The sequence below is a fragment of the Amborella trichopoda genome, chromosome 13 (assembly GCF_054954075.1).
Source record: "Amborella trichopoda isolate Santa Cruz 75 chromosome 13, AtrichopodaSantaCruz75HAP2 v2.0, whole genome shotgun sequence".
In the NCBI taxonomy this organism is placed as follows: domain Eukaryota; kingdom Viridiplantae; phylum Streptophyta; class Magnoliopsida; order Amborellales; family Amborellaceae; genus Amborella; species Amborella trichopoda.
In genome coordinates, this window is record NC_142348.1 from 44,527,823 (window position 1) to 44,599,513 (window position 71,691).

The 71,691-nt window shown below is 35.0% G+C and overlaps 4 protein-coding genes across 15 annotated transcripts; 2 read left to right on the plus strand and 2 right to left on the minus strand.

The window, feature by feature from the left end:
• Window positions 1–5,538: 5,538 nt before the first annotated feature.
• On the plus strand, window positions 5,539–9,784 carry LOC18442588 (monogalactosyldiacylglycerol synthase 2, chloroplastic). 4 transcript variants are annotated; one of them, XM_011628105.3, is made up of 9 exons: window positions 5,539–5,775; window positions 6,488–6,794; window positions 6,991–7,163; window positions 7,593–7,754; window positions 8,046–8,187; window positions 8,274–8,498; window positions 8,631–8,693; window positions 8,805–8,879; window positions 9,347–9,784. In XM_011628105.3, exons 2-9 carry the CDS (start codon window positions 6,540–6,542, stop codon window positions 9,611–9,613), a joined length of 1,362 nt encoding a protein of 453 aa, XP_011626407.1. In that variant the 5' UTR covers window positions 5,539–5,775; window positions 6,488–6,539; the 3' UTR covers window positions 9,614–9,784. The 4 variants fall into 4 exon arrangements, with proteins under 4 accessions (XP_011626407.1, XP_020528015.1, XP_006852865.1 ...); XM_020672356.2 differs by having other exon boundaries at window positions 6,495–6,794; XM_006852803.4 differs by having other exon boundaries at window positions 5,720–6,042; window positions 6,495–6,794.
• A 2,432-nt stretch (window positions 9,785–12,216) lies between these two features.
• Window positions 12,217–29,614, minus strand: LOC18442589 (ER membrane protein complex subunit 7 homolog). 3 transcript variants are annotated; one of them, XM_006852804.4, is made up of 8 exons: window positions 29,320–29,614; window positions 29,106–29,209; window positions 28,913–28,956; window positions 14,828–14,936; window positions 13,453–13,516; window positions 13,233–13,349; window positions 12,941–13,049; window positions 12,217–12,773 (listed from the first exon to the last, which is right to left on the minus strand). In XM_006852804.4, the coding sequence occupies exons 2-8, from the start codon at window positions 29,186–29,188 to the stop codon at window positions 12,682–12,684; spliced, it is 618 nt and encodes a 205-aa protein (XP_006852866.1). In that variant the 5' UTR covers window positions 29,189–29,209; window positions 29,320–29,614; the 3' UTR covers window positions 12,217–12,681. The 3 variants fall into 3 exon arrangements, with proteins under 3 accessions (XP_006852866.1, XP_011626409.1, XP_088711943.1); XM_011628107.3 differs by lacking the exon at window positions 29,320–29,614 and adding an exon at window positions 22,801–22,846 and having other exon boundaries at window positions 29,106–29,216; XM_088855817.1 differs by lacking the exon at window positions 29,320–29,614 and having other exon boundaries at window positions 29,106–29,216.
• Window positions 29,615–34,848: 5,234 nt separating this feature from the next.
• LOC18442590 (EamA-like transporter family) lies at window positions 34,849–46,572 on the plus strand. 2 transcript variants are annotated; one of them, XM_006852805.4, is made up of 8 exons: window positions 34,849–35,154; window positions 36,049–36,447; window positions 43,349–43,566; window positions 44,061–44,131; window positions 44,241–44,342; window positions 44,730–44,847; window positions 45,347–45,482; window positions 46,264–46,572. In XM_006852805.4, exons 1-8 carry the CDS (start codon window positions 35,074–35,076, stop codon window positions 46,324–46,326), a joined length of 1,188 nt encoding a protein of 395 aa, XP_006852867.1. In that variant the 5' UTR covers window positions 34,849–35,073; the 3' UTR covers window positions 46,327–46,572. The 2 variants fall into 2 exon arrangements, with proteins under 2 accessions (XP_006852867.1, XP_020528202.1); XM_020672543.2 differs by having other exon boundaries at window positions 36,131–36,447.
• A 5,188-nt stretch (window positions 46,573–51,760) lies between these two features.
• On the minus strand, window positions 51,761–63,897 carry HHP1 (heptahelical transmembrane protein1). 6 transcript variants are annotated; one of them, XM_006852806.4, is made up of 5 exons: window positions 63,600–63,897; window positions 63,361–63,453; window positions 62,398–62,452; window positions 52,816–53,073; window positions 51,761–52,521 (listed from the first exon to the last, which is right to left on the minus strand). In XM_006852806.4, the coding sequence occupies exons 1-5, from the start codon at window positions 63,782–63,784 to the stop codon at window positions 52,114–52,116; spliced, it is 999 nt and encodes a 332-aa protein (XP_006852868.1). In that variant the 5' UTR covers window positions 63,785–63,897; the 3' UTR covers window positions 51,761–52,113. The 6 variants fall into 6 exon arrangements, with proteins under 6 accessions (XP_006852868.1, XP_011626410.1, XP_011626411.1 ...); XM_011628108.3 differs by lacking the exon at window positions 63,361–63,453; XM_011628109.3 differs by lacking the exon at window positions 52,816–53,073.
• Window positions 63,898–71,691: the final 7,794 nt, after the last annotated feature.

Sequence of the window (71,691 nt, forward strand, 5' to 3'; positions counted from 1 at the left end):
CCTGAAGATAGTGAAGGAGAGGAAACTGCGGGGCTAGTGTCTGGATTGAAGGAGACTCTTTGCAATAAGGAGCAGCATGCTCCATAGGATCTTCATTCTCTTTGGTTGTGAGTGATGGACTTATCTTTTTCCCTCACGGCTTCTTTCACTCATGTTTATCCCAATTTTGTGGCTGATTTTTGGCAAAGGGGGGCGCTCTCTTCTTTAGTCATTTCTGATTCTGTAATTGAGTTTCTCTAGATTCTAATAAAAGTAGTAACATTGGTCAAAAAAAAAAGATTGCTCAAATTATAATCAGTAAAATTAGAACATTTGCCATATTTACTCGACCAATCAAACACCCCTAGTAAATGAGGATTTCTCAAATTCATGCTTACTTAATATAAAAAGAAAGGAAAAGGCTTATATAGAACCAAGGCTCTAAACCATCAAATTAGTGCCCACCTCAAAAATTTCACTAGAAGAGGTTGTTTTGATGCACAAATATCCTCAAATTGATTATCTCGACATCAAGATACATGGACATGAGAAAAAAATGAATTTCAATTTTTGGAAATAGTGCATCTTGTAACATATTTTTGGAATGTTAATTTTCAAGATTTTTAAGTTTTCATTGATCTGCATGATTTACACTATTGGTAAAGGGTTAAATTTTATAATTAAATATAAAAATATATTTTAAGGTCATCACATAGATTTTCAATAATGAAACCACATTTTTCGATATTATTTGAAGGTGTGATTTGCATTGATTGTTTAGAGCCTCGGCTCTATATAAACCGCAACCTTCTTTGGCAGAGTGTATTTTGGTCATTTGCCTAAAATTTAGGCATCATAATGAGGATTGGGAGGTGGAGGATGGAAATGGCAGGACTTGGTCAGTGAGAGTTTATTGGTGAGGAATTTGGAGGAGATATAGTTGACGTTTGGGCCTCTAATTTATTTCCTTTCTAAATCAAGACACCCGCTATTTCTTTTGGGCATTATGATGCTTAAATTTTAGACAAATAACCAATTTACCACCTGTAACATAATATGTGTAGAACCCGCTGACTTCGATACTGACCGCAATTAGATTGGTTCTATCGTTTTTCAGTATGGATCAGTCGATTCCAATCCGATTCTCTTATTTGCCTGCTTGATGACTCCTTCATCTCAAAAAAATAATGATAAATATCCATAAACGCAATAATCTTTTCCTTTAGAAAAGCAGTGTAACCGGTGATACTCGAAAAAGTAACAAATATAGTGAACTTTATTATAACGGTTTTCGCCTTTTTTTTTTAACTAACTTTTACAAAAATATTAACTTTATTATAAATATGAAAATTCCACAAAAGGTACCTAAGAAATTTGCTATTTAACAACTCACTTATTTTCTCTATGTAATTTCAAAAATTCATCAACCCATGAATTGCAAAAGGCGATATTTTATATCTATTTTGATAAATAAGTAAAATATTAAATAGTTGAAATTTTAAGTATATTTTGATAAACTTCTTTGCTAGATATAAGCGGTCAATTTGTTTTACAAGAATCAAATTCAAACCCTGCTTGTTTCAAATATTATGAGAGCTATAGGTAGGCCGTTATAGCAAATATTATGAGAGCTATAGGTAGGCCGTTATAGCAGTATATAACGGCCACTAAGAATCTTAATATTGTGGATGCTTGACCATATCAAATGACATTTTTTTTTGGTAGATCAGTGGGGGAATGCAGGTCCCTACTCGATTTTACTCGATTTTAGAAATAATTAGCGGTTTTTAAATGTGTCAGTGGGAATGGAAACCGAGATTAGTAGCTAAGACTCAAGTGGTGCTACCACCACGATCTTAACCCCATTCTCATATCAAATGACACTTGATTTTGTAACCTACGCTTTATATTGTTAAAAAAAGAGCTAAAATATAAATAAAGGAAAGTATATAAGAGACCATTTACCTTGGGCTGCATTAGGACATCACAAACACTCATGTCCATTAAATTTCAAATCCTATAGTTATGAGTGTCATTGACTGAACTAAAAGTTCAGAAAAAAAAAATCTCAAACTTCGTGATATACCCCAAGTTACCTAATCTAACGTCTAACGGCTAGGATTAATTGTGACCTAAAAATAAATATGTCTCATAGTATACAATCATATAAATAAACAAACAGAAGCATTAGATATTTCTTCAAGTGCCATGTTCTCTAACAAAGGCTTTAATAATTTGGATCCCAAGACTAATCAATGGACCAAAGAACCAAACTTTTAAAATTTCATACTGATTTTTATCAAGTGCATGTTCTATGTAAGAGAAAAATGTTGTTCTATAAGTGAGGATAAATTTTAAAAACTGGAAAGTTGTAATCAACTGGATACATTAAGAGGGGAGCACTGTGCAAACATTTAAAGAAATCAAACTTAAAGTACAAAATTCAGCCGGCAAAGAGGCATAACAACCACATTTCTTGATGCCGTATCCATCCTCATTTTTTGTCTAGACAAGTTTCACAAGGGAAAAATATCCTCTTAATTTATTCATGTTAATATTAAAAAAAGAAAAGAATGTATCAATTTGCTAAGACAAAAAAAATGATATCATTTCATCCTAAAACACACATTTTTAGGCATTCTCGTTTAAGTGCCATTTTTCAGTCCTAAACTGCACTCAGAGCTACATTAGCTTCTTTATTGAATAATCTTATCTTCTTCTTTTCGGTTTGACAAGAGTACTGAATATTACTAGATCAAAGGAAGAATTACAAGCGGAGATACAACTAAAGAATCAAGGCATGCCCCTCCCTTGACTAACTCATAAAGAATCAAGGCATGCCCTTCCCTTGGCAAACTCATCCGCCGTGGGATTGGCTTCTCTATAAATATGATTGAAAAGTAAAGTTGCCCCTTTTCATTTAAGTCCATGATTTGCAGCCAAAGATATCTTAGACAAGGTGGAGTACATGCATCATTGCACCAATCGATAACATTTTTCGAGTCACTTGAGCTAAGAGTTTCCCAGCTCTTTATACTTCCATTGGATACCTTGCAAAACTACTGCCAATTCCGCATAATTAGCAGTAGCCACTCCACATGGTGCTGCAAAATAGAAGACCATAATCCCATTTGGATCCCTATATACACCACTCGCACCAGCCTTTCTTGGATTTCCCAAAGAAAATCCATTAAAATTCAACTTTAAGCAACCATTTGGTGGAGTTGTCCAAACCCTTCGAGGTCTAACCTTAATAAATCTTAATGATATCAAATGATCAAGATTATTTGTCACATACGTCCGAAAGACACCCCAACCTTCGTTGGTCGCCCGAAATCAACTCCAAGTGCTAAATAAGATCTTATCTTTTAAAACTACTGCGCAGCCACACCTTTAAAAGTCCTTCTATTTCTTTCAATCCACAACTCCCAAAACAATTATCCACCCATAATATTCCAAAGCATACCACCAATTTTTGGGATTCCACAAATCTTCGTCTGATTCACAATATACAACAATGAGGAGGAGAAATCCCAACTTTTGCATTGTCCAATACCATAACTGAGAGACAAAAGGACAATCTAAAAATAGATGATCATGGGTCTCCTCATCATTTTTGCAAAAAAAGACGAACATTAACAATGATCTTGCCTGGTTTTTTAAGATTATCTATTGTGAGGCATTTTGCTTTAGTCATGATCCAAATAAAAGCCTGCACTTTATGAGGAATTCTCCCTTTCCATATATCTTTAGTCATCTCTATTAAATGATTCTCTATTTAAACCCATCCTTATTTTAATAGCTGAAAAAAAAAAAAGCCATCTAAGATGATTTGTGCCATGTGTTCAGCTACATGCACACACTAACTCTATCCAAAAAAAAAAACTTTCTAAATATCCCTACCTATTTTGTTTGGAATGCCAAACATGCAAGCAAGTTTCATCAATGAGAAGTGTAGGAATTTATTTATACTTAATACAAGGAGGTCACAAGTACTCTTGTCCAATTTCAAATTGGGTGATTATGAGCATATATCATTGACTAGACTCAAAGTCTAAAACAAGAAAATTCTTTAACTTTGTTTCACAATTCATGCCATTTAATGTTTGTCTAGCAATAACTATAACCCTTATGTAACAAAGATAAATGGTCTTATAATATAGAATCCTTTAAATGATTCAGTATGGTTTGTATAAGTGTTTATACCCAAATTTGGGAAGGAAATTTCAGAATCTACACTCTAATTTGGATTCAAAGTAAACAAACTTCCAATTTGGATGCAAAGTAAATAAACTTCAAAGAGAATAAATTAGGGTTCAGCCAAATTATGATTTACAATTTGGAGATATATAGTTGCTTTCCTACAAAAATCACTGTTTCCTTAAAAGAAGTAAGGAAGATTTTCCTTTAAGATAGGGAAAAGTTTATATAGAGCCGAGGCTCTAAACAATCAAATTTGAGCTTATCCCCATAATTTCATTAGAAGATGTTATTTTGATGTTCACATATCTTCAAATTAATCATCTCGACATCAAGAAGCATGGACACGAGAAAAAAATAGACTCAAGTTTTGAAAATAATGTATTTTGTAACACATTTTTGGACCGTCAATTCTCAAGGTTTTCAAGTTTTTATAGATATGTCGATCTACACTATTTTTTAAGCATTAAACTGTGTAAATAAATATAAAAATATATTTTAAGGCTATCACAAAAATTTCCGATATTGAAACCACATTTTTCGATACCATTTAAAAGTAGGCTCTAATTTGATTGTTTAGAGCCTAGGCTCTATACAAACCGCAACCTCAAAAGAAATAAAAAAAATAAAGTAAAAACTTCCCAGGCTCGAACGGTTTGGTTATGGACAATTCTCAATCTAGATGTATGAGTCTTAAAACAGTGGCTTTAACATTAAAAAGCAACTCAAATATAATTTTCTACAAAATTTCCCACTAGATCTATTATTGAACACGATTGTAAATTTTTACTCAAATCTAGGTGAAAAATTGCTTTTAGCGCAGGATAAATGCATAAAGTAGTTTGGTTTAAAAAGAGTAAGGACTTCAAAACTTTTTTTAACCTGTTTCATGCTAAGCTCGGGTAAATGGGTTACGTAAACAACCAACTTGCAATTTTAACAAAATTTATGATGTAGCCAACCCAAATTAATTGAAAAAAAACTATGATGATGACACTCCCATGCCGATGTCCCGCGCCAAAATGATGACGCAACGTCGGCCGCAGAGGCATTTTAGTAATTTTCTCATGCAGAGAGGGCCATCACAGTAATTTGGGATTCTACTGTCTCAATGGTATCCATCCGAAGAACATTCCAAAAGAAGATGCGAATCAACGGCTACAATTGGAGGAGGCCCACTACCAGTAGACTCGGGCCCAGGGTATCGGGACGGGTATTATTCGGGAATCCCTGTGTACAATCCTCGCCTCCCATTGGCCACTTCCCCCGCGTGTTCGTACGCATTGCCACGTAGGGTCAGAGTGGGACCCACCCCACACCAATAATAATATTTTGCCCTCGCCTTCCTCCACCACCAGTGACAAGAGAGAGCGGGGACCTCTCGATTTCGTGTCAAGAGAATCTCTTTCTCTCTCTAAAGTTTCTCTCTCCTCTCCGTTCTTTCTCTCTCTTCTTTGCATTCTCTCTCTCTCTTGCCGCTGTTTCGCGGCAAGAGTAGGCGGTTTTGCGGCAAGAGTTGGCGGTTTCCCTGTGATTTTTAAGGGAGAACGGCGGTTCTCCGGCGACATAGTGGTTTGGTCTTGTGGGTTTATTCAGGTATGGAAAGGGCTTATTTTCGTGCTCTCTCTCTCTCTCTCTCTCACACATTCATTTTCTCATTCTTGACTGGTGGGTTTGAATTACAACATGTGATCGTCTCTTCAAACCCCTCTCTTTCTCTCTCTACCGGTGTTTAAGACATGTGGCTTTGATTTTCTAATAAATGATTGACCTCTCTCTGTTTTTGAATGGTGGGTTTGATTAATACCCCTCCAAAGGTCGGTTTAATTCATGGTAAATTGTTTTCTCTCCTGATTTTGGAAGGTGGGTTTTGATTTTCGAATTGCAGTGTATGATCTCTCTCGTTTTAGAAAGTGATTTTGATGTTCAAATCGATGATGAATTGAATGAATTGATCTCTCTCTGTTTTTTGAATGTTGGGTGTGTGTTTCTTTGAAGTATAAACTGCAATTTGCTCTTCCAAAGGTGGGTTTAATTTACAATCAATGATAAATGATTCTCTCTCTCTCTCTCTCTCTCTCTCTCTCTCTCTCTCTCTCTCTCTCTCTCTCTCTCTCTCTCTCTCTCTCATTTGGGAAGTTGGGTTTTGATTTGCAAGTTGCAGTATATGATCTCTAGCGTTTTAGATATTAGAAAGGCGGGTTTGATTCTCAATTCTCAAATCTCAAATTAATGATCCTCTTTTGAAAGTTTGGATTGTTTTCTAGTATATTACAGTTCTCTCTCTTTATTGGGTTTGTTTTTAAAGTTTTTAGGTAGGAAGCGGCTGCACAGAAAAAATACATGAAGAGGAAAGCAAGATGGTTATGACAGTGATTTCGCCGAGGAGATCGATAACGGAAAAGGTGCTTCAAAGCCTCTCTCTTTCTCCTCGTAGTAGTAGCAGGTGCTCATATGGCGTGCTCGAAGAAGAGAGAGGAACGGAGCTCACGCAGCTGGGAGCCGAACGAACGAAGACTGTTCTCATTCTAATGAGTGACACAGGCGGTGGCCATCGAGCTTCAGCTGAGGCCATTCGAGATGCCTTCTATCATGAATATGGAGATGATTACAGAGTATGTTCATCTCTCTCTTCCACCCGTCTGTTTTCTATTGAGAGTAAATAGGAGACTTGACATGCTGTCTTTCTCCTGTATATTTTATCTCCTCTCTAGGGTTAAACATTTTCAAGCTCAACTTTTTCTCAGTAAAGCTCTTTCTCTCTCTAAATATTAAGATATGATTACCTCTCTCTCTCTCTAAATTTTGTAGGTCCTCGTAAAGGATGTGTGGAAAGAACATACAGGTTGGCCTCTGAATGATATGGAGAGGTCTTATAAGTTCATGGTGAAGCATGTACAGCTATGGAAGGTTGCCTTTCATGGAACCTCCCCAAGTTGGGTCCACTGTGTTTATCTTGCAGCTCTAGCAGCATATTATGCAAAGTAATTCTTACTTCCCTTTCTCTCACTAAATTCCAAATTATAACCTTGGCTCATTTGATTTGCTATTTTAATATCTCAATGGAATTTGAATTATTGATGGGCCACTCCTCTTTTGGTCCCCCATCTCTTGTTTGCTGTCAATAGCTGTATCCAAAATTCGTGTTCTAGAGAGAGAGAGTTTTTCTAAGAGATGCTTGGAAATATAATTTGATTTTAAACGAGAGAGAGAGTGTGTGTTTTACTAAGAGATGCTTGGAATCAGAATTGGATTTTACATGTGGGCACTGATTTGGATCTACTGATATATTAGGAGAGAGAAAGTGAATGTGCTTTGGTTTGTTGTGATTTGTTTTTTTTTTTTATAAAGTTTAGTTATTTTCAAGGAGAGAGAAACTGAATTTGTTTTTGTTTGCTGTGATGTGTTTGTAGAAAGGTGGAGGCTGGTCTAATGAAGTACAAGCCTGATATAATCATAAGTGTTCACCCTCTCATGCAGCATATTCCCCTTTGGGTGCTCAAATGGCAGGAACTCCATAAGAAAGTAGTTTTTGTCACAGTCATTACAGATCTCAACACCTGCCACCCTACATGGTTAGTTGCCCTAACTTCCATCTCTCTTTCTCTCTCTCTCTCTCTGTTGTCACAGTCAATACAGGTTTCAAACCTGGGCTACCCCACATGATTATTTCCCACTTTCCCCAAGTCTCTCTCTCTCTCTCTACCTGCGCTGCCCCACATGTCCCACTTGCCCCAAGTCCAAGTTCTCCCCCCTTCCCAACTACACACACACAGCTGAACCTGAAATTCATTATTCTAAGAACTGGTGTCTTAGTGCCATCTATCTCATTTTTTATTAATTCTGGAAATCTGAATTTTTTGAAGGTTCAACACAAGTGTGACCAGATGCTACTGCCCTTCAGAGGAGGTGGCCAAGAGGGCATTGCTCAAAGGCCTTGAGTCCGATCAGGTCCGAGTCTTCGGCCTCCCCATTCGCCCTTCTTTCTGCAGGCCCCTCCTCTCCAAGGTTTGTTTCTAAACTTATTTCTCTCTCTAGGACACTCAATTTCGTAGCGAATTCATCGATGCCATGCTACATATGTGCCCTCACAGGAAGAGTTGAGAGAGGAGTTGGAGATGGACATGGCTTTGCCTGCTGTTTTGCTCATGGGAGGGGGAGAAGGGATGGGCCCTGTTAAGAAAACAGCAAAAGCTCTTGGAGATGCTCTCTTTGATCAATCTCTCTCTAGACCCATTGGCCAAATTGTCATAATATGTGGTCGAAACCAGATGCTTGCTTCTGCTTTACAAGCATTTGAATGGAAAGTGCCTGTGAAGGTAATTCTTTTCAATTTTTGTTAAAAAGTCTCTTGCTCTTTATACTGGTTTTGTGGGTTAGCTTGCTCCAAATTGAGTGACCTCTCTCTCTCTCTCTCTACAACAAGAACATGATGTATCTTTCAATCACAGATAAGGGGGTTTGAGACCCAAATGGAGAAATGGATGGGAGCTTGTGATTGCATAATAACAAAGGTATTTTATCAGTGTGTTTTCACTGTTCTTCGTTAGAATTTTGCACTGGATTCAGTCCTCTCTTTCTATCCTTATCTCAATTTCTAACTTTTTGATTTGTTGGGGTTTCAGGCAGGGCCAGGTACAATTGCTGAGGCTCTCGTAAGAGGACTCCCTATTATCCTCAACGATTTCATTCCTGGACAGGTGAGATCTCTATTTGATAATTGATACTACTCAAAACAAACTTTATTGTACCCCGGTACTAGTAGATACACGACAACAATATCCTAACATCTCAAGACATTATGACTGGCAATGGGCCAGGCGGCCCGGTCCCAGCCCTAAAAAAGTAGGGCTTGGGCCATGAACTATGGACCGAGGGCTGGGCTGGGCTTGGCTAAGGTCAGTGTAAGCTCGGTTCGGGCCGGACCTCTTTTCTTCTTGTATGTTCTTTTATTTTTTCCTTCCTTTGGTTTTGGCCATTGCTACATGGACAATTGCCACCCTTACCTTTGGCTTTGGCATAAAATAATAATGACTAAAATACCTTTCATTTTACGTGGCTCCTCCATGAAATAAAATAAAATAAAAACTAAAAAACCATTCAATTTGTAGCTCCTCCATAAAATAAAAAATAACCAAAATACCTTTCATTTTATGTGTGCCAACAGGAAGTCGGCAATGTGCCCTACGTTGTCGAGAACGGCGCTGGGGTGTTCTCAAAGAGTCCCAAGGACACCGCCAACACTGTTGGAGAGTGGTTCGGGCCCAAGGTGGAGGAGCTAATGCAGATGTCTGAGTGCGCACGGCGCTTGGCGCAGCCAGATGCCGTGTTCAACATCGTGCGAGACATCGATGACTTGGCACGCAAACGTGGGCCCATGTCATCGCTTACGTACTCTTCTATGACCTCCTCATTCGCTTCTATCCCCATTTAGGGGGCTCGCACTCTCATTCTCATCCCCTCCTCTCATTTGATCACCATTAGGCCCTCAGCTTCGCTGGTTAACCGGCACTGTGTGCATAATTGGCACGTGTGACATGTAAAGTAAGAGTGTAATTCTTTTCATTTAGAGTCATTTGCAATAAAATTTAATTTTTTTTCGAAATTTTTGTCAAATATTTGTGCAGAAAGGTTGTTGTAAAGGAGCATATTTGTTTGGTTCTTTTATTTTGCTTGCGACTAGTGAAGATTGCGTGACTTGAAACGCTTAGGAAACTTGCGCTCCCTTCTTTAGCTCAAGTCATTTAAAAGCAACTTTTTTTTTTCACTTCAAGACATAACTAAAACTACAAATAAGTTTCCAAAAAAATTAAATATAAAAACATGGCTTCTTGCAAATAAGTTGAAAGAAAAATATAGGAAATTATATATTATAAGGTTATTTACTTTTGGGATATTAAGGTCAAAAGTTACTTTTCAATGATGTAAAGTTTAACCTATTGAAGTGTCATATTATGATGTAAATTTTGGCTCACTTGTCCTGGTTAACACTGTATCTTTTCTATTTTTATATAATGAAAAACAGATGGGGCCATCTCTCCCTACTAATTTACTCAAAAAAAAAAAAAGTATCATATTATTCGATAAATCTTATTTTAGCCTTCATAGTTTGGGGTTGTATATTATTGGAATAAAAAGGTCACAATCACTTATAACCATTCGATGTAAAATCTAATAGTTTCGGTATGTCACAAAGTGTGAAAAAAAAAAATTGAACTTTAGGCTTGATTAATACAATTATTGTAACCATTCAATTTCACATTCAACAGTCAAAATTAATAGGGACCACGTACAAAAGATAAATAGTCTTATAATATGTTTTTCCTTTAACGTTTATAGTTTTATACCCAATGAATTACATGCCAACATCTAATTCCACATCACATCTAATAGTCATAGATAATAATTATGACCTGTCTTGGCTTAGTGCGCAAGGCACAATTAGATTAAAAAAAACAAAAAACTGCTTCCACATGGAGTAGACAGTGTAGACTGAAAATGATAGGTGCCAAGTCATTCCAACATTTCCACCACTTCCATGGCACTACTTGGCTTATTTTATATTATCAAAGGATTTCATAGTCTTATAGGGGGTAATTTCCTTTTACTCGTTGAGGTAAATTAAGGAATAATTTTAGGATACTCCTTCCAAGTAAAACTCAATATAGGAGTAATTTTACGATCCTAATTTTTGGGAATATACCTTCGTCAACCAATAGCAAACCTCACAAAAGAAAATTTCCAAATCTTACACTATGCACTACAAAAAAGTTATTATCTCAAATTTGAAGTCTTAGAAAACTCAAAATTCAAATTTTTTTTTTCTTTTGAAAATAATCATACGGTGATTCTTACGTAATTTCTAAAATTTTAGATCAAAAAAATATCCCAAGTAAATTTATGCCTGAGGGAGTAGATAGACAATATGCTCTTGAAGCAACATATTATATGCACTTTCTTTTATTTTACCAAATTAACGATGGGATACGCATCAATCTGATTAGTCTGCAGCTTAGCACAAGGTCAATTTTAGGTTGTCTTATAATTCGGGTACTTCTCATAAGTGGTGGTTCGGGTTTTCGAGACTCAACCTTGTTACTAACAATCTCATAGAGATATGTTTGTTTGCGACTTGTTTTTACTACGAGGAACTCATCTTCAAAGAAGTAGGCGTCACGACTTTATATGACCACCCCAATCTCACAGTTAAACTTAATATTTCAATTTTTTAAGGAAAAATAACTATTTACTTTTAATACAAGATGTTTTGAAATGCAAACTTAACATGTCAATTTTTTAAAAAAAAGTAACCGTTTACTTTTAATACAAGGTCACAATTGTTCTTATCCATTAAATCTCAAATTAAATGTGTCATGTTCTAAAAAACTTTTTCAAACTTTGTGATGCACGTAAAGCCATTCAATTTGAGATCTAATAGATATTAACAATCATGACCTCTTTGTACCCTCTCATTATATACAATTCCATTTATCAAGATATCTAAAATGTGAACGGATAGAGAACCACTCCCAAAAACTTTTCACTGACCAAAAAGAATCACCCTTCTTTCCTTATTGTTATGGTTCGGAAAGAACCTCAAGCCTATAAATTTCCAAAACATTTCTTGAAAGTAAAACGTAAGATTATAGAGAAGAAATAGGCCAATACGCCACCACTTCAGCAAAACTTTCAGTCCTGGCTGAAGGAGTGAGTAGTTTGTCCCAAATCTAATATTAGAAAATATCCAAAAAAAAAAAAAAAGGTCATAACCACCTGAAAATCATCAAGGTACAGGAATCAACCAATTTAGAATTGCAGTGAATACAAGATTCCTTGGCTACCCCCTTGAAATCTATTCCGGATATGGAAACGTGCATGGGGTTTCCAGAATTTGGCTCCACTTATGTGGAGGCGGCCAAAATTATATAAACAACTCTTCAAGGCATTCGGTAATCTAGCCCTTTGAGAAAGAGATCTTTGCAATCTTGAGGTGTTTATATAAGTTTCCAGGATCCAGCAGACGTTTATAATCAATTCTTTCAAGAAAATGAAAATTTTAATATATAAATCATGTAATGTACCAAAACCTGTATTAGTAGTTCATGGAAAGAAATTTGCACAACATGATATAAATCCAGATCCGGAAAGGGAAAATCCCTTTTAGGGTTTACTCTAGTGGTAAACAACGGGATTACATGAAGGTGGTCAACAGTTCCAATGTCGGAAGTTTCTCTGAAGAATGAACAAAACCAACCTAACCTATAAGCATTTAAGCCCAATGGCTCATCTAGAGGTGCTTGTTGCCACATAACTGAGGTTCAGGGTTCGAACCCAGTTCACCTACTGAAAAAACAAGTAAAAAAAAAAACATGGCAGAGAGAACTGAAGAGGGCAAGGCGCCTAAACTCAGTAGCGGAAAACCATCACCAGTCCCATTGATGCGTTTTGAGATATTTGCATGAAAAGGTTTGAGGAAGCACCAGCTTGTTTCCAGCAGAGATCTCAGTTATTGCTCCTCCCTGGCAACAAATTTGAAAGGGAGGGAACACCTTGATTCTGCATTTCTTCTTGGGCCCTTCTCATTTCTTCAGTATCTGAGGACATGACCGAATCGTAAGTTAAAACTCACTATCTCATTAATAAAATCTGTCACCAAGCAGGATTAATTTTTAGAGACTGGTTCAAGTGAAAAAGTCACCCGTTAATGGTCCACCATCAACACCATAGACGAATAAAATTGAGAAAGAGAGAATGGACATACCCAAGTTCTCCATCAGTTTGGGTAGCAGGAAAACAGCAACCAGCATGAAGCCCACCATCAAACCCATGGGGCTCTTCACAAGAGATATAATGGAGAAGGGCTCTCTTATCTGCAAATAAAAATAGTGAGAATTGAGCTCCTCAAATGACAACGACATAGTCAACACAGTTTCATTTAAAAAAATAAAATAAATTTGTTACGTAGTCAATACATATTTTTATTTTTTTACTGTTACATATTCGACATAGTAATAAAATAATAAAAAATAATAACAGAAAAATGGGCTATTCACCTCATAATAAGATTCTTCTTGCAGAGGTTCTAACACTAGCTCATTCAGTGTCCTCCTGTTTTCTGTTAATGCAGCCTGAACCTTACCAGGATTTCTAGAACTGACATCTATACGAACCTGGCAATAAAATTGAATTGAGAAAAAAAAAAAGAACTGTGAAATCTGCATCATGCCTACATCATGAAGGAAAACATGGAATCTTCAGTGCGGTGGCCATTACCGGAGAAAAGAAGTAACCTAGAGCTGCTACTTCAATAAGATGTGTTCCGGCCGGTACACCATGGCTTTTGCATAACAAGTCAAGGAATCCAAACCTCATTATATAATTTCTATCTTCTGATTTGTTACAATCCTGATTATAATTATCAAATGGTTCTATCGTGACAAAATAAGTAGGAATCCAAACCTCATTGTATGATTTCTATCTTCTGATTTGTTACAATCCTGATTTTAATTATCAAATGGTTATATCGTGACAAAATAAGTAGGTTTCTTTTCAGTGATGCATTTTACTCTATTTTTAATACCTCAAATGAAGGATGACAAGCCACATTAATATCCACTGCATGGAATGGCTAAGGAAATAAGGTATGAATTGTGCAATGTTGGTTAACCTGGTATCTAAATTACATAGGGTTTTGTTGAAATTCATCAATACAATCTCCCCAAAGCAACAAATGATAACCATTGGATAGATTTTACTCAATTGCTTGTCTAAGGATCTAATTCTGTCCCTGTGATTATTTCTCAATCAAACTCTAAAAAGTTTGTTGTGTGAATAGAGGGTAATGTAATTACACAAAAGCACAATTGATAAAAATTTCATGCGGAAAGGTCATTGATCAAAATAAGTTTAAAAGCAAAGGTTAATTAAGTCAGGGAAAAGTTTATATAGAGCCAAGGCTCAAAACAATCAAATTTGAGCCTAACCTCAAAAATTTCACTAGAAGAGGTTGTTTTGAAGCCTAAATATCCTCAAATTGATCATCACAGCATCAAGATGCATAGACATGATAAAAAAATAGATTTAAACTTTTGAAAATAGTGTATTTTGTAACGCATTTTTGGACTGTCAATTTTCAACATTTTCAAGTTTTCATAGATCTGTTGATCTACACTATTTTTTAAGCTTTAAACTTTATAAATAAAAATGAAAATATACTTTAAGGCTATCACAAAGATTTCCAGTACGGAAACCACATTTCTCGACACTAATTGAAGGTAGGCTCTAATTTGATTGTTTAGAGCCTAGGCTCTATACAAACCGCACCCATTAAGTAATAATTTACAATGAGAGGAAAAGTAAGGAATGTTTTAAAACCACTGACTCAGCTTCAGACTCAGACAGGCCCAGAGCTGAATCATATCGACTCAATTCAACTAAGTCTATTGGAAAACGGCATAAATTGACAGACTCAACCACGAGATTTGTCAGGTAACCAAAAGCAGATCGCCTCACATGAGTCCCGAGTTTTAAAAAAAAATTGAAACACCGAAAGAAAGCAATTAAATATAATACAAAATTTCAAAGGATAACTTAGATGCAAATATGACGAGAATAGCATAAAGCAATCCTACAATATGGGAATGGATACAAAGAAAAATAACCATCTGGTCTGATAAAAGCAACTCTTTGGCCACCATTAAGTATGACTTTAACATTTGTAGATTTTCCTGGAAGACCAAGGCCTTTTGCTCCCATACCTGCCAAGCAGAAATATCACTGATCTCAAAATGCAGCAATTAGTTTATTGGGAAAATGGTTTCATTCATCAAAAATAAAGATTATTGCTACCATACATTAGACTTTAGGCTAATATCTAGAAGACAATGAAGAAAGGGATTACGTTGCTCCAATGCAGCCTTAGTGAGAAGAGAAGACTGATCAACAGACGGTAAATCAGGGAGGGAAAACCATTTACACATTATAACATCAAGAAAAACAAACAATCAATAAAGAAACAAAAGTATGTTTTTTTATCACAAAACAAAAGTATGGGAAGATTGGAAACCTACTGTGCTTGTATGATCATGTTGAAAACAGGCAAGTGACATTAGTAGTGAACTATCAAAAAGGCAAACACACAACAAGGTCGCAAATTATAAGAGACCAATAGACAATAGAGAAGAACTGCATTTAGAAAGTTTATTCCCTAATATCCCTCAAAAAGAAAAACTATTCCCTACAGAGAACTGTGGCTTATTATTTTTCTTTGTAGGGGACTATATTAGATGGAACTATTAGCCACCTGCCAAATGCAGGATATAACCACAAGCAGCAAGAGGTTTCAATGAGGAAGCCGAGAGTAAGCTCATGAAATTACTTAGTTTTACTAAAGAGATGTATGCAAGTAATAGGGGGTCAGGAAGGTGTGGTCATGTGAGTTAGATGCCATTACGTGCTTTCACGGTATATAAGCAAAGGAAAAGTGGAAACAGAAGTATCCCTTAGCCCATTTTTAAGTTTCAGTAAAGCAAAAACCTAACCTTGCTAACTATTATTAACTGCATTGGTTGTTTTCTCTGACATTAAGAATGGATATCATCATATATCTACTACTATATGATTAAGCAAATATTAAGGGGTGGACAAGTATCAAAAAAAAAAAAATGGACCCTATGCCTCGAAATAAGGTAGGGCAAGTGACTTTAAATAGGTGTTAAGGGTGGAGATTGTGTGAAGAAATCGAGATAACTAATATGAGAGAAACAAAAGTAAAGGGCGCATCTCCTTACCATCCCAGAGAAAAATAAACAACATTTCCTCAAATCGTTGAATCTCTTCACCAAAACCCAAAAAAAAAAAAAACTCATTGAATTTCCTCACCAAAACCCCCCACAAAAAAAAATAAAAAAATAAACAAAAACAAAACAAAACAAAACTTAAAAAGAACTTGAAAACAACAACAATAGCTATCATTTTGTACCAAAGTTCAGAGATATAGAGAGAAATACGTGAGAGAGGTAGTGAAAGGAATATGAGATTTAGGAAGGATAAAAGTGAGATATTTCAGAGGAGAAAAAGTACGAAAACAACAAATGAGAGAGAGAAGTGACATATAGAGAAACACGTGAGAGAGAGGGGAAGAGCGAAAAATATGTGTGAGAATGGTTTCCTTAAAAATCTCTCTCTAGATAGACAAGAGACATCTTTTAAAAAGGTGTGAGTTTTTAAAATCCAAACTGCCAAAAAGACACACCCAGATGAGAGATAGAATGGTTTCCTACAAAATCTCTTTCTAGATAGAGATAGAGACGTCTTTTGAAAAGTGTGAGTTTTTAAAATCCCAACTGCCTAGAAAACACCCAAGATGAAAAGGTGTGTCTAAATAACAATATTCAAAATTCGAACCTCATATAACTACCGCTACCAAACACTACAAGTAGAATATCAACATTGTTTTCTCTCATTCATTTTCTCTTTCCTCATTCTCTCTACTATCACTCATTCTCTCTTTACTATCCTCACCAACATCTCTTTTTACACCATTTCTTTTCAATATCTCTCTCTACTGATTACAAGTTTCATCATACTCACTATTCCTCTTACTCTCTCTGACTGAAAGCCTAACAAGACCATATTGTTGAAGATAAAAAATGAAGTAATAAAAGGTACGTCTTTATCCCTCTCCTTCTATATCTATACAATCCTCTTCCCGCTGAGCCCCCACTTTCTCCTCGGCCCACAAAGACAAAATGTATAACTGGTGCCAACAGTTCATCACGAAAGAAAGGACTCACAGAGCCGGGATCACTAACTAATATAATAGTATAATAATATAATAAAAAATAATTGTCTTTTTTCTAAACTTTCCCCGGTTCCGTTGCTACCGCAGGCCTTACGCAATCGATCGGATAATATAGATATCCCTTCAACATAGGTCATTGAAAGGATCTCAGACAACCCACCAAAACATGAAAGCCAAGATCTTTCAAAAAATTGATTCCTTTTTGAAGAGTGTATAACCGCATGGATAAGCTCACACTAACCTGTCAATTTGGTATTTTCCTTGGGTATGTCTTATGCTCTTTTTTATTCCTTGGTTATATCCGTAATCTATAGATTTCATACTCTCTATGGCCCTTCTGGAAATTATGTGATGATTTATTTGTCCATTTTTAAAGTTTATATTTTTGAAGTATTTAGCCTGAAAACCTGTCGTCCTCATGAAAATAAAGATGCAAAATATACTTTTGCGTCTATCTACTTTTAAACTTTGATTTAGTCCTTAGTTTGTTTGAGGGAAATTAATTGAGAAGGATGGTCATGATTCACTTAATTTGTGACTGACTTTTGGGGCTTACCAATCCTTTAGGGTATGTTTGGTACCACCCTAATATCCTAATATCTAAAGATAATATAGAATATAACATAATTTGAATTATGAAAGTTTATAAACCCTGATTGTTAGGGTCAAAACATATCTTTTAAGATTTAAGTAACCACCTAATATTCAAATCCCAAAAATTTCAACTATGAATTGAATTTTTGGAATACCAAAAGGAACATTGGGCGGCTTTCCATTTTCCATCATAATATTGATGGGATTTGGTTCTTGCGAACTCTATCTCTCTTTAAACCCTAGATGTCAAAACCTTATTACATCTTTGCTCATAAACTTGCAATGGGTTTGCACTTTGCACAAAGCTTCACTAAGCTTGCAGATTCGTTGCCTTTTCTCACCGGAGGAATTTGTTCCCATGAACATAATTAAAAATGGGTTTTGCAGAGGACAAGGAGTCACTCACTCTTGGTGGGCCTACTCCCTGTAATTTTGGACCTACTCTCCATGAATATACTCCCTGAAAATTGAGACCCATTTCCCTCACCTGCTCAACCTTCTTTGTTTTCTCTCTCTATCTTTGTAGTTTTTATTAAATTCACACCCCAAGAGGATAAAGATCTAATGCATCTCTCTCTCTCTCTCTCTCTCTCTCTCTCTCTCTCTCTCTCTCTCTCTCTCTCTCTCTCTCCTTTGATGTCTTACACCCCAATGTTGTGATGAATCTTCTCTCCTACAATTTCTCTCTCAAACCAAATTCTCTCTTCTATACTTAGATAGAGAAAGTGTGAGATTTAGAAGGTACCTCACCTCACCTACTCGAGCTTCCTTGCTAAGCAATTATTGGATTCAAAGTCTTGGTTATAGCAAACAGCCATTGTTGGATTAATTTTGGGTGGATTAATTTTGGGAAGTCTTCTCAAATTATGGTTCTACTGGTCTATATGCCTTATCGCAATATCCAATTTATGAAAGTTTGGAATTATTGGTAAACAATCAAACAGGCACAAAAAAGAAATTGTTAAGATAATATAATCTAACATATAAAAAGCCAACAAGGCCTTTATTCAAATTTACAAATCTCTAAATATTTAATTCTTGTTTTTCCAAACATACCCGCACAGCTTTATGGTGCATTATTTACTTGGGGTTTGTTACATACATGAAATTCTTGGGGCTTGATTGCATATTTATGCAATCTCCCACTGCAAGATGTGATGAGTTGCGTGAACATTTATTGCATATCAAAATACTATTACATTGCATGTCCTCTAACTATGGCAAATTTACCATGATATTTATGCCATTGCCTATTTCATTTCTACGTCCAACGCACGTAACTATTACATTGTATGTCCTTTTAACTATGGAAAATTTACCATAATATTTATGCCATTGCCTATTTTCATTTCTATGTGCAACGCACGTAAACCCACTAGTAACAATTAAATCAAAGTTTGTACCGCTGCCTGTTTGGAAAATATAGAAAAGAAATTCTATAATTTGAACCTTTTATGGAGTTTCTTGGGATATGCCTAGGACATATTTGTGCTCTTGCAAACGCCTAGAAAGTACAAGAGGGAATCAATGAGATTTACTCACCAATCGCATTATACCTTGGCAATGATCTGGGGTTGTCAAGAAAACAGAAACATTTTATCAAAACAAAAAGGTTTACAATGTTATACAAACACACATCATAGCTAAATTCTCTTTCCTGAACATAAAGTTAAGAAGCAATAGAAGTAAACATCTAGTTGCATTGACCATGACAAATGAAGAGATATATGAAAAGGAACCATCACTCTTACGCTCTTTAATGAGGTCTACGAAGGAGTTAAGTAAAAGATTTTAATAATTCGTGGATGAAGAATTACCAACGATACAAAGCCAATTAGATCTCCTGCAGATTAGGATCTCCAAGGATTGTGACATTTGAAAATAAATGTATAGAAGAACAAAAAGGAAGAGCAGGAGTGTTGAGATTGGAGTGGTTATTCGCAATAAAAAGAGATGCTAATAGTTAAGTTGAAGATTCTACTAGTTTGAGGATGAAAATTTACCAACGATACAGAGCCAATTAGATCTTCTGTGGATTAGAATCTCCAAGGATTGTGTCATTTGAAGCCACAGGTATAGAAGGGCCAAAAGAAACTGCAGGTCGTTGAGATTGGAGTGCTTATTCACAATACAATAGAGATAATTTCTGAAAAGCGGTCCTAGCTCCCAAAATGAACAGACATGGGGAGGCCCCACACTATATAACTTGGAATTTGTATCCAATCAGAGGGCTTTTTAGATCATGCGATCATACCTACCCTAAAAAGAAAGTATGCGATCATCAAAGGTGGCTTTTTAAGGGGGCATTTGACAACTGCGAGCAACATGTTTCCCTGGGAATCCCAATGAAATTGGGAGCCAAAAGGAAGAGGGAAATCAAACTAGTCTAAACGTGGGAACCTTTGTTAGATAGTGCAAGCCAAATTTCATGTGTGCATGCGTGGCAATATATAAACAACTCCAAATATTTAAAGCAAACACACAAGAAAACGAGAAAACACAACTTTTCAGTTAAGCAAAGTAAATGCTCACAAATTTGTTGGGGTTCGTAATCTCCTGAACTCAGTTAGGCAAGCAGGCCCTTCTAGACCATCTGGCTTATAACATGCCATCAAAACCCCAATGGGTAGGTCTCTCTCTCTTTGCTAGGATCTCAGCTCAAGATGAGGCATGGCATGTTATGCTTTGGTTGGGGTTGGATTTTCTCTAGAATGGGGGCTTGAGGTAAAGCTAGGGTTTCTCTCTAATGGGACTTCTCTCTCTCTCTCTCTCTCTCTAAGCTTCTATCTTAAGTTTCAACATCCAACCCTTCAAATGACCTAGGTTTGGGCCTTATATAGAATTGAATTGAAATATGGGTGGATAATCAATGTTCTATATACTACATGGGTGAATTATCAACTTGTGTCCCATCACTTTCCAAAAGAACAAATGTTTTAGGGTGATTTTGATAAGAAAATCACTTATTACTCTAAGAAACTTTGGTGATGCATTCATCCATCAATTCCACTGCTTATTTCATCATTTTTCTATGGGTATGTGGCCATTTTGGGTTTGTGAAGTTGTAGAGAATCGACTTTGGAGCATTTTGCACCAAATTTCCACTCAAAAACTCCGAGTATTGAGGGAATTAATGAGTGTTTTTGTGAGTTTGGGACCAACATCAGCAAGCTTCAAAATGTAGCAGTAAATAGGCTTCCGAATCTCCATTGATCTCCAAGGGATCCATGGCAAATCTTATCTTGATGGAAAGATGAGTAAGTCAAGAGTATGAACACCAAATTTCAGCTCAAGATTCCTCCTGGATTATGAGCTGAAAAGTGAGTAGACGTCACCCAGCCAGCAACAAGTGAAAGTAATCAAACCCTCCAACTTCTCTCCAGAATTTCTTCTTGATCCAAAGCAGGAACCGTATACATATATACTAGTGGGTTTACGTGCGTTGCACATAGAAATGAAATAGGCAATGGCATAAATATTATGATAAATTTGCCATAGTTAGAGGACATGCAATGTAATAGTTACGTGTGTTGCACGTAGAAATGAAATAGGTATGGGCAAAATTATTATGGTAAATTTGCCATAATTAGAGGACATGCAACGTAATAGTATTTGGATATGCGATAAGTGTTCACGCAACTAATCACATGTTCTTGCAGTGGGAGATTAGATAGATATGCAATCAAGCCCCAAGAAATTCCTGTCCATAACAAACTTCGAGTAAATAATGCACCATAAAGTTGTAAGGGTATGTTTGACAAAACAAGAATTAAATATTAAAAAATCTGTAAATTTAAATAAAGGCCTTGCTGGCTTTTCATAGTTTTAGTTAATTTATTATCCTAACAATTTCTTTTTTGTATCTATTTGATTCTTTACCAATAATTCCAAACTTTCATAAATTGGATATAGCAATAAGGCATATAGACCAGTAGAACCATGATTAGAGAAGACTTCCCAAAGTTAATCCAACAATGGTTGTTTGATGTAACCAAGACTTTGAATCCAACAATTGCTTAGCAAGGGAGCTCAAGTAGGTGAGGTTAGGTTAGGTGCCTTCTAAATCTCGCACTCTCTCTCTCTACGAATAGAAAACAAGAGAATTTGGTTTGAGAGAGAAATTGTTGGAGAAAGGATTTCATCACAACACTGGGGTATAAGACATCCGAGAGAGAGAGAGAGAGAGAGAGATAGATGCATTAGATCTTTATCCTCATTCAATATAAACTACAGAGATAGAGAGATAAAACAAATGTCGAGCAGGTGAGGGAAAAGGATCTGAATTTTTTGGGAGTAGATTCATGGAGAGTAGGTCCAAAATTACAGGGAGTAGGCCCACCCACGAAGAGTGAGTGATTCCATGTCCTCTGCAAAACCAATTTTTAATGGTGTTCATGGGAATCCATTTTTATTGTGCTCATGGGAATGGAGTTTTTGAGATTTTCATTTCAACCATCACTGAGAAGGTAAAATAAAAGGGTAAGAGAGGAAAAAACCTATGGCAGCAACAAATTCCTCTAATGAGAAAAGGCAATGAATCTGCAAGTCTAGTGAAGCTTTGTGCAAGGTACAAACCCATTGCAAGTTCATGAGCAAAGATTTAATAGCGTTATGTCATTTGGGGTATAAGAGAGATAGAGTGCGCAAGAACCAAACCCTGTCAATATTACGATGGAAAATGGAAAGCCGCCCACTGTTCTTTTTGGTATTTCAAAAATTCAACTCATAGTTGACATTTTTTGGATTTGAATATTAGGTGGTTAGTTAAATCTTAAAAGATATATTTTGACCCTAACATCATAAACATTCATAATTCAAATTATGTTCTATTTTATATTATCCTTAGATATTAGGATATTAGGTTGCTACCAAACATACCCTAAAGGATTAGAAAACCCCAAAAGTCATCCACAAATTAAGTGAACCATGAGTATCCTTCTCAACTAATTACCTCAAACAAACTAAGAACTAAATCAAAGTTTAACAGTAGATAGATGCAAAGAAGTATATTTTGCATCTTTATTTTCATGATGATCACAGGTTTTCTAGGCTAAATATTGTAGAAATATAAACTTTAAAAATGGACAAATAAATCATCACACAATTCCCAGAAGGGGCCACAAAAAACCACAATGAGTATGAAATCTATAGTTTACGGATATAACCAAGGAATAAAAAAAGAGCATAAGACATACAAATAGAGAAAGAGAGGAATAAAGGCGTACCTTTTATTACTTCACTTTTTCTCTTCAACGACATGGTCTTGTTAGGCTTTCAGTCAGAGAGTGTGAGAGGAAGAGTGAGTATGATGAAAATTGTAATCAATAGAGAAAGAGAAAGAGAGATGTTGAAAAGAAATGGTGTAAAAAGGGGTGTCGGTGAGGATAGTAAAGAGAGAATGAGCGATAGTAGAGAGAATGACAAAAGAGAAAATGAAGGAGAGAAAACAATGTTGATATTCTATTTGTAGTGTTTGGTAGCGGTACTTATATGAGGTTTGCATTTTGAATATCATTATTTAGACACTTTTTTATCTTGGGGTGTTTTATTGGCAGTTTGTATTTTAAAAATTCACACCTTTTCAAAAGATGTCTTTATCTCTATCTAGAGAGATTTTCTCGAAAACCATTCTATCTCTCATCTAGGGGTGTCTTTTTGGTAGTTTGTATTTTAAAGACTCACACCTTTTCAAAAAACATCTCTATGTTGGCCTAGAGATAGTTTTTTAAGGAAACATTCTCTCTCACATATTTTTCTCTCTCCCCTCTCTCTCACGTGTTTTTCTCTAGGTCATTTCTCTCTTTCTCATTTATTACTTCCCTACTTTTTCTCCCCTAAAATATCTCACTTTTATCGTTCCTAAATTTCATATTCCTTTCACTATCTCGCTCACGTATTTCTCTCTATATCATATCTCTCGACTTTCATATTCAATTGGTACAAAAGGGTAGCTATTGTTTATTTTTTTAAAAAAAAATTGGGTTTTTTTTTTTTGAGTTTTTGGTGAAGAGATTCAACGGTTTGAAGAAATGATGTTTATCTCTCTGAGATGGTAAGGAGATGCAACCTTTCCTTGTTTTTATCCCTCATAGTATTTATCTTGATTTCTTCACACAATGCCCACCCTTGACACCTATTTAAAGTCACTTACCCTATATTCTCTAGGCATGGGGTATTTTTTTGACACTTGTCCACCCCTTAACCTTCACTTGATATGTAGTAGTATATATATATATATATATATGGAAAGCTCTCATGACAAAGAACAACATATCAAAAAATGAGCCCATTTCTCAATGGAATTGGGAGATATGGCCTCAACAAATCATCATCTTGTGCTGTTTTGCTGTTTTGCTGTATTTTTGCCCCATGGTGAATAGCATTCGAGGTAGCACAGGAATAATATGCTACACCCAATACCTTTTAGTGTACAGTACCAAATGATATCGGATTGACCCCAATTTTTAAAGTCAAGCTTTTTAAGGGATTTTCTACCATCCTCCAAAGTTCCAAGTCGGTCGGGTACCGTTTATGGGGGCTCTCTTGTAAATCGACCCACTTTTATGTGCTAAACAAGTTACCATGCATGCTATCAAAATTGATCCCAGAATACCTCAGCGTCTTGATATCATGATGGCCCGCTTTTGGGGCGATATCTTGGGGGATATGAGACAAGATTTTGGCTCATATTGGTGCACATCTGCATCCATCTCGATAGGTTTGACCGACCACCCTTATTAGCCGTCCGATCGTGCATTTCAAGTCACAACCAATCCCAAAGCCCACGGCATTTATTCGAGAGGTCAAAATTGGCTCCCAATGTGATTATTTGGGAGCCTTCCTAAGGCTTTTTGACTTTTCCAATTATTTTGCCGCATATGTTGCCAGTTGCCTGTCAGAGTGGACAACCCTATGCTTTCTCAATTGGGGGGCCACCTTGAATTGGGAGCGTCAACTAACCTGGCTTTTAAGGGGGTTTTTTCCCCCCTTTTTTGGGTAACATGAGGCCCTGATGCCCACCCTTACGTTTAAGCCTATTTTCAAGAACAGGTTGCCACACTATGATCCAGTTCTGTACTCTATATTTGAAGGAACTAGAGTTAGGTGCTCTGTTAGAAAAATACCCCCCAACATATAATTTGTCTGGGAAATTTGGTGCTCATAGTTTCCCCAGCTTCGCAGCCTTAAAAGCTGGAAACCACCTATTTTGACTGTTCATTGAGTGATTCATTGATTAGAGGTTGATTTTACCTTTTTGAATGTGATTTTTTGGTTATAGCCCAACCATATCAATATGAACAAAATATGTGGTTCAGACCATAATTAAAAATCCAAAAAATATGTGATAACTCTCTCTCCTATCCCTCCCTCCTCTCTCTCTCTCTCTCTCTCTCTCTCTCTCTCTCTCTCTCTCTCTCCCCCCCCCACACACACACACACACACACACAAAAACAAGAAAAAATTGCCTCTTTGGTCAATTTCTTCTTGGTGATTTCTTTTGTATAATCATAATTTCATCATCTAAAATGAATAGATCAAATAGATAAGACCACCAAACTGCCTATAAAAATGACAAAGCATGCCCACATCAGAAATGAATTAAAGGTAGATTGAGTGTGTCATGCACATAGTTTTCACTTTGCAATTACAAGCATATCATTGCATACTCACCCTCGTTTTCGATAACAATTAGTAACAATAACCATTCAATAAGATATTGCAACAAATGAAACAACCCATACTTCAAATGATCAATCTCCAAACGATAATTGTGTAATGGGTTGAAATAACTACCATCTATCCCCTACAAAGCAAAGTGAACTGATTCTTAAACAATAGGGGCATATATAGATAGACAAACCATTTTCAAAAAAGAAATGTCCACAAAAAGACAATCTATGTAATTTTCCCTAATGCCATCAAGCATCTCAATCAACTCCCAAGCATGTAAATGCAACAAAATTTCTTCTTTACTTTGTGCTCAAACCCTCTCAGGGATAAAAGGAATACTGCCACAACAAAATCTTCCCAGAAAATTGAGGATATTCCATTTCCATCTAAAAACAACAAAACTATTCACTACCCAATAAAATCGAATGCGACTACTTTGCAACCAAAAAGAAGAGCTAAAAATCCTAGGCTATAATAAAAAGAGAAAATCAAACAGATACAGAATCAGGAATCAATTTCTCAATTTTTTAATAAAAAACCCTAGAATTCGGGAAATCATTGGAAGAGTAACTGGTGATAACAGCTGTGTAGTATGTGACTCCCACCACACCTAGAAATAGGAGAACCATTGCAGAGCCCAAGCCCTTTGGGGCCGTAAGAATTTGACAACATTTCAGAACATCAGAGCTCTAGATCAGCGCATAATGGAAGGAGAGAGAAAGGAGGATCTTGATGGGGATTCTTAGGGTTTTAGGTGGGAAATGGATGAGAAAAGGGCTTTTAGGGTGCACACCAATGTTAAGATAGAGACCAGGTCTAGACTAGGCGAGAGAGAGCAGTGGTGGGGGGGGAGAGAGTTTTATTTGAGGGGAAAGAGATAGAGAGACAAGTAAGGATACGTCGAGCTTTCAATTCTGTGAACTTAAATCAGCGCATTAAATACAACTAACAGGTCCAGAGAAGTAAACTTTGTAAGTTTGTAGAGATAATTCTAGAAAATGTGAATCGTGATAATAGTTGATTACTGATTGCTACCATGAGCTAATTACTGTAATTTTCCATTCGTGAATGAAATCATTGCTATCATGCATACTACATACTACATACTACATGCTACATGCACACATCTGTCACTATGTGTCTGTGTTGTGCATACGTGTTTTGAACTTTTGATACTTGTGTCAGTATGTATCTTATCACTTGAACCTGCTAAGACTTTTATTTCAGGGGCTAAGATGGGAGAGCTTCACTACTGAACCAAGAAGTTAAGCGTATGATAAAATCACGACACAGCGAACCAAACACTTGTGACCACCACTTTTTGTTCTCTCATTCAAAAGCGGCTTCTCGACCAAAGTGTTGCACTAAAGAACATATTCCACAGACATCTTCACAAGCTCTAAATGTAATCACCTTCAACAAAGTATGATTTCCTCTTCCCTCACTTTCCACCTCTAGAAAACACAGTATGCTCTTCTAGTTTGGTACTTAAGAAATATATCTCATAGAAATTTGTGTTGGTTTCATTATTATTATTTTTCTTTTAGAGAATTCTTCCATATCCGTGCTGGCATTTGACAGGAAAGCAACAGTGAAAAGTTAACCTTTGCCTCACAGGTGCACTGCCAATCACTCGATACCTCATACCCTTTACCTCCTCTCTTCTCCTCCCCCTCTCTTACAAAAAAAAAAAGAGAGAGATCACAACTTCTCTCTCGGTCTGCTGCTCCCCCCAACCATTCACCCTCTCTAACTTCCCCCTCTCTCTAATCTCCCTCTAAACTGCCTTTTCTCTCTTCCCCAACTCTCCTTTTCTACATCCCTCGTTTGTTTGCCCCTTGTTCCTTCAACCTAAATTCTTCTCAGCCTACTTTTCATCCCTCTACAATCCTCCTCCCTCCCTTTGTCCCCCACATTCTCCCCTCCCTGAGCCATAGAGATCTTGGATGATTTTTGGGAACTTAAGACCAGCCACATTCTCCCCTCCCTAAGCCATAAAGATCTTAGATGATTTTTTAGAACTTAAGACCAACCACATTCTCCCCTCCCTGAGCCATAAAGATCTCGGACGATTTTGGGAACTTAAGACCACTCCTACACTGGTGACAACACCAAACAAAACACTAATTCTTCTCAAGACATTGTTTACCTATTCTACTCTCTAATGCTCTCATCTTTTCCTCTACCCTATTTATGTATTTTTTTTTGTTGAGGATTGATGTCTTGTATTTTGAGGAAATATATTTGCCAAGGTGAAGTCAAAAAGACGATTCTGAAAGGTTGTTAAAAGCTTAAAGGAATCGTCCTAACAGGTTGACTTGATGGATTCGGCCCCTGCGGGGGTTCGGGGGCGGTAGCCCACGAGGAAAAATTTGGATATATCCGTATATGGGATTCGATATATCTGAAACTTGATATATATATCCGTACAAAGGTATTTCGGTAATTTGTACCATCTATCTGAGACTTGATATATATCGTTGAGATTGGGGGTTCATCCAAAGTTAATCGTTTAGGGAAAAATGCAGATTTCTTTGTATTAGATAAAAACAAAGAGGCGTGAAGAAGAGAGTATTGTAACCCTATTTTCCAGTGCCAGTAAAGAAGCTCTAATCTCCAGTGAATGTAGACACGTTGCCGAACCACGTATATTTTTGCGTTATGATATATTGTCTCTTTCTTTTGTGTTTGTTTCTTCTTTCTTGTTTTTCTTGGATTGTTTTTCGTTTCTACACTATTTTTATCTCTTCCCCCTCCAAATGTTCATATTGTAGTCTGAGCACCCAATTTGTGGGATGTGGTCTTTAAAAATTTAGATGTAATACACTCTACTATTAATATAAAGATCACCATTTCCTCACAAACAAAAAAAAAACATGTTTATGGAATTATAAAAGAGATCACCTACGGATTGTCAAGAAGTAACAACACTTACGAGAAGGTGCACAATTTTTGAAGAATAATCATAGTTCTTAGTAAAGAGCTCCAGGCTTTTGTACTCTAATTGAGTTAAATTGATTTTTTTTTTTTGAGAAGGTTAACCTTAATTAAGTTAAATTGATTATCTATCTTGTCTTTGCAGATGGGTTTGTATCTATATCCACTCTAGTCTTAGCTTAGCTTATATCTCAGATTAATAACTAGAATTTCTTTCGATACATTTACAACCTAATATTTGAAGTTCCAAGATTTACCTTTTTCTATAATAAACTAAAACTCAACACTTCATGTTAACATTTTCACTCATGATCCACTCCTCTACTTTTTCAACACCATCAATTGCCCACGATTATCACCAATGCTGAATGAGTAGGATTAATCTCCATAGAAGATAACGATCATCACAATTTTATTTTAAAAAAAGAAAGGGCAATATTCGCCAATCAATTATCCATTCAAATGAGTTCAACGACAAATCACTCGCAAACAGAAAAATTCCACAGCTTAACAGTGTCGAAATAGATCTCTGCTTTGTACGTATATAATCCACGACACTGCAACTAAATGAGAGGAAAAATAAACCATCAAGAACAAACACTCAAGATCTCAATTACCATTTAAATAACCAGATCAAAGACAAAACAGAGTTAAACAAAGACAAATCTATACCAGGTCCTAACAAGCGTAACTTATTACATAGTGTAACAATACATTGCATACCATACCTTCAATCTTTACCCTGCCATTAATTGTAGAACCTTCGGCAGTCCTGCATATCCAACAACTATCAAATTTTCCATGCCCTATAAATTTACACTACCCACTTACAAGAATTACGGAAATTAAAAAAAAGAGGAAATAGATCGAAACCCCAGTGTTTAAATTGAAAAATTAGGGCTTCGGTGGAAGAGAATGTACCCCAAAGAGTTCGATGGAGTAAAGGATGAGAAGAGACAGAAACAGAAGACTTGCAGAAACAGGAGGTGCCAAGTAATCGCCATGTCTGTTTCTTCGGTGGATTGCTGATACAGGAATGAGAATTTAGAGCGATGGTTTTATCTCTGCTACGTACCAAATTTTTGATAAAAGAAAGGGAAAATTGCAAAGCCCGCAAAATGTACTTTCTACTTACTTTACTCCACGGGACTTAATAAACGGCGACCCGAACGGAAAATCAGCGATCCGAATTGGATGTTGGCGAGCCCGTTCTGAATTCGACCATAAAATGGGATAAAATATTGGCCAGCCCTTGTTCCAAATCCAGCTATAAAATGGGATTCGGTTGAAAAGTGTTCAAGCCTGATTTTACTATTTTTTTAATTGAAAAATCTTCCAAGCCATCATGTTGATTTTACCTTTTTTTTTTTTTTTTTTAAATAAAGCATGCCAGACTACGTGGGTACCCCCACCTAGTGTAGGCCAACCCTATCAGGTTTTAAGTGGTGGCAACCAATGTTTTAAAAAACTGACGCGATTTGGAATAGAGCGATTTGAATTAGGTATCGGCTAACCCGTTTGAATTAGGTATCGGCTAACCCGTTTTAGATCTTGCCCGTTTCGGATCCGACCATAACATGGGATTCGGATGAAAAGTCCTCAAGCCACTCTGATGATTTGACTTTTTTTCTTTTTTGAAAAATCTTGCCTCACGCACATTAGGCTTAAAGCCGTAGCGACTAGTGTTTTAAAAAATTGGTGATTCGATCCGGAATTGAGCGATTCAGATCCGGTATCGGCCCCGGGTCCTCCCATAAAATGTGATTCGATTGAAAAGTGGAAAAATCTTCCAAGCCACTATGTTGATTTGACTTTTCTTTTTATTTGAAAAATATTACTTTTCTTTTTATTTGAATAATATTACGCCTAGCCATGTTAAAGCCATTTTATATTGACTCTGCCTTCTAAAAATCTTTGATGTGAGACTATTCATTATCCCTAAAGCAAAAGAAGGTTTAAAATAGTGGGCTCGTCTTGTAGCGTGCACATAACTTCGATGTGAGAATTTATTTCAAGTTACATTATCAATTATCTCACATTGCAAATATGAATTTATTTTTTTATTTTTAAAAATTTATTTAAATATGATTGCAAATTTATGTTACTAAATTACATATTTCTATTAACACTAATTATTATATATTAGATTTATTTATTTGTGAAGGTCATACCCTTGTTTTTTTAATCATGTTTATTACAATATTGTAATTAATAATTATACTAATTACAATGATAGTCAAAATTTATATTTTATTTATTAATTTATTTGCATTATAAATTATGCAATGTATTGTTTTTTGTTATAATTGTCAATTATATTTTTAAATTAGATGATATTATAAGACAAATTTCAAATTTATTATTATTTGTATATTAAAATGATGATAAAATAATAAAATACAAACCAATAATTATAATTTTAATGTATAATATTGTATTTAGTTAGGTTTTAATAAATGTTTGATGAGAATCTTCATTCAAATAAATAACATTTCAATATTCGTATATTGATGCAAAAAATAGAAGCTACTAATGTAGTGCTCTCATTTATAATGATTTCTAAAAAGAAACATTTATAATGATTTTTAATAATTTTTAAATTTTTTTTTAAAGCCGAATCCAACTGATTCCCGATTCGAAACGCCGATTCACCGATCTATTTTGTAAACCATCCGAGACACCGATCTATTTTGTAAACCACTAGTGGCAACTATGAAGACTAGCCTATGCCTCTAGCCAGGTTTTTTCTGGGGAAGTTTTTGTATATTTTTGCTCTTGTGAGAGTATGTACTCTATCATCATAATGCATCTCAAATTTTCTTTGCGGGTATCCAATGTATGACACATTATCTATATGGTTCATTTTTAAGTGTTCATGGATTTGCAAGATCTGCATCATTTTTTCGCTACAATTTCTATAATAGGTGGTGGAAATTGATTTTAGAGCCAGCATAGAGATTTTTTATTCCCAAAGTATTATCTTGAAAAGGTCTAGAGATGAGGCAATAATGTTTTTAGAAATATCATTGGGGATGAAACCCTTTAAAATATCATTAAAGGGCTCATATGATCCCTACTTACATTTGAAGGCATATTTTACTTTATTTTTCTATTTCACTCAGTGCCATCTTACTTTTTAAAATACCAAAATTACCCTTATCCAATATTTGGAATGAGAACCAAAGAGGGCTATTTCAGTAATTTGACCCATGAGACTTTACCCAAATGACAAAAATGCTCTTAATTGTTCTGCACTACAAATAAATAGCATATTGTTATGTATTAGCTATGTAGAACTAGGAGTATATTTGTCATATTTAAGTGTATTATCTTATGTAAATTTTTTATTTTAAAAAAGGAAAAAGTTTACATAAAGTTGATGCCTTATATTGTAGAATTAAGATGCACCTCAAAAGGCCTTCAAGAAAAGCTATTTTGATAATGGAAAACCATGAAATTAATCATCTGGACATCAATATATATGAATATGGAGAAAAAAAATTTCAAGACTTAAAAATAGTACATCTTGAAACACATTATCTGGTCTATCCATTCACAATATTTTCATGAGATAATAGATCTTATTTTCTAGTTGTATTGAACACTTTTTAGAGTTTAGTTTTTTATAATTAGATAGGAAAATAGATTCTCAGACAATCATAAAATTTTCCACATCAAAATTGTATCTTATGAAAGAGTTTGGAGGTGCGCCTTACTTTGATTGTTTAAGGTTACAACCTTATGCAAACCACACCCTTCCTTTGAAAAATAAGAACAATGTGATGTTTCTTTCTCTTTTTTTTTTTTTTGTTTGTTTTTCGCTTTTAAATCACTCATGCTTCAAATATATAAAAAAATTCAAAAATTAATTATCACGCTACAACATTAACCGTCAGATCAACACAAATTTAAATCCATCCATTGGGCAAATTAGATCGGCACTGGAAACCTTTATCCATTTATGTCATATATGGGGTAAGATGCCTAATTTGTGTTTAAAAAGGAAATTGTTCCTCACCAAATTAGGATGAAAATATTCCCTATCCCCACACGAGTAACACTATTCAGCTTCTGAAAAAATAGATACCTTTATTACGTAGGTTGTCGGGTACGCATTAATAGAAAATAAGATGTTAGGTATAAAGTTGCATGTCCTTTTCTTGGAAATTTCTATTAAAATACTTATTAGAGGTAAGGCACACCTCTGGTCTATTCAGGGGTGGTAACAGGACGAGTCCAAATCAAACCCCAAAAATGTTATGGAACATGGACCCGACCAAACGTAGACCCGGACTTGAATATAGTGTGTGACCTAGACCCGATCCAAAAATTATTTAATTATATTTCAATTATTAGGACCGAAAAAATATTACCGTACATGGACCCGGATTGAGTAGTGCAAGCTTTGGATGACGACCCGACCAGTTTTTTGACCCATATCACGTCTAAGCCTCAGGTCCCAAATCGGGTCTGGGTCCATTGCCACCCTTACCTCTGTATTTTGTTGGAAGATGCAGAATCGGGTCTTGGTCCATTGCCACCCCTACCTCTGTATTTTGTTGGAAGATGCAGTCTCGGAGTTGGAAAACCTACAATAGCTTGAAAGTCCATATCCAACTCTAATTATAATATTTAGATTTTTAAAAATGGTGATAAACACTTGGAAACGTTGAAAATAGATGGCTCATACTATTTGTTACAAGATATATTATTTTTAGAACTTGATATATATATATATATATATATATATATATATATATATATATATATATATATATATAGGTTGAGATGATTAAATGGAAGGTTTTCATCTTCGAAAAAAAAAAATGACTTAATTTTGAAGTGCATCTTAATTCTATAGCAAAATGCTCCAACCTTATATAAACTTTGTGCTTTTAACATTTTAACCTTTTGTACTCATGATCGTGACTTTTTATGATATTTGGAGTTAAAATCAAGAGATACAATTAGAATGTTAAACAATTCATATGTAATGTGTATTTGGATAAGGGAAAATAATGCATAAATATCTTTATTTTTTCATAGTTTACTCATGGGTGCCCTTTTTTTTTTTTTTGTTGGTTTTTATTCTTTCCCAAAAGGAAAAAGTTTATATAAAACCGAGGTTTTAAACAAAAAAATTAGAGGTTATATAAAAAATTTCACTAGAAGAGGATGTTTTTATGCCCAAATATCTTCAAATTAATTATCTAGACATCAAGATGTATGGACATGAGAAAAAGATGGATTTAAAGTTTTGGAAATAGTGTATTTTAGAATGCATTATTGGATCGTCAATTTTCAATATTTTAAAGTTTTTATAGATATGTCGATCTACACTATTTTTGAAGCTTTAAATTTCATAAATAAAGATAAAAATATATGTTAAGTCTATCACAAAAAATTTCAATATTAAATCCACATTTCTCGATACTATTTGAAGGCGGGCTCTGTTTGTTTAGAGCCTAGGCTCTATACAATCGGCACCCTTCTCAAAATAACCTTAGTCAGTATTTGAAGTAGAGGACGTGTTATTTTCATTCTAAAACTCGGCCTTAGTCAGTATTTGAAGTAGAGGACGTGTTATTTTCATTCTAAAACTCGGCCCAACCCTGGAAGTAGTAGATAGCAGAGACGTTAGTTTTCATTTTGAGGGAAAGAGATTAGTTTCTATTTTTAAAGGTTAGAGAGATTTGGGAAAGGGGTGCAGTTTGTATAGAGCCGAGGCTCCGAACAATCAAATTAAAGCCCATCTTTAAATAATGTCGAGAAATATGGTTTTAATTTTAAAAATTTTGTGATAGCCTTAAATTATATTTTTGTCTTTAGTTATAAAATTTAAAGGTTCAAAAATAATGTAAATTAAGCTTAACAATGAAAATTTGAAAATTTTGAAAATTGATGGTCCAAAAATACATTATAAGATGCACTATTTACAAAATTTGAAATCCACTTTTTTCTTATTTTCATGCATGTTGATGTCGGGATGATCAATTGAATGAAATTTGAACATCAAAACAACTTTTTCTAATAAAGTTTTAGAGCTAGGTTCTAATTTGATTGTTTAGAGCCTAGGCTCTATATAAACTTTTCCATTTGGAAAATAGGAATGGCAGATACAAAGACAGGCAAGACTCTACGAATAAAATATAAAACTGAATCGGTTTTTTTTATTATTAAAAAAGAAAAATTGTTTCATGCGGGTTGGACGGTATGTCTGCACACATGGTCCAAAAAGTATAAAGCATCCATTTTAAATTTGTAAGTACGTAGGCGTACTATCTAAAAATAATAGAACCTACCCGACCAATTTTTTACTAGAATTATTATTTTTAATTTTTTAAAATTTATTTATTTTTTCATATTCATGATTTCCATGAATTACATATTTTTAAAAATTAAATCTTAAAATCTATCTAAAAAATAGCTTTATTAAAAGGCCCGCATTTCTACATATGTCGGCTTGGCCGCATAACAACTATGTCGTTAAGAACTGATAAATTAAATTAGAGTGAAACCTTTTTTGTGGGTAATTAAATTAGTCTGAAACTTGATGGTTAGTATTTGGCTTTATATTAATTAACAACTGCATAAAAAGGCAAAAAGAATTAACCCATTTTTTAACATTTATTATAAATGAAACGGAGTAACCTCTTTAATGATTAATAAAACTCCTTTCTTTCCTGGTGTTTGGCCGGGCATGGACTTCGTGTAGATCGAGAACCCTGCCTCCACCCCCCCCGCCGCCCTCTGTCTCTCTCTCCTGATCTGGTTTAGAAAATGAAATGGGGCTCGTTCTTCGTGGGCATGAACCATGAATTGGGGTGGTTAAAGATCTGAAATTTGCTATTTTCTTCATTGTATTAATTTGTTCACAAAGAATCCGGAAATGGGTTGGAAGTATAACGCTGGGTTACTCCTCATTGGTACAACAGTTATCATATGGGTTACCTCTGCTGAAGTTACACAGGTATGAATTTTTCTTTCGAAAAGGCACACAGCTATGAATTTGTTTGCAATCTTTTGAATCTGTTGTTTCCTGGCTTGGTTTTATTTTTTATTTTTGCTATACGAACTTTTATTTATTTATTTATTGGCCGTTTCCGTTTGTCGATCTGTTAAGTTTGCTGGTTTTGCTTCGTAATTGTGGGTGAATTGCTTGATTCTCGTGGTCTGTTGCTTTTTGTTGATTTTTGGCTCATTTTTCTCTGTTGGCTCTGGTAACTGTTAATTTTAACGGCGGTGTTAGTCGTTGAAAACTTTTAATATTTTCTTTCAAAAATTTTTATCATGCAAAAGTTGAAATTGTCATTTTCTTCATATGAATTCTGGAAATATTTTACAAAAGAGTGGTTTTCTTCTATCACTCTCTCTTTCTCTATATATTGAATAGGCCAAATCTGATTTTTTCTATATGGTTATTGTTGTTTAGTTTCTATTTTTTTGGGATTATAAAATTGGTGAATTTGTACCATTAGAGAATATTTGGTCTCCATATTTTGGGATTCTGGTCACTGAACTCCAATAGCTTGTTTAGGGATCACATTTGCCAATAGAAAAGGAAAAGGAAAAGGAAGTATGTGCAGAGTAAATTTCTTAATTTTCTTATTTAAATGCTGTTCTAAGTTCCTATGTTGGAACATCTAAATTTGCCTTAAATTTTGGCCGCCCTTAAAGATTGGGCACCATGCATGTGACTGCTCATCGATTGGCAGCTTTTACTTTAGTGAGCTTCCATAATTGAAAGTATTTGTAATTTATATGTTGTCATCCTTTTTCTTATTATAATTTTCTCTTTTGTATTTCATATAAAGAGTTTGGTTGATTACTCCTATCTCATGAATCTTTAATGTTTATCTTGCAGAAAATATTTACAGACTATAGACAACCATTTGCTCTTACTTATTTGGGAGCCTCTCTTATGGTTGTTTATCTTCCAATAGCAGCTATCAAGGATATTACATGCAAGTTAATGAGGAAACGTTCAGCTAAGAGCAAAGGAAGTGTTGAAACTCTTGATAAATCAACAGGAATTGGTTCACCTCTGAAACTTATTGGTGCCGACAAGGTTTTTGAAATGGAAATGCAAAGCACTTTGACCAGAAAGGATAGTGAATTAGATCTTTCTGCTCAAGAGGAGGGAAGGCCATTGATAGCAAAACACAAAGACAATTTGGACTCATTGAAGCAAAGTAAGGAGCTTACGACAATGGAAATTGCTAAGTTCAGCTTTTATATTGCCCCTATTTGGTTTGCAACTGAGGTAAGCTTTTGCTGAGGTTCATTATTTGCTATCTTTGCTTCTTCTATATTATTATCGCTTGATAATGGTTGGTTGAATGATTTCTCTGTGCAATTGAGTAAATTGTTTATGATAAAGTGGGAGAAAAGGAAACTTCCTAAGTCTAATGCATTGGTGTCCCAATTCATTGTTTTTTATATCTGCAATTGGCACCTCCTTGATCAAATTGGGATATCTTATATTTAGATGCGAATAGCAGTTGCGTTATAACCTATTGCAAGTAAGTTGCTTGTAACCTTTGATTCTTAAGTGATTGCTATGGGAAAATGAATAAGGATTTTGTGGCCGAATTTTTGTGTTAGATGTCTATAAGATATATGAGACTTACCAGTGTATCTAGCTCTATACACTAGAAGTTTGTAATGGCCTTTCTTATGTCGCATGCTGTATAGGCATCTTTCTCTGCAAAGATAGGAATCGTCATACGAAAAACCCTGCTGTAACATGTTGGTCGAAATGACTCTGATAGCTTCTAAAACTTTTGATGGTTCTTCCACTGTAAATAGGTCAAGCTTGGATGAACATTCACCCCATAGGAAGGAAATTTCCTTGGCCTTATGTTATTTATGAATAAAATCGCCATTTTGCCTTTTTTTTGGGTTGGTCAGGATTGGGATTCAAATATGTACATAGTGTTGCAATGGCAACACTATAACCAATCAAGTCCATGCTCTGTTCCCATCTCCATTCTTTCCTTCCATCGGGCAAATCTTACATCCTTTGATGAAAGACATATATCCTCACTTTCTATGGATGCTTATGCTTCTCCTCTTTAGTTCCTTGTCCCAAACGCCACATCTTCCTTTTTGAAATTCCTCCTTTGAAACTTGAAATCAATTAATGGAGCTTCCCTTCTTGCTACTCTTCCTACCTAAATTCTCTCCACTACATTGGCAATTGCTGCCATATCCTAGTTTTAGAGGTGGGCCGGCCACCTAGGCGGGCACCTAGCGCCCTAGGTGGCATTCCAAGTGGGGGTTCTATGCCCCAAGAATGATGTCTGAGGGGTTGGGTTGGAGGCCAAACCCCCCAAATTGATCTTCCAAACCATATTTTTGAAAAACAAATGGAACAAATTGTCTAAGTCCCCCAAACTCTCATGCGCACTAAAATTGAAATTGTATCTCTCAAATTACAGAGCTATAAAAGATTAAGAGATGCCCGAATCCTAAAAATCAGCATTCTACATTGTCAGCTCATTACACCAACAAACCAAAAGTTAAACAAATCACAACTTACAAGCCTTACATAAACTGACAAAATTCACAAGTCTAAAGTATAAATAATGCATCAAATATGATGAACTCAAATCGGCAATTGAGTTTTATCATCATTATCAACAATGTCTACATCTCTACATCTCATGATGATGCCATGCCATCATCACCAGAATCGTCTCTCTCCTCCACATATTCTTTTTTCTTCCCCAGGCCTGTGAATCTGCCACCTTCTCCGCATCCTCTTCCCTCACTCTCTTCAGTCTTTTCCTGGAGATTGAGATCTTGTGTCTATCACGGGGCTTAATTGTCATCCAGTTGCCTCGCGAACTTGGCTTCAAGTCAAGTCCTCTCCAAGGAATATTGGATCATCTCTAGCATTGACCAACCACTCTCATCTATCATCCATATGTCGACAGTAATGGGTTGACTACATCATCATCTAGATATTGTTCGTTAAGCTTCTTGTTAAACTGAAGGAAAATGAGGTCATTCAATCCTTTCTGCTAAAGCCTGTTTATCTTAAAAAATATGCTGGACGGCATGACACATGATTAGAAAATAAAAAAATAAAAAAAGTATATGAGTTTAGTGGACAATCAATTAAATAAGTTAAGAAATTATCATCTTAAAGGAATTAAAGTTGAGCTTGCAAACAGAAGAGCTGCATGTCAAGTTCAATATGCACATGGCCATCTGTTGCAAGTGACTAGAACTTTGCTGTGATTGGTCCCCCATGAACCTATAAATAAAAATAAACAGAGTCTAATAGATATGCTATTATATTTAGACATCAAAATAGATTTTAGAAGTTTGACCTAGAACAAAGTACTCAATCACGAATTCACAATGAAAAAACAAATGTTAAACTTACTGTGAAAGAGGGTTTTCCTCTACCTTATTGCCAATTCCCTGTTAATTGTGCTCATCAAGAATGTGTAGCTGTCCAGCTAGGTTGACGATTGGTCTTATTCTTCTGTACTAGGGATGAGTCTCAATATGTACTTGGTTGATTGCAGACATAAGACATTCCATAGTATATATATGAGGATTATCATAGAAATGTGCAGGGTTGAGATAATACCCTACTAAGTGAAACGGCCTCTCTAACTGCAGGTTACATTGTTCCTCAACAATCTTCAAAACAAGAAAATAGTGTTTTCCATTATACCAAAATTCTTCTTGATGTCCTCCTTGGGAGCGTCCATTGCCACGTAAATATGATCCATAGCCGGCTCCTTCTCGCTATTCACAATGGGCATGACCTTAACGGAAGGTTCATAGGCCTGGAGGGCTTCGACAACCCTTTTCCAAAATTGGTGCCAAAACTAAGTCAGCCACTGCCTTCCTACTTGTTGTCTTGATGCACTTGCAAATCTAATGATGCCAGGCCTCACCAAGCCCCTTTGATCTGTGAACCTCCTCATCAAAGCCATTACATACGTGTGGTTGTATTTGTATATGAACATCATGATGGCTTTTGCATTCTTAAGAGTTGAGGCCGTTGCTTTCATCTTTGTAATCACCTCAAGCATGAGGTCAATGTGGTGAGCCCCAGCTGGTGTCCAAAAGATTTGTAGCTTCTTCATCTCCAACATTTTAGCACTGCAAAGTTGCCTGTAGCAATTTTTGTAACCACATGGACTACGTGGCTCTTTTCCACCACCTCAATTCATTTTTCTACAAAATCAAGGATAAAAGCTGCATCATGAATCTTGTTCGATGTGTCAATGGACTTCCAGAACATTGTCCTCATTGGACAATTTACCATCAAGTTCATAATATTCCTTTGCCTCTTATCGTTCCATATGCTGGTTGTTACAGTGACCCCTTATTTAAACTATTGTATCCCTATGTGTCTTGAAATAATCACTGGTGAGTTGCGCCTCTTTTTTAATTAGGGGTTCCATAGGTTCATCTCATGTAGGAACTTTACTTTTGCCCCATTGCTTCCATCATGATTTGAAGTTCTTCAAGCTAGCAGCATTGAATGGGATCCCAACTTGATAGATCCGTCTAGCTACATATCGACCGACCCTCACCTTTTGTTCATTCTTGAAGTGGTTGTCCATGGTTGTTTGTCACTTTGCCCCTGTTGTCAAACAACATTCTCAGGATCAGGGTGTGGAAGTAAGAATCCATAGGCCCGCTTGCTAGAGGCATTCTGTGCCCATCTCCAATGGCCAACTACTATAGCCCCCTTCTTGAACATATTTCTCTTCTCTTTCTCCCCGAATATCAACTAATCTAGTGATATCATCAATATCTTTTGAACCCCCTGCAAATGGTCCAACATCTCTTTCCTAAAGTTTTGCATGAGTACATGAGACTTCAGCGTCTCTAATGGCGCCCAAATGTTTCTTCAATCTATTAATGCTAGCATTGTATTTTTTCTTACAAAATTTGCGCTCACTACAATTCTTGTCATTTGGACTTGGAAATGAGCCATATTTTCACCCCAGATCAAGTTGTTCATTATTATTATTATTTGTTTTTGAATATGTTAACTATTCAGTTGTTTATTTTATTAGAACCAGAAGAAGTATGTTCACCCACTTAAATCTTGAAAAACAAAATGATGACTTTATTAAAAGGTCACTATTATTGAGCATCAAAAAGACAATAAGGAATAAATACTTAATAATTTAAGTATAAAAAATACTGATGCAAAACTCAAGAATTTACTATTTAGTATTTACTAATTAAGTATTCAATGATTTATAAAACTCAAGTAATTAGTTGAGGATGCAAAACTGAAGTAAATATTGAAACACTAAAGTTACCCATCCTAGAGAAACAATCAATAATTTATAAAATCAAAAGATTCAAAAGAATCAAAACTATAAAAAACTTACAAAATGATAACCCATTTGTCCAAAGAGTTAAAAAAAATTCACTAATGCAACACCAAATATTAAAGAGAAATCGTGAAAATTGAAAAGGGACTATAAAGTAGAAGAAAATAACAGAATTGTCCTTTTAAATTATAAGACAAATTTAAGACTGATAAAGTAGAATAAAATCTATTGGGATTATTATTTTTTGTTTAATGACATTTTATTAACATTGACTTACCTAGTCTTTAATAAAATGCCATTAAACACAAACCAGAACCCACTCTTTAATATGGTGCACAAATCTAAATCCTTGAAAAAAAATGGAAGAACAAAAAGAAAATACAAAAAAAAAATTAATATAAACCCATAATTTGTAAAAAACAATAACCCTAAACCTAACTTATAATTATACAGACCTTTCAAAATGCAATTGGTCTTTGGCTCAAAGCAGTGTTGGAGGGCAAAATTATACTTATTTTTAATTTCTATTCAAATTTAAAGGATGTATATTTTGATTTTAGTTTTAGGATTTAATTTTAGGATTTTAATTTTTTTTTTGGGATTCTAGGGTTTTCTTATATTTTCTTTATTTACTATTCATGAGTACTATTCATGATCCGATCCATGATAAGGATCAAGACGTTGATAAAGATATTTTGGAAGAGGGTGAAGAATATGGAGAGAAAGCAACAGGAGGAATGATCCAAATCATGGCCCTTGAAGATCTCATTAATATTGAAGAGGTGGAGTAGTCGAGAGATTTAGGGTATTGGAATCATAGTAGTGCAGTGAAAGCATGGTCGATTTAGAATCTGCAAATTGTGGCTTTAGATTCAGGGAATAATGAAATAGATGTCGAGAAAGCTTCTAAAGACCAGAAAATTGAGTTTGGAGTATCTTACGCTATTTTCAAAGGGACTTCAAGGATATCTATATTTGATAAATTTTCATTGATTTCTCAATATACATATTAAGATCCATTTCTTGAGGAATTTTTTGTACCACAAATTATATTTGAGCCGACAAAGAAAAAGAAGGTTGAATAATGGAACCATCTCCTTTCTTCATCTCTTGGCTTGATTTATAGCCATGTCCTTTCTCTGTTATTGCTGATTTTACTATTTTAAGGTTTAGGAGAAAGGTGGATTTAGTTTCCTACCTTTCCTTCCTGCATCAATCGGTGCCGATGGTTGCGAAAAGCCCTCTTTCACAACTATCTCAAGCCACAAAAATTATAGGCTTTAATGCTTTTCAATTTGGCAAGAGATTGAAAAGTTCAAAAGATCTTTTGATTTTGAAAAAATACAAAAATCTTTATTTTTTTGGGGTTTTTCTCTCTCCAAAGCATGTGAAAATGGTTTTCGGGGTTGGATTGCCCCCCAAAATCCTTCCCCCTACCCCTTAAAGAGTGGGGAAGATGGCGTAAAATTCCCCAGGTTATTTTCCTGTCGTCTCACTAAGGGCTTTGAGGTGCCAGCTAGGCTTCTAGGTCCTAGGCACTTCAATGCCTAGGTTGCCGGCCTAGACCAATTCACTTTGGCCTAGGCAGCCAGGCGGCCGATTTCCTTAGCACTGCCATATCCCTTCTTCCCCATGGATATTGTAGCTTCTTACCTATGAAAATGCCCTTACTTTTTATAATACAAATTCAGTGGTTACAAGTTTTGTTTCACATCTGAGTTTCTGCCATTATCTTGACTATTTGCCTTCTATGCTCATACAAAATTATTTTTTCTTAACCTTAGGGCAGATTATAATTCCTCTTGTGCTTGCCTACCTTTATGTTATTGATCATTGATCAAGTGTTATCAGAATAGAATTGGCTGGATTAAGGGTCCAATCGATCAAAATCGGTCCGATCGCCAGTTAAACTAGTCCGGCTATATCTTTAGAAAAATAAAAGAAAATAGGAATAATAGTTTAAAAATATGAAATATATTACAAAAAAAGTTTCCTAACCTTGTTTAATCGATCTAACCGTTCAAAAATAGCTGCATTCAACTAGTCAAAACTGGTCAAATATTGGTCTTGATAGGTTGTCAATCAAATCCAGTTTTTTGCATTGGACTAGACCTGCCAAGGCAAACCAATCAGTTGGACGAGCTGGTCCGATTTGTTCGGTCGTGATAAACTTGTCTGATTCTTGTTTGCACCACCACAATGGACCCAAAGAAAAGCCAAGGTGTAATAAAAGAAAAGGAACGAGGATAGAGCCTTCTACTTAATACATATGGGTCTAAGGACTGGCAATCTATGTAAATATTAAAAAAAAAAGGCTGGCAATCTTTGTTTCACACCAGCTAGAAATGTTTGTGTTTATTTTTCTTGCATTTTGTTCATGAATTTGTTTGGATGTCATCTAATGTTCCCATGCCGTCTTTTGTTACTCACCTTTGTTTCTTAATTTGATCTAGAACCGCTAAATTTATATTGTCCTTAGGTCCTATATAGTGTGATTCATGAGGATATCTGTGAAGAAATTGAGCGATTACCAAAGTGCTAGTGCAAGCTTGGAACATATTATTAGCAAATTGGGCATACTTCAGAATCAGCATCAACTTGATACAGTGTGTTAGAATGTAACAAGTGTATTTAAGGGCACTGATGTCTTTTATCTCGTGATCTTTCATGTTCATATATATAGATACCTTTTCAAGGGCTAGTTAGCACACACTTTCCATCTCTCATGCTTCTTGTTCTGCATTTATCCTTCTCTTTTCCCATTCAGACTTGGTGGTTGGCAAAAGTTTCCTTGAATTTATGCATCCTGTTGCTTATATTTATGCAAATACTTTGTAATTACTTCAGTATTTGTCAAATGCTGCACTGGCCCGAACAAGTGTTGCAAGTACAACAGTGTTATCTTCAACTTCAGGCCTCTTCACACTCTTTTTTAGTGCTCTCTTGGGGCAAGACAGCCTCAATGTCTCCAAAGTTGTTGCTGTATTTGTGAGTATGGCTGGTGTTGTAATGACAACTCTTGGAAAAACATGGGCTACTGATGAGACACAGACAAGTACAGCAAGGTAAATTTGTCTTTTATCTCAAAACGACTCTGTTCGTGTTGTATACTGTAATAGAATGGACTATTGAAAACCATTCTATAATGGGTTCGTCAGTGTCGAACGCAGTGGGACCCACAGAATTGGAAATGACTCCATTGGCATGTTGCACTCTCTTTCGATCACAGTCTTCCATTCCATTGGATGGTGATGACCATAATGGACTTCGGTTATCCAAACTCATTGGATTATGGCATATATTCAAACTGGCAAAACACAGTTTTATTTACTTTGTCTTTGTTGAGTATATGCAGAGGTCTGGTCCTTATATGAAGAGTGAGTTTCATCAACTTTATATGGAGCTTCGCATTTTTCTTTTTGCTTTAAACGTGTCTCTTTAATTTGACATTTTGAGTCTATTTCGTTAATCTTTTTGCATTTAGTCCTTAGATACCTACAATTAAAAAAATTAATTTTTTCAAAACTCAAATTAAAAACGGGGTTTTGTTCTCTTGCAGTGATGGGAAGCGTTCACTTGTTGGTGATCTATTTGGTCTCCTCTCAGCTGTAACATATGGTCTATTCACTGGTGAACATTGGCCTCATGAATCCTTTGCTTTTCCTTTTATTCAATTCATGGAATGTCATTCTTATATTCACCATGGATGATTATGGACTTAGCAAATTTCACATTGCAGTGCTTTTAAAAAAGTTTTCTGGGGCAGAAGGAGAAAAGATTGATGTGCAGAAATTTTTCGGATATATTGGATTGTTTACACTCGTTGCCCTTTGGTGGCTTGGTAAGATCTGATATACAACCTTTTTTTGATTATCATGATATGAGTTCTTTGTAATCATTTTTTTCAGTATGTTTTGGAATTTTTGCTTCTTTTGGTAAACAGTTTTCCTATTTGAGTTAATTTTTCATTTGAAAAGAAAGAGCTTTATTTGAGCCTTTTTTTGCTACTTTTACTTTTCATAGCAGTAAGTTTTATATTATAACCATAAAACAGACAAATGAGATTCATTTACTAGAACAGTGATCTGGGAAACTAAACAAAGGATGGTGACCCCAGTGCCAGATCATAATTAAGTATCCCCAATATGTGCTATATGATTTTCCATAGATTTCACTTTAAAGTAGATAGATCTAGCAAGCGGCACTCACTGGGTTCATTTTCTATTAGTGTGGCCATTAACTGCCTTGGGGATCGAGCCGAAATTCACCATCCCACACTCAGCAAAAATAGATGAAGTCTTGCTTGCAAATGGCTTTGTTGGGAGCGTGCTCTCAGACTATTTCTGGTATGTTATACTCATAAACGTTGAGACTGCCCTCCTCAACAATGTAATCTTCTCTCTCTCTCTTCTCTCCATGCACTCTCTCTCTCTCCCCCCCTCCTGACTCCGCCCCAAAAAAAACCAAAAAAAAGAAAAATGGAAAGGCGCCCTTCTCCCTAGGTGGTTAACTTCGTTATCCTTCATCAGAAATACAGGACACTTGTTAACTGCGTCTTCCATCATTGATTACTGGGTACTTTTGATCATTTGCCTATGTGCTTTTAAAATGACAGATGAAGCATGGGCAATATGATATGGATGTCACACATTTAGTTTTGATGGTGAATGTTGATTTATTTTGTGAATGATAACAAACTTTACAGTGAGATGGTTAACAAAGACCTTGTATATGCGAGAAAAGAAGTTTTCTTATATAATGTAACAAACCTTAACCGTGAGATGGTTAATAAAGACCTTGTATATGCGAGAAAAGAAGTTTTCTTATATAATGTTTCATGCACAGGGCATTATCAGTGGTTTGGACAACTCCTTTGGTTGCCACCTTAGGCATGTCCCTCACTATACCACTTGCTATGGTTGCGGACATGGTGATTCATGGCCGCCATTTTTCAGCTGTTTATATTCTTGGCTCGGCTCAGGTAAGTTTTTTGTTACAAATCGAGCAGAAAATTGGGTAGAATAACTTCTCAGAATATCTTCAAGTTGTATGCGTATTTATTTGTTTTTTGTATTTAGTTATTTATTATAGTTATTTTACCCCCTTCCCATCCCCTCTTGGTGGGGGTGTTGGGGGGGAAGCTCAGGAAAGCAAAAGAAAGGAATTTGAAAAACTTAAATGGGGGAAAACTTGCAAAAAGCGAGCATATAATAAAAACAAGAAAGTTTTGGATTTGTACAAGTTTCGATATTGTCGGTTAAGAAACTGATGCTGGAAACTGACGCAAGGGATAAAAATAACCTTAAAGAAAACTAGAAACTCAAAAGAACCCTACATCTTAAATCTAAAAAATAGTAAAGAAAAAAAAAAAAAACCCTAGAAAACCCATTACATCATTCTCTTGGGATTGGAAAATGCTCGACCTCGAGTTTCTTGAATTTATCATATCCTCCAGAGGCCATCTCAATAATTGGGTAATGGAGTTCCACCGCTTAGGTACCTTGTCTTCTTCAATGAAATAATTGATCAAACACTTAATATCCAAATTATAATGGATATCTGAAATGCCTAACTTAATCTTGATTTTTCCTTCGAGGCCAAAGGATGGTATTTCCGTTATTGCAATTAGCATAGCTTCTTCTTCATAATTGGTTTTTGAGAGAGAGTAATCTGCAGATTGCTGCTTGGGCTGAATGAGATTTGGTGCAATGGAGAGAGAGAGGATTGTGGCTTGAGTTGAATGAGGTTTTGGTGCTGTGCAGGTTTTTGCAGGATTTGTAATAGCTAATGTCTCAGATAGGTGTTCTTACAAGATGGGTTTGTAACACTAGTCAAGCTAATTCTTTTAGCAACGGCCATTCTTTTGTTGTGGGCTATACCTATTCTTTGTTGGGGTGAAGTGAAAGGAAGTCAATCAAGGCCTCACAGAAAGATGGGTTATCCCTATTCTTTGTTGGGGTGAGGCGAAAGAAAGTCAATCAAGGCCTCACAGAAGGAAGTGTAATTTGAGGTGTGCTTTCATTTGATGGGCCCCTAAATGAAATAAATATCAAGTTACAAGATTTAACTAATCTCTCTCTCTCTCTCACTCACACACACACACGCACGCTGCATGCACATGCAAACACACACATTATCAGTATAGGATGCATTCAGTGTTATTTCTCTGGTGTGTGGTTATCAACACGAGAAGTTGTTTGCCCACGAGTTACTACACTAGGGCTTTTGCATTACACAGCTTCGGAAGCAGAAGTTTGGAATTACATACAATCTTTTCATATTTATACTCACTATGAGCTTTCTGGACAGCGATTTTGGATCATAGAGACGCATTTTCAGCTTGATTTCACTGAGTGCAGAAATCCTCTTGTGCGTGCGTATGTGCGTGTGAGAGAGAAAGGTAACGTGACTTGTGTGTGCGTATGTGGGTGAGAGAGAGAGAGGTAGCGTGATTTTTAGTCTCGTATGTCATATATATATATATATATATATCAAGGATAATCTAAACTTTACAACCTTTCAAATTACAAAAGTTTAATATTTGGAGAGTTGTGAATGGTGAATTTATTAATTTTGTAGTCTATTTTTTTTAAAAAGTTATTTTTGTGAGGCAATTTTGTAAATATTGCTACAAGATAAAGGTATTTTTGTCATTTTTATAAGGGGTAAAGTTGAAATTTTAATTAAAGGACAAAAGCACTCTACAAATAAAATTCTAAAACACTAGCATCCAAAATGTCATTGTACTTTTGTGAAAATTTCAAATTTGTTTTGGTTTGATGATAAAGTTACATATTTAAATGATTTTTAATAAAAAAACAAATGATTCATTTGATAAATACACCCATTACAACCTTTTTTAACATGAACCATTGTATATTGAGGGGTTAACTTTAAAAAAACCCTATATATATATATATATATATGGAAAATATGTGATTAACCCACTTAGTTCATATAAGCATACAAGCCTAATGTCTCATATTGAATCTGGGTCGATCTGATGATCATGGATGTCTGATAGTGTTTGAATTTTAATTTGTTTTTTCTATAGATCCAAATCCTTTGAATTTTAGGTGTGTGTTCATAAAAAATAGGTGAATCTTAAAAAAATATCAAAAAAAATATTTTATATGAAATAAATCAATCAAAATATTCTCGAAAACTTTGGGGGGTATTTTGGTCATTTTATTTTTTACGAATAATTTTTTTTTTATATTAGGTGCGTCTTGATGAGAAGAACACAACTTGAAATTTTAAGTAATTTGGATATGTAGAAAAATAAAATAAAATTCAGCACTACCGGACATTCGTGATCGTCAGATCGGTTCAGATTCAATCTGAGCCGTTGGCTCATATGTCCATATGAGTTAGTGGGTTAATTCCATCTTTTTCCATATATATATATATATATATATATATATATATATATATATATATATATATATATATATATATGGAGGATACTGGAAAACGCCTATAGGAAAAACTAAACAGTGATTTCGTCTATTTTCAACGCTGTCCAAAGTTCATCGTGCGGGCACGATTGTTTGATAGTATTTCATTTTTTTTTCTTCTACAAATCAGAATGACCTGAAATTTGGAGTGGGTGTTCATAAAAAATAAGCGAATATAAGAAAAATATCAAAAAAATATTTTACCTGAAAAAAAAAATCAAAATACCCTCGAAAAGTTTTTGGGGTATTTGGGTCAATTTTGTTTTTTCGAATTATTATTTTTATATTTTTATTAGGTGTGCCTTACTAAGATGTACACACGTTTCAAATTTCAGGCCATTTTGATTTGTTAAAAAAAAAGAAAATTAAAACATTATCGGATCGTGCAATAAACTTTGGACGGTGCTGAGTATATGCGAATCATTATTCATTTTCGCCTATAGGCATTGGGAAGATTTTTCTTTTATATATATATATATATATATATATATATATATATATATATATATATATATATATATATATATATATATATATATATATATATAAGATACTACAAAACGCCTATAGGCAAAAAAGAACAGTGATTTGGCCTACTTTCATCACCGTCCAAAGTTCATCACACGGTCACATTTGTCCGATAGTGTTTCATTTTTCATTTTTTTTTTTACAAATCAGAATAATCTAAAATTTAGAACGTGTGTTCATAAAAAATAGGTGAATCTATGAAAATATAAAAGAAATATTTTACATGAAATAAATTGATCAAAATACCCTTAAAATGTTTCAGGGGTATTTTGATCAATTTTCTTTCATGAATTATTATTTTTATATTTTTATTAGGTGCGTCTCACTAAGATATATACACGATCCAAATTTCAGATCATTCTGATTTGTAAAAAATGAAACACAATCAGACAATCGTGATTGTGTGATGAACTTTAGACTATGATGAGGGTAGGTAAAATTACTGTTCATTTTCATTTCTGCCTATAGATGTTGGGAAGACTTTTCTTATATATATATATATATATAAAATACTACAAAATGCATAGAGGCAAAATGAACAGTGATTTCGTTTACCTTCATCACCATTTAAACTTCAGTACGGTCACAATTGTCCGGTAGTGTTTCTATTTTTCATTTTTTTTTTACTAACGGAATGATCTAAAATTTGGAGTGTGTGTGCATCTTAGTGAGGTGCATTTAATAAAAATATGAAAAAAATAATTGGTAAAATATAAATTAACCAAAATACCCCTATAAATTTTTGGAGGTATTTTGGTCAATTTATATTTTGTGAATTATTTTTTTCATATTTTTACTAGGTGCGCCTCACTAAGATGTACACACGCTCTAAATTTTAAATAATTTGGATTTGTAGAAAAAAAAGTGAAAAATGAAATACTGCCTGACGACTGTGATCGAATAATGAGATTTAGATGGTGACGAGAGTAGGCGAAATCACTATCTATTTTTTGCTACCCTTTGTACAATGAGCGCTGAGTTTCTAATAAAAAAGTGAGGTTAGCATAATGCCTAGGCTTTTTGAGAAGAGTATAGCATTTTAAAGCACTGCAGGATAATGCGATTCCATTGCTAAAAACTACTACGATGGCCTAATCTTGCTTTCATTATGAAATTTGAATTCAAAAAACATTGCAGATGTGGTGGATCTATGTAGCAAAATATATTATTTTTAGAGCTTATAAGTCATTTATTTATTTATTTATATCTATAATAGTTAAGCTAGATATGATCAACAACTTTTTCTGGCAAGATTTGATCCATGGGTTCATAAAGTTGCGGTCGTACACCAACCTTCCTCTAGAAGCAAAAGTTGCAAACAACAAAAAAAAATAAAAATAAAAATAAAAAGGAAAAAGAGAGATTATGTTGAAGTTGCTAATCTTAATTCATCATTTTTTTTTCCAATTAATTAGGTTTGGCTATATGAATTCTAGTTTGCCATTGTGTCTATTAAGGGCCTTATCGAGGCCATAAACTTTTTTTATATTTTACCATTACTTCTAACCAATGGTTTAAAAAACGGATCGGTGACTCGGATCGGGCTTCCAAAAAGCAATCCGGATCGGGAATCGGGTGAATTGGTCAGAATAAAGCTTAAAAAAAATCCGAAAAAATTATTAAAATTCATTATAAATATTGTTTTTTAGGAATTCAATAAGAAATGAGGGTACTCTATTAAGAATTTTCATGTTTTTGAATGAATATGCGAATATTGATATGTTCTTTCCCTGCATGAACCGCCATTCAGCATTTAATTTACATCACATAAAAGGATAAACATATAATTATCATGGAATAAGTATATCAACATACATGGACTACAATAAAGCATAAAATTAGTAACATATGATCTAAAAATAAAATGATAGACGACGTTATTGTTCTTCTTGGTCACGCTGGTGCCATTGATTGAATTCGTTTAACAATTCATTGATTCGATCTAAAAACGAATCATCGATATTAGCAAGCGTCTGACTATTCTCAAATCCCTGAGTGTTAGTGTTTTGTTGTGTTCCCAATCTAAAATCCCCGAAGATTGTCCATCTTTCATGCTCACCTGCACTGTCGTGCTCATCCCTATACTGTAGCTGTTGAGACTCGATATGTGAATAATATGGCTGGGATAGGGTGGCCTCATAATCATCATCTCTCTCATTTTCTCTTTGAATAATATGGATTAAAAAAAAAAATAACAAATTTTCAAAAAATTCGATCATCGATTAAAAAAAAAATCACCAATTTTCAAAAAATTCTATCATGGATTACAAAAAAAAAATTTGATCATGGATTAAAAAAAAAAAATCACAAATTTTCCAAAAATTCTATCATGGATTACAAAAAAAAATTCGATCATGGATTAAAAAAAAAAATCACAAATTTTCAAAAAATTCAATCATGGATTACAAAAAATTCGATCATGGATTACATAAAATTCGATCATGGATTACATAAAATTCGATCATGGATTACAAAAAAAAACAAACAAAAAAAAACAAACAAAAAAAAACAAAAAATTCAATCGTGGATTACAAAAAATGAAAAAAACAATTCGATCATGGATTACAAAAAATTCAATCATGGATTACAAAAAACTCTATCATGGGTTACAAAAAAAGCAAAAAACAAAAAATTCAATCATGGATTACAAAAAAAAAAACAAACATTTCGATCATGGATTACAAAAAAAAAAGAAACATTTCGATCATGGATTACAAAAAATTCGATCATGGATTACAAAAAATTCTATCATGGGTTACAAAAAAACAAAAAATTCGATCATGGATTACAAAAAAACAAAAACAATTCGATCATGGATTACAAAAAAATCGATCAAGTATGACAAAAAAATCCATCATGGATTACAAAAAAAAAAAAAAAAAAATTCCGTACGGGACTCGCCGATTCACTGTTCGGACTCGCCGATTCACTGTTCGGACTCGCCGATTTCGTAAAGTGAATCGGCGACTCACTGTACAGAATCGTCCGGTTCTCTCTAGAACCGGACGATTTCTGATTTTTTAGCTGATACGATTCACTTTTTGCGATTTTCGAGTTGAACCGGGCAAGTCCGGTTCGACTCGGCGTTTTTTAAAACACTGCTTCCAACTATATCTTTTTGAGCCTATTTTTTTTTTTTTAAGATCCCTACATTTTAACCAACTCGCACCTCCTAACAACGGTTGTATTGGGTAGGTACTGCACATGGTCAGTCCACCTATTGAATATACAAAACTCTAATTGTTTCAAGATTTGATGTGATAAACAATGGATATCCACTTGTAATAGGTTTTGTTTTCTTCAAATGAGTATAATCGCAGTGTATAACTGCAGCAGGAGTGATAGTATTACATGCAGGAGAACAAGAGTTGAATGCTACATATTTCAGGTCAATAATCCTTGCAAGCTTCATACAATTAAGGATAATGCCCCTGTAATTGACTGCAAATTGATACCCCTTTTTCTCTCTCTCTCACACACACAATGCCAGTTGTCCTTATTATCCACACTTCTCTCTCTCTCACACACACAATGCCAGTAGTCCTTATTATCCATAGTTCTCGAAATAATGCGCCTGTAGTTCATTGTTTTTGAAAAGAATTGCCATCCCTCTCTCTCTGGGGTAGATCACTGAAACTGGTTGCAGCCCACAGTATCTCTCCACTTGAGGAATATCATCGCAGCGTCGTAATGCGCAATGGCCCCCGCAACCACAAAAACATGGAAGATCTGGTGGCTGTGACCCGCCATGTCGAAGGAACCGGGCTTCCATTTCTCTGGCACCCTACTCACATAGAAGAAAGTTCCGGTTCCATAAAAGAAGGCCATGGCCAACTCATATGCTAGAGTAATGAAACGTAGGGGCTCGTTCCAATTCACGACCAACGCATGGACAGCTGGAATTATGCCAGAAAACCCCATCGCTAAAAATAGCATTGCTCTGAGTTTTCTGAAAGCTGGGCTCGAGAGTTCGGGGCTCAGTAAGGTGACGACGACGAGTATTCCCATGACTGATATTGCAGAGAGATAAAGGACCTGAAAGCAATGTCCCAAGACCCGATATACTATAAGATCATTAATTATTGTTTAAAGGATGTCACAATCACTCCTGGCCATTAGATGTTAAATTGCATAGCTCGAGGTGTCTCACAAAGTTAAAGAATTTAACTTTGAGTCTAGTCATTCACATACTTACAACTACTCCATTTAAAATTTGACGGACAAGAGTAATTGTGACATCTTTTTACTAAATTTTTTTTTTTTTATACTTTTCTTTCCATGTTGTGCTGGACATTATAGCCGTTGTTTTTATAAGCTTTCAAATCATGCCTGGAAGAGAGGTTCACACTGGAAGATGTAATAGATTGGGGGGAAGAAGGACGCAACAATCATAATCGAGATTCCGCCATAATCGAGACGCCAAAGGAAGTGGTTGAGGCGCTGAGAGTGACAGCAAAGGAGGTGGCAGAGGCTACTTGTGAGAAGGCAAAACATGGAGCCACCAAGGAAGACGAAGAGGGGCCATCTGTTGGCCTGGGTGCCGGAGACCGGCACCAAGGGTCCGGGCATTTGGAGTAGGGCGGTTGTCTGTGATGAGGGAGAAAGTGGAATGAGAGTACATTTGAAAAAATGATGCCCTTTTAGTTTATAATTTACTCTGATGTTTTTGCAGTTGTAGCTAGTACCATTAACATAGTTTCAAGGGATTCATGATATACAAAAAGAGCATTTCCTTTTCATGCACACCCATCGCACTACTGGTGCTTATTTTTGTTGAAATATAAGGTGGGTGAAATGGGGGCTGTAGTATGTATTGGGGGAAATGAAGGGATGAAACAAATAAAGGTTGATTTTTCTGTTTACAGTCATGCTAGAAATGCTTTCTCATGATTCTAATTTGTCCCCTTCTTGTAAAATAATAATGTGCAAAAAGGTAATCCAGGGAAAGCAGTTCTCAAGATATCTAGAAATAAAAAGTCATAATAATACTTGCTTATTGTCGCACTGTACAGGCGAGCCTACATGACACCAGAGTTGTTTAAACCTAGAGAGAAAAAGTGAGCATGAATTGTATTTTTAGAGAGAGAAAGATAGCATAAAATCGTTGGATAAAGAGTGAAATTCGAGTAAATAAAAGTGTAAACAATTAGGTGTCAAAAGGCGCTTTAATAGTGTGAATAAGCACTTAGAAGTGGCTATTAATGTGAATAATCACAACCGTTCAGGTTTTCAGATGTCACAATCCAACCATCAAGGGGCACGATGCTAAGGTGCCCATTGACAACGGCTAGTTTCATAGTTGTTGGATCAACTCATGGTCATTCGATGCAATGCTGTGGCTCTGGATCGTGTCTCGTAAAAATGAGACGAGCAACAAGCTCTACTTGAACCCGTGTATGAGCTAAGGGCCTTTGCAGCAAAGTGCACCATCAAGCGTCTTGTGCCCTTGCACACACACGTGCCTACTTACGTTTTTTGTATACTCAGCACAAGTATCCACACTATCTCATTTGTTCCATGAACATAAGCCATGGAAATATTCTTATATTAATACCAATCTTTCGACACCTTACTCTTCAATGTGGGATTAAAGCCCACTACTTTATCTTTCTATTAATTTAAAACTTTGAAAACAACACACGTATATATCTATATAATTTTTAAATACACTTTAGTATTTTACTTCACTAAAATACTAACAGTTTAATGTAATGGCTGGGAGTTGTCATGTGCAGTGACAAGCTGTGGTGGTGATCTTTATCTTGAATTCTTGAATCCTTAATTGTAAGGGATTGTTTTCTTTTAATTTAGGTTTTCTATTTATTTGGGTAGAACGTATTATTTATAATCTAAGTTTATGGATAAATCCTACTTAGACTAGGATGGAGACCTAAGCCTACAAGCAGATAGAGATAAAGTTAAGTTTTCTAACTTTATGAGAAAAGTAGAGGCCAACACATACCACCTCTTTAGGGTTTGCTTTTTCTATTTATTGGGTTATTTAGAGAGAGAAAAAGATCTAGAAAAATAGAGGGAAACTTTTGGGGGTTGTTTTTAGATAGTGAAATTGTAGAGAATAAGGTTTTGTGGGAGATTGAGTCTCTACTCCTCTCAAGTAAGTTGGCTTGTATTTTTTTTTTTTTTTTTTTAGTGAAAAACATCGATCGTATTCACCCGTAGATGTAATCACATCTGTAACGAACCATGTAAATCTTGATGGCTTTTTTTTGTTATTTCTTTTCTGCTTTATTTTTGTTACTTGTTGCATGTTTTTGTCGATTTTATTTTCTCGTAGTTTATTTGCCAATAATCAAACCGTCGGGTTTAGAGCTTCTACACACTATAAGTCGTATCATAGCCTAATTTAGGATTGTCGGTATAGCAGTAAAGGTTTCGAATGCAAAGTTTGAGGGAGAAATTTGATGACAAAAATAATTTTGGAATTTGGCAAATCAATGTTTGGAATTTGCTACTGCAACAAGGCTTACAAAAACTCTGAAAAGAAAGTCGAAGAAACCAGAATTTGTGTTTGGTGATGATTGGGAAGACTTAGATCTAGGGGCTATGAGCACTATTCGATTGTGCTTATCGAATGAATGACGAAGTCCCTTACAAATCGATTGTTTCTAAATAAAAAATTATATACCTTGCGGATGAATGAAGATACATATATCCATGAACACCTGAATTATTTTAATAAAATTATTTGTAAATTATGGAATATTGATGTTAAAATAGATAATGAGGATAATGCTATAATTTTATTATCCTCACGCCCTCATTTGTATGAGCATCTAGTGACAACATTGCTTTATGAAAAAGATATCGTAGAGATGGAGGATGTGACTTCGACTCTTCTCTCTAATGATTTGAGGAAGAGATAAGATAATGCTCAGTCACATGCAGATGGTTTAGTGGTTAGAGGGAGATCTGTTGAGAGAAATAGAAAGAGACATGAAAAACATGGCTGGTATAGATCCAAATCTATATCAGAAAAATATAATATTTATTGCAATTACTGTAAGAAAAAAGAGCATATTAAGAAACATTGTTAGAACCTCAAAGAGAAAGAAAGTCGTGCCTCTATAATAGCCAATATTGTTGTTAGAAGCTCAGTAAGTAGAACAAATAATGTGTTGTCAATCTTGACAAATTGTGACAACTCTAAAGACTCGTAAGTTCTTGATTCATGATGTTCCTATTATATGTTCTCTTATTGGGATTGGTTCACCACATACAAAAGTATTATGGTAGATCAGTTTTGACAGGGAATGATGCAGCTTGCAAAACTATCAAGATGTATGATGGAGTTGTGACAACCTCGAATGATGTTAGACATGTTCCAGATTTAAAGAGGAATCTTATCTTTATAGGTGCCTTAAACTCCAATAGCTGCAAATTTGTTGGAGTAGGTGAAGTTATGAAGATTTTTAAGGGTTTGGTTGTGATGAAAGGCAAGAAGAACATACCGAATTTATATCTGTTGCTCGAGAATACCATCACAGACAGAGCAGCAATTTTCGTATCTGATGATAGTGAGTATGACTTGGCTCAGTTGTGACATATGCGTTTGGGCCACATGGGTGAGATAGCTTTGACGGAACTTAGCAAACACCAATTGATCAATAGCGTAAAGAAGTGCAAGTTGGACTTCTGTGAGCATTGTGTTTATGGTAAGCAGTGTAGGGTGCAATTTTCACATCAGAACATACCACAAAAGGCATTCTTGATTATATTCATGTATGGGGCCTTGCATTAGTTGTCCCAAAAGGTGGATATCTATACTTTGTTTCCTTCGTAGTTGATTTCTCAAAAGAAGTGTGGATTTAAACATTGAAGAAATACAGATATATTTAACACATTTATGCATTAGAAAGCTATGGTCGAAAGACTGGAAAGAAGGTCCAGTGCTTGAGGATTGATAATGGTGGATAGTACACTTCAACGACGTTTGTGAATTTTTGCAAAAACGAAGGAATTGTTCGTCATTTCATCACTCTGAAGACGCCACAACATAATAGAATTATTGAGCGCATAAACATAACACTTCTAGAGAAGGGCCGCAACATGTTGAGTAATGTTGGTTTGTCAAAGGACTTTTAGGCTGAGGTGGTCAATACAATGTGTTACCTCGTCAATAGGCCACACTATCTACAACAATAGACTTCAAAACACTACAAGAGGTATGATCCGATAAACCTGTTGTTTACTCTTATTTAAAATTTTTTGGTTGCCCTGCTTATGCTTATGTGAAGGATGATAAGTTGAGTCCCAGATCAAAGAAGTGTATTTTCCTGGGTTATGCGGATGGGGTTAAGGGCTACAGAATGTCGTACCCAGATCTTAAGTTACCTAAGTTTATTGTCAGTTGTGATGTTAAGTTTGATGAGTTTACTATGTTACAGCACATTCAAAAGGGTACTGAAAAAGAAAATTACTGCAATAGTGATGCAGTTGAGGTGGAGTTGACAACTCTAGAAAATACTCCAAAATACGTGTCAGAAATTCCTTGTGAGAGGGTGGGGGAAGATGTTGACTATGAGGAGGTCATCGAGCCTACTCCACTTGAGGAAGAGCTTCAGCTTGGAAAGGAAAAAAGAATAAAAAAATCCAATAGGACGGTACGGTTATGAGGACATGGTGGCTTATGCATTGGCTGCCACAAGCTAAGAGCCATATACTTTTAAGGAAGCTACACAGGATATTGACAGTAGCAGGTAGAGTGAAGCCATTGATAAAGAAATAGAATCTCTTCAGAAGAATCATATTTGAGATCTCGTGAAGTGGCTTAAAGGCAAGAGAGTCATTGGTTGTAAATGAGTTTATAAGAAGAAAGATGAGTCACTTAAGATTGGCGGTGATCGGTTTCAGGCACGTTTGGTTGCAAAAGGCTATGTGCAAAAAGAAGGTGTTGACTATACTGACATTTTCACTCCAGTTGTGAAATACACTTTTTTTTTTGGATTTACTAGCCATGGTTGCATTGGTTGACTTGGAGTTAGAGCAGCTTGATATCAAGACTTCATTCCTTCATGGAGAATTCGAAGATCATATTTATATGACTCAGCCATAAGGGTTTGTTGTTAAAGGAAATGAGGACCATGTCTGCTAAACGAAAAGGTCATTGTACGACCTAAAACAGTTTCCTAGGCAGTGGTACAAGCATTTTGATACATTCATGATTGGACGTGGGTATGTCAAAAGTAAGTACGACAATTGTGCCTATTTTAAGAGATTTACTGATGGTTCGTTCATCTATTTATTACTCTATGTAGATGATGTGCTTATTGCTGCGAAGAATTCTTTAGAAATCAGTAAAGTGAAGATTCAACTTGTCGAAGAATTTGAGATGAAAGATTTAGGTTCAGCAAATAAAATTTTGGGTATGAAGATTCGCATAGATCGAAAGTTGGGTAAATTGTGGTTATTTCAAAAGGAGTACATTGAGAACCTCCTCATTAGATTCGAGATAAAAAATTCAAGGCGCGTGGGTACTCCTCTTGCTGCACATTTCATATTGTCGACAACATTATCTCCAAGTTCAGATGATGAAAAGGAACACATGTCACATGTACCTTATGCGAGTGCAGTTGGAAGCTTCATGTCTGCAATGGTTTGCACTCGTACTAATATTTTTCATACTGTTAGTGTTGTTAGTAAGCATATGGCTAATCCATGAAAGGAGCATTGACATGCGATTAAATGGAATCTGCATTACCTAAAGGGTACATCAGATGTGGGTTTGATGCTTGATATAGATAGCAAGTTTGGTGATAAGGTTATTGGTTATGTTGATGTTGACTTTGCAGGTGATTTGGACTGTAAGAGATCTACTATAGGTTATATTTTTACACTTGCAGGAGCTCCGATCAATTGGAGATCGATGCTACAAACCACATTTGCTTTGTCTATGACTGAAGCAGAATACATGATTGTTATTGAGGCAGTGAAAGAAGCCATTTCGCTTAGAGGGTTTGTAAGTGATTTGGGCTTACTACAGGATGAGACTATTATTTATTGTGATAGTCAGAGTGTAATACATTTGACAAAGAACCAGGCATATCATGCAAGAACGAAGCATATTGATGTCAGATACCATTTTTTCCGTGAGATTATAGCTGAAGGTGATATCTTTTTATTAAAGATTGATACCAAGAAGAATGTTGTACATATGTTGACAAAGCAGTTCCATTGTGAAAGTTCAAGCTATGCTTGGACTTGACTAATGTATTGTGATTAATATACTGCGAAAAAGCACCTATGAGAGCACGTGTGGAGAAGACGGTCGATTGAAATATCTTTTGAAATTTAAGCTAAAGTAGAGATTTGTTGATATTTATTTTGAATTCTTGAATCCTTAATTGTAAGGGATTGTTTTTCTTTAATTTAGGCTTCCTATTTATTTGGGTAGAGCATATTATTTAGGATCTAAGTTTATGGATAAGTTCTACTTAAATTAGGATGGAGCCCTAGATCTACAAGCAGATAGAGATAAAGTTAAGTTTTCTAACTTTATGGGAAAAGTAGAGGCCAACACGTACCGTCCTTTTGGGATTTGCTTTTTCTATTTATTGGGTTATTAAGAGAGAAAACGATCTAGAAAAAAAGAGGGAAACTTTTGGGGGTTTTTTGTAGAGAGAGAAAATTGTAGAGAAGACGGTTTTGTAGGAAATTGAGTTTCTGATCATCTCAAGTAAGTTGCCTTGTAATTTTTTTTTTTTGATTTAGTGAAAAACATCGATGGTTTTCGCCCATAAATATAGTTATATCTGTGACGAACCACGTAAATCCTTGTGTTCTTTTTTATTATTATTTCTTTCCTGCTTTATTTTTGTTGCTTGTTGCATATTTTTGTCGGTTTTATTTTTTCGTACTTTATTTGTCAATAATAAACTCATCGGGTTTAGAGCTTCCACACACAACATAGAGGTGACAACAATCAGGTCAGGTCCAGGTTCTGATTGTACCTGACCCAAAAACAATAATATATACATATATATATATATAAAATATTAAATATATACATACATTATTTAAATATTATAATTTAAAATATATAGTTGTATTTATTTAAATATTAATTTAATATTAATAATATATATTTAAATATTATGTTAAATATATACAAATATTATTTAAATATTATAATTAAAAATATCTAGTTGTATTTAAAATAAATATTAATAAGAAAATTTTATTAATATATTATATATTATTTAATATATACTATTGGGACATGAACCCCAACCCACAGGTCCGGATCGGGTTGGGTTGGGTCAGATCACCGGGTCCATTGTCATTGGGGCTCCATATGAGTATATTTTATATTGATTTGGTCTGAAGACCTACTGAAAAGGACTTTTTAATTTGAAATTTTGGAAACCAAAAGAAAAATTTCAAATGTATGTTTTATACCACTTAGATCTCACCCTCTAAAAACTAAATAGTCTCCATTTAATCTTGATATATTTTTTGTAGTGTGTCGAGGATACAATTAGAGAAATTTTTTTCATTGAGCTTAATTAATGGGTTGAAGATCTTATATCCCAAATTTTTGGGGTAACACTGGAGTGAATAAATGACAGTACACTCTTGAGGGAGTGTAATAACTTTTTGCCAACAATTTTTGGTTTAAGAAACTCTCCTAAATGCTTGACCTTTTTTTTTTTTTTTTTTTGGGTGTGGTTTCTATAAGGTTGTAGCCTTAAACAATCCAATTAAGACGCACCTCAAAATTTTATCATAACATATAATGTTGGTGTAAAAGATTATTAGGATTATCTAAAAATTTATTTTCATATCTAATTATAAAATTTTAAACTTGAAAAATGGTTAAAATTAAGTAAATCTATAAACATATCAAAATCTTGATAATGAACAGTCTAAATAATGTGTTGCAAGATGTACTATTTTTGGGACTCAAAATCTTCTTCTTTTTTCATGTTTTATACATCTCAGTGTTGAGATGATCAATTAGAGTGTTGAAAAACTTTAAAACAACCTTTTCCGATGGATTTTTAGAGACGCATCTTTAATTCTACATTTTAAAGTTGCAACCTTAAATTAACTTTTTTTTTCTCTTTCTTTTCCTTTCCCAAAATAGAGTCCATAATTGTATTTTGTCTCTCCTAAAAACCCCTTTTTCAAGCTTTTTCTAGAAACTTCAAATAAGCCAACAGGAAGTATGGGCCAATTCAAAGCAAAAAGAAGCATCCCTAGGCCCCTAAAATTGGGAAGGGTGGAAGCTTTTGTGATAAGCTCTGGCTAGATGATATCCTTACATTCCTAGCCCAAAACGGCCTAAATGTGGCCTGAGGCCCGGACTAGGGGTGGGGGCCAAAGCCGGCTCAACTCGACCTTTTCTTTCTTTATTTTTTTCATTTCTTTTATTCTGAATTTTATTTTTCCTGGCTCGGGCCAGCCCACCAGGCCTGGGCCTTCTTGGCCCGGTGGTTAGGGCCGGGATGAGCAAGGCCAAACGGGCCTTATGGGAATGAGGGTCGGGCTATGGGTAGGCCCAGCCCGCTGCCACCTCCAGCCTGAAACAAGGTATAGGCTTATACTATTATGAGCGTGTTTTCAATAAGGGTGCAGTCATCATAAGGTCTAGGATTGATCATAAATTCTCGCCAACAAATTCCATCAATAAGTGCGGTTCTAGCATTGAATGGCACATGATAATTTGAATGCCAAAAAATAGCCCTGATCTGTTTTTTGGGCAATTGAGTGGGGATGACGAGCTTCTACCTGTTTTATGAAATTGTTAATGATTTTTTAATGTATTAGGTGATAACGGAAACCTAAAATTTAGCTGGGGCACAAGTGATACTACTACTATGGCCCCAACCCCATTCTTAAATAGTCCTGATATACGAACAATTGAAAATGCATACGCAATTATTACAAGAGACTCGTTTTAGGACCTGAAAATTTGTTTAATACTTTTTCCGTATGTAATAGTCAAAGTGGAGATCACCAATTTCATGTCTATGTATGTCGTGTGGACAAGGAAATGTGTAAAAAACCCACATTATTTATCATATAATTAAATTAAGAAAAAAGTTTCCATAAATGTCAACTTTATAACATAAAAATAAGGTGTTCCTCAAAAATCCACCATAAAATGTTGCTCTAACATTGAAACACCCTATAATTGATCATCTAAATTTATGAAAAAAGTATATATTTCAAATTCTAAAACTAGTGCATTTTGTAACATATAATTTAGACAATTTATTTTCAAAAATTTTAAATGCTTATAGATTTACCTGATCTATACTATTTTTAAAGTTTTAAATTTCATAATTAGGTATGAAATAGATTTTTAGACCATAAGTATTTTGGACACTCTAAGCACAATTTTTATCAAGATTTAGAAGTACACCTTACTTTAATTTATTGAAGTTCACACCTTACACGAACTGCACCCTTAAAATAATTCTTTGAAGAAAGATGTAAGAACAAAGGTCCAAACAAGAGTACTCCATGATACTACAAAGTCTCTTAAATTTTATGAAAGGAAAATGTTTAGATAGGGCTACAACCCTATCAAAAGAAGTAAAGCTTCGCCTTAAAACTCACCAAAAATTCTACTTTTTGGAGTTGAAAAATTTCAAATCGATCATATTGGCCTTGACCATTATGATCGTGAAAAAAAAAAAAGGATTTCAAGTCCTACAAATAGTGTATATATAATATTTTATCTAGGCCGTCCATTCACTGTAAAAATAAGTGGCCACTAATTTGTAAGATTTGTGCCCTTTTTTGAGCTTCAAATTTCACAATTGGTGTTAAGAATTGATTTTTTAGAGCCATTATGAAGATATTCAATACCCAAAGTACTCTTCAAACAAGTATTCGAGGTGAAACTATATCCTTTATGAAATGCAGTAAGTTTAAAATGGAACTAACCATGGTGGAATTCCCAAATTTGTACGATGCCTTTGATGATGTCAGCAGGAGTGGCCTATTCACACACAAAAATACCTGATTAAAAAGATATTGAAATTTACAAATAATTGGTATTTAAAAATGGCCTTTTATATTTTATATCTCATGCTTGTGTCTTTTTGGCATATTGTTTATTTTTTTAAATACTTTTATGGTCAAGACTTCAAGTTCCAAACCAAGTTTTTCATTAATAAAACTGGTTTGGAATATGAAGTTCCGAACTACACAGTTACAAAAAACCAGACCAACTCAATTGACTTGTAAGTTCAAGTTCTGAACCAGCTCACTTGTCTACTCTTAGAGCACCTGCTCATTTACCCAAAAAAAAAAAAAAAAAACAAAAGACAAAAAGATAAAAAAGACAAGCAAGCTGATTTTGAACTTGGGAGTTTCAAAATGGTTAACTTGCTTGTTTTTTAGAGTGAAAACCAGTTCAGAACTTATATATCCCAAATCAATTGGTTTATAAAAATATTGATTCAGAACCTAAAGTTCAAAATTAATCTCTCCCAAAAGACCATTAAAAAATTTAGGGGTATTTTTTAAAAGTGAAAATACATAAAAAAAGACATGAGCATAAAATAATGAACATAAAAAAAATATTTTTATGTAGGGATTATATACTATGAGACTATAAGTAGGTCACAATTGCACTTAGTCATTATCAAATTAGACGGCTTGGGGTATGTCACAAAGTTGGATAATTTTTTTTTTTTAATTTTGAAGCTAAATAAACAACCACCTGATTTCAAATATGACATATAAAAGTGATAGTTTCTTGTACCAAAAATAAATGATTTTTTTGTATATTTTTCCTTCATACTTTTCCTTTTTATGTACTCCTAGTTACAAGAGATATTAGAAAAAATTCTCCAAATAATTAAAAAAATTAAGATAATAGTACCAAAACAAAAAACAACAAACCAGAAAATTCTTGAAAGAAGCTCTAAAACTCCTGGCATCTCAACCAAATGCATGATCGTCAATCCAAGAAACAGGAAAAATCCACCAAAATGTCTGCAAATAAAAAACAAAAAACCAAGAAGTATAAAAAGAAAATCCCCATTATTAACTTAGAGAATGCTTTGTCCATGAATAAAGGAAAATTCCAAGGCATCAGAGAGAGAGAGAGAGAGAGAGAGAGAGAGAGAGAGAGAGCATACGTCCACACATTGAGAGTCTCGTTGTGCCAAGAGAAAACACTGAGAAAGGCTTCCTTCAAAGGCCATTCCACTCGGTAGTAATGCAATATGTACTCATTGTCCTTCATGTAGTTTGGCAATTCTTCATAATTCACCAAACCTAAGTTCTTCTTCTTGCACTTTCTGCCTTCTTTTTTCTCCTCCATCTTTTTCTGGATCTTCTGAAAAGAAAAAAAAAAAAAAAAAGAAACCCTAACCTAGATTCCCTAAACCTCCATGGCTTTTGGTTTACTCTCTGACATAAACCAGGCCATGGGTATATTTCCTTTTTTTTTCAGGACCATTTGATCCCATTATATGCTTTCTTATTTTCATGCATTTAGTGCAAAATGGGCAGCTCATCCGCACAACTACCAACTATTTATTCATTTATATGTTGGTAAAATGACTATATTGCCCTCGTAAGCTTGTCCAAATACTAGGATCCATACGCTTGCCGTGGTTCAAAATAACCCCCAAGGAGTGGAGGTAAGCATGATATAATGCAAATAACCCCCAAGGAGTGGAGGTAAGCATGATATAATGCGGCAATGACTGGGGTTTAAAATGGAAAAAATAATATAAATGTTTAAAACATTAGGATTTAGGTGATATTCTAAAAAATATCTTGTATAACCGATGTCACCAAGTGGTCAGGCCTTCATTAATGCTTTGAGTGGTTCGGTCTAAAATAAAATACATATTTGGTTTCGGGTGTGGTTTGTATAGAGCCTAGGCTCTAAACAATCAAATTAGAGTTTACTTTCAAATAGTATCAAGAACTGTGGTTTCACTATTGAAAATCTTTGTGATAGCCTTAAAATATATTTTCATATTTATTTATAAAACTTAAAGCTTAAAAAATACTGTAGGTCGACAAATCTATGAAAATCTTGAAAATTGACTATCCAAAAATGCATTACAAAATATACTATTTCTCAAACTTGATATCCATTTTTTTTCTCATGTCCATGCATCTTGATGTCGAAATGATTAATTTGAAGATATTTGAGCATCAAAACAATCTCTTTTAATAAAATTTTTGAGGTAGGCTCAAATTTGATTGTTTAGAGCATCAACTCTATATAAAATTTTCCCTTTGGTTAAAACTTGCAAAAATCTCTGATAATTTTGACTAACCTGGATTAGCCAAACAAGATTAAATAACATTTCCTTGTATTAATATTACAAAGAAAAACTTTATATAGAGTTGAGACTCTAAAAAATCAAATTACAACCCACCTCAAAAATTTTATTAGAAGAGGTTGTTTTGATGCCCAAATATCTTCAAATTGAGCATCTCGACATCAAGATGCATGGACATTAGAAAAAAGTAGATTTCAAATTTTGGAAATAGTACATCTTCTAACACATTTTTTTATCGTTAATTTTCAAGGTTTTTCAAGTTTCATAGATCTACTCAATCTGCACTATTTTTTATGATTTAAATTTTATAATTAAAGAAGAAAATATGTTTTAAGGCTATCACAAAGATTTGTAGTATTGAAACGACATTTCTCAATGTTGTTTGAAGGTGCGTTTTACTTTGTTTGTTTAGAGCCTCGGCTCTATACAAACCGCACCTATATTATAATAGTAAAAATTTCCTGTATGATATTTATAAGTTTAAACTATTCTTCTTTGGAAAAAGTGATATAAGGTTGTAACCTTAAAATGTAGAATTAAAGATGCACCTCAAAAATCTATTGAAAAGGTTGTTTTAATATTAAAAAGGCTCTAATTAATCATATTGACATCTAGATGTATGAATATGAAAGAAACAAAAAGATTTTAAATCTCATAAACAATGCATCTTGCAACACATTATCTAGACCATCCATTTTCAAGATTTTCATATGCTTATAGATCTACTTGATTTTAACTATTTTTGGAGTTTAAAATTTTTAAATTAGAGATGAAAATAGAATTTTAGATAATTCTAAGAATTTTGGCCACCAAAATTATTTGTTATGATAAAATTTGAATACGCGCCTTAATTGGATTGTTTAAGGTTGCAACTTTATACAAAACCATACATTTCTTCATTCTTTTTTTATTTTTTTCATATTTATTCTAACCAATTTAACTAGTGGCTTGATCGGTTTTGACTAGACTATACTCGATCAATGACAAAACGATGGGATTAGTTTTGACTAGATCAGATTGGTTTGGTTTGATGATAGGGGTCGGGCATATCCCTTCAAAAAACAGTTGGAAGTCTCCCATTGGTGATAGAGGTAAAAATATTGAAACAAAAAGAAGAACATGGACATCCAAAATTGTGCACCCCAAAAAGAGGGAGAAGTTGAAAAGACCCAATCCAATATTCAAGAGAAAGGAAGAGAGAGGGAGTGTAAAAAAGACGAGGCTAATCCAAAAGAGAGAGTGTGGTTGAGAGTAAAAAAAGAAAAACCCAATCCAAGAGAAAGGGATTTAGAGTGAAAAAAGAAGAATTCAATCAAGGGGGAGAGTGTGAGTGATAGTGAAAAAAGAAAAACTATCCAAGAGAGGGAGAGTGCAAAAATAAAAATAAAACCAATCCACTATGTCTTTTTTCTATTTTGATTTATTTTTCTTACATCAAATTTTGTAGTATACTTGAGATATCATAATTAGGTTATAATATAGTGAAATTAATTTGCACTTTTTGGTATATGCTATTTTTTGGGTTGTTAATTTATTAAAGTTCATATACACTGTGTTTGTTGGTTGTTAACTTAAGAGTTTTTGTTTTTGAAAAAAGCTATATAGAACAAATTTAACGGAATAAATTGTTAGGGGAGAGAGGAGTTTTTGTTTTGAAAAAAAGCTATATAGAACAAATTTAGCAAAATAAGTTGTTAGGGGAGAGAGGGGTTACTGGATGGAAAAGAAGTTTGACTTCAACTAATGACTAGCAAAGGGATGAAAAGTCTACTTTCACAGAAAGGAAATTGGGTCTCACATCAATCTACTGAAGAGCTTTAATCATTTAATACGTTATAAAAGGTTGGAGGCTTATTAGTTTAGTCCCACATCTAAGGCGCTAGGAAGAAAATGGGGTATGCAACTTTATTTAAAATGGGGAATGCAACTTTATAAATATAAATAGTTGATGGGAAAAGCTCCTACAAGGCCGTGCATGTATGATGAGAGAGTGTGGAGGGCTTTTTGCCACCTCAAATGTACTTAAAGTTATTGCAAAACTGACTGGACTTATTTGAAAAATTGGTTGGTTATGTCAATGGGAAAGCTGGTTTTGTCGGAGACAAACATGAAACCTAGTTGGTTTTGTTAGAAAATTGGTTGGTTTATGGGAAACTTTGTTTAAACAAAAGGTTTTACCAGAATTTGTCAATGAGAAACCTGGTTTTGTCAATGGGAAACCTGGTTGGTTTTGTTAGAAAATTGGTTGGATTATGGGAAACCTTGTTTAAACAAAAGGTTTTGTCAGAATTTGTCAATGGGAAACCTGATTGGTTTTGTCAAAGACAAACATGAAACCTGGTTGGTTTTGTTAGAGAATTGATTGGTTTATGGGAAACCTTGTTTAAACAAAAGGTTTTGTCAGAATTTGTCAATGGGAAACTTGGTTTTGTCAATGGGAGCCTGATTGGTTTTGTCAGAGACAAACATGAAACCTGGTTGGTTTGTTAGAGAATTGGTTGAAAAAAAATTCTAAACAAAAATATATGTAATAAGAATTAGGTTTTGGTGAGTTTTGACTCATATATTTATGCGCATCCCTCTAGAACTTATCTTAAGGATGGATTCCATTTATAGGCATCCCTCCAAAATTTATATTAAAGATAGATTCTAGGTCCAAGCTTTTAAGAATCGGTAGATAAAATAACGATTTGGGTCCAAGCTTTTAAGAATTGGTGATCTTAATCAGAAGGATCGCAAATGTTAAAAACAAAGTAAATTTAAAAATTTGAGTGTGACTCCTTTTTTTAAAACTATTCATTTCGAGTTTTGATCGAGTCCCCTTTTTTGTTGCTTATCTTAAATACGAGCCTTTGTTGTTCAAGATGGCATATGCGTTCCTGACCAAACACTTGTTCTTTCTTAAAATACTATGGTAAAATTATTTCCATACTACAAATAGAGAAGGGGATTACACGGAGGTCCATTTTTTTTATAGATTTTATGTGGAGGTCTATTTTTTTTTCAATTTTGCTCTTTTGTCCGATGTTCTAACTTCTAAGCATGAAACTACTTTTTTTTTTTTTGCCAATCTGTTGAACCTCGAACCAATCTTTGGACTAAAATTTCAATCTAGGGATCAGTCCGAGTTTCCAAATCTTGGACCTTTGACTTGCGTGAACATTGTACTATCCAAGTGGTTCGAGTTTCTAGACCTCGGACCGCCTGGCTTCCACAATGTTCATGCAAGTGAAGTGATATGAGGTTTAGAACCCTGGACTGGTCCTTACACTTCAAAAATTTTAAAATAAAATAAAAAAACAAGCGGACATAGGATAGAGGAGCAAAATTGGTAGAAATAAAAAAAGGTGAAAAAAACAACGTTATGATGTTTGGAACATCGGACCATGAAGCCCCACGTAATTTTTGATAAATTTCTAACCTCCCGGTTTGAGGTTCCAAACCTTAGACTTTTGTGACTTGAGTGAATATTGTACAAGCCAAGCGGTTCGAGTTTCCAAACCATGGACCAAGGCTTCCACAATCTCCATGCATGCGAAGCGATCCAAGGTTTGGAACTCTGGACTGATCCCTACACTTCAAACATTGAAAAATAAAATAAAAAAAGCATCGGTACATAAGATGGAGAGGAAAAATTGGTCGAAATAAAAAGGAAGAAAAAAATTTGAAACATTGGACCGGTGGAGCCCCATGTAAATTTTTATAATTTTTTTTCCTCCCAGTCCGAGGTTCAACACCCTAGACTTTTGACTTGCGTGAACATTGTACAAGCCAAGCGATTGGAGTTTCCAAACCTCGGACCACCTGGCTTCCACAATGTTCATGCAAGCGAAGCGATATGAGGTTTGGAACCCTGCATTGGTTTCTACACTTCAAAAATTTAAAAATAAAATAAAAAAAGCATCGGAACGGACAGAGGAGTAAAATGGGTAAAAATAAAACTGGAGAAAAAATAACGATATGATGTTTAGAACATCGAACCGGTAGAGCTCCATCTAAATTTTGATAAATTTTTTACCTCCGTGTAATTATCATACTTAAACGTCGTACGGATGTAAAATTTCCATTTTTATGTGCATTTAAACTTCGTAAAAGTTTCTCTTTTTGGATTTTCCTTTTTTTTCTTTCATTGATAATTTCCCCCATCTCTTTCAAGGGATAGTTTTTGAGAAAAATATATAATAACATGATTTATTAAATTATCAATTTGTGACCACATTAGCTGTGGGGCTTTCCATAATGACCCTGGGTTTTGAAGTCCTAGAACGGCCCACCTACCAAAATGAATTGGATAATGACTAGGCAGTTTGTAGGCCTACACTATTAATTTAGACGGGCACCTCCAACCGTTCTGACTGGTGCGGGGTGTCTGCCTCCATTGATGAAAGACAAGCATGTATGTCATCGCACCGTTCATTGAGAAAGAGAGAGGTCCACATTTGTATGGGGTGTTGGTGCGGGGGCGTGTGGGGGTTTCGTAGGTTGTCCTGGGAAACAAACAAGCGGTTGAGAAGTGCCAAACGCGGACAGAACCTGTGCCATTAATCTGGCCCGCTGGATCAGGACCTGTGCCATTAATATGGCCTGCTGGATCAGGACCTGGTGGGCCCAAGGTCATGGTAGAAGCTGCCCCAGCTGGCCTTGTGTTTTCTCTTAGTCTTCTTCTTCTGTATATCTATTACGCCCTAACCCCCGCCCGGTCCGGACTTAGCTGAGGCCTAGCATGATGCCTCAGGTCCAGCTTTGGCCTAGTGTGGATCGGACCTCCTCAGCCTCAAGCCCAGTTTTGGCCTAGTCTGGACCGGAGATTGCACTACAGGGACCTGGTCCTAGCTCAAGCTAGGGTTGGCCTCGCCTTAGTCCATGTCACAAGGTAGCAAGTTAACACTAAGAGATAGGGAGAAAGATCCATAATTTTGTGGGCACTGGAGCAGCGTATGGGAACTTGACTCAAGCCAGGTACTAGGCCTTGGTCATGGCCCGAGCCCAAGTGGACTCACCTACCTAAAAGAGATGATAAATGAAAAATAAAAAAGAAAAAAAAGTTGGTAAAAGTTAAATAAAATTAAAAGCAACATTAAAAAAAAGTTCAAATAAGCTTAAAAAGTTTAGAAAAATGGATTGAAAAAAAATTGATTTATAGTTTCGTACATTCTTAAAAGATTTAAAAATATAAAAGTAGGAGTCATAACAAAAAAAAAATCATCGAACTTTGCCAAACATTCCAAATGATATATGAAAATTTATACAATAGTCCCTTATCTTTTACTATTTTTAAATTTTTTGTGATCCCTTGGTTATATTTACAACGTCAGGGAACAAGGCCCCACCTATAGTATAGGGGAGGCCGTAATAGTGCTATGGAGAGAGAGAGACGGGTCCACATATTGTTCTCAAATAGCATGACACGTGCGCTGTCTTTGATCCAGATTCCTAATCTAGATAGAAATCAGTCGGGTTTGAACCAGTTTCATGATGGTATGAGTTCAGGCCAAGTTATTCCCTAAAACACGGCTTTTTTTTTTTTTTTTTATAAGCTTATATAATGTTTTCTTAAGTCTCTCTAAATCCCCATTTAATATCTATTTCAATTTATTTTTATTTTTATTTATTTGTTTTGAAATCATTGATTCAGATATATTCAAACCCAATCTAGATTGCCAATCCAGCAGTGCAACACAGATATATGGATAAACAATTCATCCCACCGATCCAGTTTTTAAAATAAGTAAAACCCTCAAATCGATCATCTCAACCTCAAGATTCATAGGCATGAAAAAAAAGGGATTTCTAGTGCTAAAAGTAGTTAATCTTCTAGCACATTATCTGGACTGCCCATTTTCATGATTTTCAAGTGTTATAGATCTACTTGAACATCACCATTTCTGAAATTTTAAATTTTATAATTGGGGGCAACAATAGATTTTCATATCGTTACAAGGCTTTGTGGTACTTAAACTGCATTTTCAGCATAGTTTTGAGATGCACCTTACCTCAATAGGATAACGTTGACACCTTATACAAACCTCACCCTTAAAACAACAGTGTTTACTATTGCCATTGTATTTTGGTGTATCGGCGGACCCACTTGGAGCAAAATCCAGCTGTTAACTACGTCCAGGCTTAATTGCTTAGGGCTAACTGTTTGACCTACCTTGTGGCTTGTCTAATGCATGGACTTGGAATAATTCATTTCAGTGAACATGTTTTTTCAATGAGGGACGTGGAATAATTCATTCCAATGAGCATTTTTTTTTCTTAACACATGTCTTTTGACTTCTTTTTTTTAATCTGAATGGCTTGATTAGGACGGTTTAGATTTTAAAGGGCTTAGATTTGAGGGACATTGATCAAAATGTACATAAGAAATATAATATTTAATGGCCTAGGGCTTTGGCGGTAGTATTGTCGAGCTCCGTGATGAAATCTCTGGTTCCATTCTCATCAAAGGATAGAGATCCAAATCCCTACTGACTTACCCATTTTAAGAATGGGCTGGGGCCTTGGTGGTTGTTCTAATAAGCCTTATGATGAAGTCTCTGACTCTATTCTCACCAAAGGGTAGGGCTTTAAATCTGACTTACTTTTTTCTCCTTTGAAGAGGGCGGTCCCTTTTTTTTCTTTTGAGGAAGGCGGTCTTGGTATTAGACATCTACATGATGTGAACCTGGCTAATATGATGAAGCTTGCATGGAGGCTAGTTGCAAACCCCTCATCTCTTATTTCTAGATTTTTTCTAACATAGGTATTTCATAAACTTCTCCATATGGCTCTCCAAGACCAAGGATTCAGCTCACGCTTAGAAGGGCATCTCGTTTAAATAAACTTAGGCACAAACTTAAGTGGGTTGTGGGTAACGATATTTTCATCCAATTTTGGACAAATCCACAGCTTTCATGAAAGAAAGACCTATGTGATCTTTTGCCGA

Excerpts from the sequence above, each read along its gene's own strand:
- LOC18442588 (XM_011628105.3), top strand. The coding sequence starts at position 6,540 with ATGGTTATGACAGTGATTTCGCCGAGGAGATCGATAACGGAAAAGGTG. Across the intron at positions 7,164-7,592 it reads CTAGCAGCATATTATGCAAA|AAAGGTGGAGGCTGGTCTAA; the intron begins GTAATTCTTACT and ends ATGTGTTTGTAG. Across the intron at positions 8,499-8,630 it reads AATGGAAAGTGCCTGTGAAG|ATAAGGGGGTTTGAGACCCA; the intron begins GTAATTCTTTTC and ends TTTCAATCACAG.
- HHP1 (XM_006852806.4), bottom strand. The coding sequence starts at position 63,784 with ATGGAGGAGAAAAAAGAAGGCAGAAAGTGCAAGAAGAAGAACTTAGGT. Across the intron at positions 63,454-63,599 it reads GAGACTCTCAATGTGTGGAC|ACATTTTGGTGGATTTTTCC; the intron begins GTATGCTCTCTC and ends TTTTATTTGCAG. Across the intron at positions 52,522-52,815 it reads AGTGTGAACCTCTCTTCCAG|GTCCTTTATCTCTCTGCAAT; the intron begins GCATGATTTGAA and ends CATTGCTTTCAG.
- LOC18442590 (XM_006852805.4), top strand. The coding sequence starts at position 35,074 with ATGGGTTGGAAGTATAACGCTGGGTTACTCCTCATTGGTACAACAGTT. Across the intron at positions 35,155-36,048 it reads CCTCTGCTGAAGTTACACAG|AAAATATTTACAGACTATAG; the intron begins GTATGAATTTTT and ends TTTATCTTGCAG. Across the intron at positions 44,848-45,346 it reads GTGCTCTCAGACTATTTCTG|GGCATTATCAGTGGTTTGGA; the intron begins GTATGTTATACT and ends TTTCATGCACAG.
- LOC18442589 (XM_006852804.4), bottom strand. The coding sequence starts at position 29,188 with ATGGCGATTACTTGGCACCTCCTGTTTCTGCAAGTCTTCTGTTTCTGT. Across the intron at positions 28,957-29,105 it reads ACTCCATCGAACTCTTTGGG|GACTGCCGAAGGTTCTACAA; the intron begins GTACATTCTCTT and ends TTGGATATGCAG. Across the intron at positions 13,350-13,452 it reads TAGGTTACTTCTTTTCTCCG|GTTCGTATAGATGTCAGTTC; the intron begins GTAATGGCCACC and ends TTTTATTGCCAG.